This window comes from Antechinus flavipes, chromosome 1 (assembly GCF_016432865.1).
Source record: "Antechinus flavipes isolate AdamAnt ecotype Samford, QLD, Australia chromosome 1, AdamAnt_v2, whole genome shotgun sequence".
NCBI lineage: Eukaryota > Metazoa > Chordata > Mammalia > Dasyuromorphia > Dasyuridae > Antechinus > Antechinus flavipes.
The window spans coordinates 653,200,835-653,261,782 of NC_067398.1; the positions used below are offsets into that span (position 1 = coordinate 653,200,835).

Below are 60,948 nucleotides of genomic sequence, written 5' to 3' on the forward strand. Positions count from 1 at the left end.
TGGTTATAGAATATCAGGACAGTTTTCTCTGATAATTTCTTGGAAAATGATGTCTAGGCTATTTTTTTTAATTAATTTATTTTATTAAAGCTTTTGATTTTCTGTTTGTGATAGCTTTTTGTAGTAGTTAGAAATTGGAAATTGAATGAATGGCCATCAGTTGGAGAATGGTTGGGTAAATTGTGGTATATGAATGTTATGGAATATTATTGTTCTGTAAAAATGACCAGCAGGATGAATACAGAGAGGCCTGGAGAAATTTACATGAACTGATGCTGAGTGAAATGAGCAGGACCAGGAGATCATTATACACTTCAACAACAATACTATATGAGGATGTATTCTGATGGAAGTGGATATCTTCGACAATGAGAAGATCCAATTCAATTCCAATTGATCAATGATGGACAGAATCAACTACACCCAGAGAAAGAACACTGGAAAATGAATGTGAACTACTTGCATTTTTGTTTTTCTTCCCAGATTATTTTTACCTTTTGAATCTGATTTTTCTTGGGCAACAAGAGAACTGTACAGATCTATACACAAATATTGTATTTAAGATATACTTTAACATGTTTAACATGTATGAGACTGCCTGCCATCTAGGGGAAGAGGTAGAGGGAAGGAAGAAAAAAGTTGGAACAGAAGTAAGTGCAAGGGACAATGTTGAAAAATTACCCATGCATATGTTGTCGATAAAAACTCTAATAAAATAAATTATTTTAAAAAGCTTTTTATTTTCAAAACATGCATGGATAATTTTCTACATTCACCCTTGCAAAAGCTTGTGTTCCAAATTTTTTTCCCTCTATTCGCCCCCCGTCTCCTTACTTGTCTAGTTCTAATTTTTAAAGAATTTTCTTCTGTGACCTTTAGTAACTCCTTTTCCATTTGGCCAATTCTGCTTTTCAAGATATTATAGCGTTCATCAAAATTTTGTGACTTTTCCATTTTCTATTTTTTCTTTAATCTTTTTTTTTTTTTGGTGGCTCCTTTATCAAGTTGTTAATTCTTTTTTTCATTTTTTAAAAACAATATTCTCATTTCTCTTTCCAATTTCCCCCCTATCTCTCTTGACTTTTAAAATCCTTTTGAGTCATGGCCTGAGACCAATTCATATTTTTCTTTGAGGTTTTGAATGTAGGAGTTTTTACTTTTGTTTTCTTCTGAGTTTGTGTTCTGATCTCCTGACATTATAGCAACTTTCTATAGGCAGGATCTTTTTCTGCTATTTGAGCATTTTCCAGCCTGTTTCTTGATATTTAACTTTATACTAAAGTGAGGTTCTGTTTTTGGAGTGGAGGGGGCACTGTCCTAAGCTGCAGATATTTTGTACAGCTGCTTTCAAGGGTAATTCTCTTCCAAGATGGCATAATTTAGGGAGAGGTGTGTTTGCTACTATTCTGGCCTTTGCTCTGATGTGTAAGCAACCACAAGCACTCTTCTCTACCCTGGAATGGAGAACAGGGTCCTAGTCTCCCTTGTAGCAGCAAGTTCTGATGTTTTCCTTGGGAGAGCCCTCACCTGGGACTGCCAGCCAGGACCCAGATCCAAGCATGGGCAATACAAGAGTCCTGCTCCTGGTGCCAGCAAAGGGAGCCCTGTAACTTTCTTGTGAGCAATTCTCTGATCCCCTTTATCTCCCCTGATGGCATTGTCCACTATTCTGCTGGATCTTCTGTGCTCCCCATTCTAGCCTACTTCAAGCTTTCCTAAGGAGTGATTCTGCATAATCCAGAGCTAAATCTCCTAAGTTAATTTTCAAACTAGGAAAAAGTGCATATGATATATATTCCAGGTTTTTCAGCAAAGGTCTTGGCCACTCTTCAACCATGAATGAACAATCAGAAAAAAAAGCAAAGATTAATTACAAAGAACTAGCATGACTTCATGAGGGATAGACTGTGTCAACTAAGCTGATTTCCCTCTTGTAGAGCTCCTGAACTCATTGATCTGGGTAATGCTTCAGAAAGCTTGTTTGGACATTAGTAAATTATCCAACATAATCTCTTATGAAGAAAACATTTAAGATGTAAAATAATCATAAAGCCAGACAGATTTAGAGCTGGTTTTATTCAAAGAGTAGTTGGTTAATAGTTCAATGTGTGGTACATCTGATACCCAAACAAGATAAGGTGAAAACAGAAAAAGAAAATTTTAGCCTAATGTCCCTAATGAATATTGATGCAGAAATCTTAAATAAAATTTTAGCAAAGAGATTACAAAAAAATCATCCCCAGGACAATATACACTGTGATCAAGTAGGATTTATACCAGGAATGCAGGACTGGTTCAGTATTAGGAAACCTATTAGCATAATTGACTATATCAATAACCAAATTAACAAAAACCATATGATTATCTCAATAGATGCAGAAAAAACATTTGATAAAATTCAACATCCATTCCTATTAAAAATACTAGAGAGTATAGGAATAAATGGACTTTTCCTTAAAACAATAGTTCAATGTCACCTTGGCAGATCTGTAGTAGGATCCATGTTTGGCTGTGTCAACACTTTTATCAATGACTTGGATAGGTATAGATCAATCAGGGTTTCTTTAACTTTTTCCACTTAGGAATCCTTTTCACCTAAGAAATTTTTATGCATTGCTGGGCAGAAATATAAAATAGATATACAAATAAAATATCACTCATAATAAATCATAATTTCTCAACTCCCATGTTCAGTTAAGTGACTTCATATGGGGTCACAACCCAGAATTTAATAGCATAAATGGCTTACTCAACAAATTTACAGATTCAAAGTTGTGAGGAAGAGCCAAATTGTTCAAATGACAGTCAGGATTAAAAAAAAAAAACTTTGATGGATTTGAATATTTGACTAAACCTAATATAATTAAACTCAATGAAAAAATGTAGTCTTATATTTGATTTCAAAAAAATCAACTTCACAAGTAGAGGATTGGGGAATCAGGGTTAAGGGTTTCAATTAGTCAGCATTGTGAGGTGGCAACCAAAAAAAGTCATCTTCTGGGGTTACATTGAGATATACAGCTTCTAGGAATAAGAGGTGATAACATCTCTGCCATAGGGAATACCATGTACCATCTACCATCATTATTAAGGATTTTGATAAGCTGGGGAGTGTAATCCAGAAAAAGCAACCAGGATGATTTGAGTTCATGTTATATAATAATTGGTTGGGAAAACCTGGGTTTTAGTCTGGAGAAGACTTGGAGGACATACAAAAACTATATTCAAGGGTTGGAAGGGTTGTCATGTAGTAGAGGGATAAGATTTGTTTTGAATGATCCCAGAAAGCAGAACATGACTTTGAATGGACAGAATGAGGAAACTTAAAATTTACGTCAGGAAAAATGTGCTAAGAAATCAAGAGCTATCAATAAGTGGAATTGGGAGGTAATGAATTCCCAATCATTTAACTATTATGTTTCTGATTGTCATCACAGCAATATTGGTATATCTATCTAGTACATACCTAGCACAAGGTAGGCATTTAACAAATGTTTCTTAGTTTCTTTCAGCAGGAATTGCTTTTCAGCAGTACTAAAGTCAATTCCATAGTTAGGTGCCTTGCTGGAGGCATCCAGCTGGATTTAAATATTAACAAATGAAAATGATAATCATCATATTAACATTTTCTTCAAAACACATTATCATAAACATCTGTGCACTTGTATTTTCTGTCTCCCCAGAGAGACAAGTCTCTATCGATCAATCAATATTTATTAGGTACCTACTATGTGCCAGATGGGGCAACCAGGTAATGAAGTGAATAAAGTGCCCAGCCTGAAGTCAGATTCATCTTCTTGAGTTCACATCTGGCCTCAGACACTTCCTAGCTATCTGACTCTGGACAAGTCATATAGCCTGCTTTCCTCAGTTTCCTCATCGGTAAAATGAGAAGGAAATGGCAAATCACTCCAGTATCTTTGCCAAGAAAACCCCAAATGGGGTCACAAAGAGTTAAACATAACTGGAAAAAAAAATAAAACCCAACAAAAATGTGCCAGGCACTGTGTGCTAAGTATGCTATCAGTGAAGAAATTCTATCTGTACAGAGGTACCAATATTCTGCCACCTAGTATTTCGGAGCACTGCCTGTGCTGGAGCAGCTAAGTGACTTGCTTAGAGTAAGTCAGAATGTACAGATCACAAGCAGAATTTGGACCCAGCTTTTTGTCTGAGGCAAGCTTTATCCATCAAAATGCCTCCCTACCTATTTCTAGGATATTGAATATTTGATATTTTAGAGGGATAACTATAAAATACAAGACCTTGGGAAGCTTAGGGAGAGGAGAGACTTGCAATAAATACAAGGTAGATAAGCTTAGGAGATATTGGGACAGAGTATAAAAACTCAAAATCACAGGCAGGTGCAGCACATGGAGTGAGACGGCCTGATCACGAGACAAACCATTGTAATCTGCTTTGAGCTGCCAGATATTCTCCAAATTAGGCATTCAGTCTCTAGCTGCCTCCTGTGCTCTATGCCTAAAATGGATTCCCTCCTTACTTAAACCTCTTAGAATTCTTAGCTGCCATCAAGGTTGGATTCAGGTGCTGTCTGTCTATGGAAGCTTTCCTGATCTCTCTAGGTTCATTCTCCTTCTTCCGAGGATCCAGCACTTTTTGGGAAAGGATGTACTTACAAGGCTGTTCCTTCTGCCACAAACCACCCTCCCCTCTGAAAAAGTGCTTTCAGGGAGGGACTTTTAGTCCTTGGCACCTGGCAATCAGCATAGTGGCTTACAAATAACAGGCCCTGACTCACATTTTATTAATCCTGATATTAGGCACATCCCCAAACTTTTCAGTCATCCTCCTCCATCAGGAAAAATGTTCTATAAATTCTAAAGCATAATCATAACCTCCCACCTCCCACCCCCCCACCATCAGAGGTCTTGAAGCCAAAGCCACTTGTAAATTTGGTCAAAAAAAAGGAGCCCTCAGTTTATCACTCTGCAATTATGAACCCGAGTACTAAAAACTGAGTGTTTCAACCTGAACTATCATTAGATTCTTTTTGGTATGTTATTTTATAAAATGGGAAATCAAAGCCAAGATAGATTCCAAGATAAAATAACTTTTTTAAAAAGCAGACTAAGGAGATGAGCTGTCAGGAAGGGGCAAATTCACTGTCACTGAAGTTATCTGAACTTGTCAAGGACAGTATTGAGGAGAATCACCCATCAGTCAGGGCTAGGACTGGCAAAGCGGTGACTCCAAATGACTTGCCCAAGATACTGATAATAAGGAACAGACAAAACTAGAGGCAGGGTCAGGTGAGGGAAACCAAGGTGTCAAGGGCACAAATGATAGTAGAAAACAAGGCCAGGAAGACACTCCCACACTAAACTTCTTGATTGTCATTTGAGCAGCTAGGGGGAAAAAAATCATTTTCCTCTGAGTAACAAAGGCAGCTCAAATGAACAGACCCAGAAATAACTTACAATAACATAGGAAACAGGAATGATACAGGATAATTTATAGGAGAGATTTATTTGAAGAAATATTACAACATATAAAAACTACATAAAGTATTAATTTCCACTTGTATAAAGTGGTAGATTAATACAATGCATAATAAAAACAGATTTAAAAATCCAGAATGCACAAAGGGCACCGCACAGTTTGATCACTAAATGATTATTAGTTGATAATCCGAACATCACAAAACAGCTCAATGTCAGCCAAGGAGACAAACACTGTTCACAAGGACAGCTGAACAAAAACAGATTTCAGCATGTTCAAAAAAAACAATTCAGTGCATGTTGGAGATCCTGGTGCCAGAAAGGATGGTGGGAGATGCAAAGGCTAATCCGTGGACTCTAAATTTTCTTTTTTGATTTTTTCTGAAGAAAAAGAAGTTGAGATATATTTGAATAGGAAGGGACAGCAGAGTATTATAACTATTAAATGTGACAGTTTAAATTTCTGAGATTAAATAATAATTTTATTAAATATCTGAAAATCTTAATACAGATAGCAACAAGATAATGGCTGTGCGAGTACACACACACACACACACACACACACACACACACACACACACACTCTCACTCTCTCTCTCTAGAAGACAAAATAGTTCTCCTTCACATAGTAGCTGCTTTCTAAGCCACAGCAGGGTGAGGGGCTAGAATCTTCCACCTTGGTGTCTGACACCCAGTAAAGGAAAACATCCAGAAGAGCTGCGATTTCCTATGTCCTTTAGTCTGAGCTAAGACTGAGCAATGAGCAGATAAAAAAGGGTCGGCTAAGCTATCACACAACAGGTACCACCCATCTCACACAGCAGAAAGTTGTAGACACTTACCTGTGGCTTTCTCTTTCAGTTTGGCCAACACAGAGAATTTGATCTCCAGGCCTATGGCTTTAGCAAGAGGTGGAGGCACTGCATTACCCACCTGCATGGGGAAGGGGAAACAGAATGATTTGGTGCAATAGGATGCCATGCCTGGAAAGATCCCTAGGAGCATCTTAGCTTTCAGCACACTATAGGGGACAGCAACAAATCTGACCAGGTGTCAGAGTGAATCAGGATTCCATTCTACCCCAAGGTAGAGTTCTCACATTTCCCAGTCAGCTTTTGAGTGGGTCTAGTTCTTAAAGGCCCCCAGGCTACCTCAAGCCTTCTGGTAGAAGAGCCAAATGCAATTTATATCAGATATTCACCTGGCCAGAAGACATTTCCTTTTGTTCTATTGTCAACTACACCAAGCAATGAAAGAATTCCTAAAGAAATAACTTCTAGCAGCCTCTAAAGAAGGGAGGTTAACACTGACCTGTCTGTGTTTATCTAGGATGTTGCCAAACAACCTGTAGGTATCTGGGAATCCTTGGGACCGAGCACACTCCCGCACGCTCACTACTCGGTGCTGTTCTGGGTGAAGCACTCGACCCTGTGGATACAAGAATCCAAAGCCATCAGCCCCCAACTTTTCCTTTCATTAGAAAGAATGAACTTGCACTAGCCTTAAAGGACAGTAGAGAGAAGTAAGATTGTTGACAACTCTACTTCCAGAAACACAATGGTCAGCACCGGGATCACTGCTTAACTGCAACAAAGCTTTTGGAAAGAATATCCTGAGATAGGGATCTCCATTGAGACATGGATTATCAGAAAAGTATAAAGAGAGAAGCGACAATGAAAACAATGCTCTGGACTGAATGGCCACCCAAGAATGACATTTGGGTCTCAAAAAATGTAAGGTCGTTTATGGAGCAGCTACCAATATTTTTAGGTTCCACAAGGAAGGAAAAATTATTGAATTCCACTTCCTCCCCCTGAAGTGTCCTTACCTGCTTGCCCATGGGTTCAGGATTAGTAACTGTAGTGCTGAAGAAGCCATCCCATTCCAACCTTCCGTAGAGCCCAGCCCAGTGGTTGTGCCTGTTTCCAGTGTGGGGCAGACACCATGGAATCAAGGTGTTGAACTGTCTATCTGCAGGATCACATGGTTTACCTGGATGGAAGAAAAACCAAGCTGAAATTCAGTGGTAAATAGATATTTTGTATTTAATTTGATGGATTATTACAATGAAAGGAAACAGTGGATTTAAATAGCCTCTTTCACCAAAGATCACAATAAGATTCAAGTGAATATGCAATCTAAATGTACAAGGAGACAAAAGGAGAGTTAAAGAACATACTTTTCACACCTATACTTTTTTTAAAATAAATCTTTGAGTGTTTTTTGTTTGTTTTAACAAGAACTGTATTTTCTAAAGTAACCCTCCCCACCTCTCCTAAGGCAGAGAATTCTTAACGAAAAATGGGCAGATGCAGTCACAAAATATAAAATGGGCCATCTGGATTATAAAAACTGCAGTCTTTGAACTCCCACACCCCCCCCCAAAAAAAAAGCTAGAGTAAGAAAAATTATTTGAATAGAAAAAAAAAAAAAAACTGTGCATATATTTCTAATAAAAAGCTATTCAAGATATATATATATAGACGTGTGTGTGTGTGTGTGTAATATACTAAAGAAAAATTACTAAGCTACCCATACCTTTTGATCCAGTGATCCCCCTGTATCACATATATCCAGAGAAGGTCAATGATAGAAAAGGTCAGAGGATTTTAAGATCATAAGCTCAAAGCTTGAAGGGACTTTAGAGTTATCTATCTTATCCAAGATCCTCACTTTACAGATGAGGAAACAGAGACCCTGAGAAGTGAAGCAGCTTGCTCAGGATCACGGAGCTACTGAGTTTCTAAGGCAGGCTTAGTACAAAGCATTCACAGCAACATAGCAATAAAAACAGGAAAAAAAATGAGTGCTCACAAACTGGGTAAGATGTGTCATAAAAAAACGAAACATGAGGAATCTGGAGAAATATTTGAAGACATCTCAAGACAAGATAAGTAGCAAAAGCAGAATCAAGAGAATACACATGATGACTACAAAAAAAGTTGAATTCTAATGACAAGTTTTAACAAATAATCTTGGTCTTGGAGTTTTGATAATGAAGGGCAGTTTCTTTCAGTAGAAAGTTAGGGACTACAGATGTAGTATATAGTACATGGTAATGGATAACAGTTGCTGTCTCTGTTGGTTTGACTTAAATATTTCTGTTACATGGAAGGACTTAATGGAGAAATCATATAGATTAAAGGAAAATAATATCAATAATAGCAAAAGGCAACAATAAAACTTAAAATGTAAAATTAAGGTTAGGAACAAGTTCTAAAAAGCCAGTTAAATTATTATCTGTCAAATGTATGGAAACAAGAAAACCTCCACATGTAATTTCTAGGAAACATTTTATTCCCCTCTCACAGTAACCCAATGATCTTAATATAGCTGGGTAATAGCTGGGTAATATGAAGATGATTTAGAATCAGTGACTGGACATTAATTATCATTTCTTTATGAGAGAACAATTCCAGAAGAAGGAAAAATACTTACCTTCTGCACAGGAACAGACACCTCTGAGAGCTCCAGTGTTGCTACGTCCATTCTTCTTCTCATGATGTGTATATCGCAATTTCCTGGTTGTAGTACCATCTGAGAGACGGACCTCAATGTTGGGTAGGTCACGCCAGTCTGATCCTGGGGCGAGGGGAATGTGTCTCATTCGGCCAGCTACCAAAGCACTCATATCCTGCAACCCAAATCACCGTTACCTTTCCATTGTCATCTCAAACCCTCTTGCCACCCTAGTCTATCAAACACCAACAGCTCAGATACTAAAAAGTATTTTAAAACTAAGGAGATCATGCACTTTAAAGCAATAACTCAGAAAATTTAACACATAAAAATGAAATTTGTGAAGTACTTTTCCTTATGGAAACAAAACTATTCATAGTGAATAAGACCAGTTCAAAACTAGATCAATAGAAAACCTAAGAAACTTCAACTACAGCTAAATCTTACCTTGCAGATATGATCCCTGAGGATGGGCTGATACTGTGAGCCCCTAATCTGCCTTTGGAACCAGGACTGAGGTTCTCCATTGTAAGAAATCTCTAAAGCAGAAGCCCCATTCCTAATCTCGGGGAGGTCTGACATTGTGTCACGTACAGTGATGGTGCGGAATGGAGCAGAGTTCATTCTGAAATACAGTGCAACCACAGGTAGAAATTTATATTCTGAAAACTATTTTGGTTATGTATCATCAATAACAATGCAGAAGAAGGGAAATGCTGTTTTTGTAGCCATTCTATTACAGAATCTATTTTTCCCCTCCAAAATTCTCCTGCTTCTCCTACCTGACCATTTCTTTTCAATCTCCTTTGTTGGACAATCATTATCCATGCCCCCACTCTCGACAAGGGTGTACTCAAAGGCCTTATGTTAAATCCCTCTCTTTCTACATTGTCTCTAGGTGATTTCATTACTTTCTATTGATTCAAATATCATCTCTACATCCAGCCCTGTGCTTCTCTCCTAAGCTCCAAGCCCAAACTACTTATTGCTTGATGTACATTTGCACCTACTCGAATGTCCCATTAATACCTAAAACTCAACATGTTAAATAACATTATTTATTATTTTCCTTCAAAAATCACCCTGTTTTTAAACTTTCCTATTTCCATTAAAGGGTCTCCAAAAGTTCTAATCACCAAGGTTGGAAACCTCAAAGCCCTCTTCAATTCTTCATTCTCCTTCACCCCCATATTGGTTGCCATGGCCCCTTCTCTCTCCTCAAACAGCCATATCCTGGTTCAGGCCTTTTCCACTTTTCAACTAAACTATTGCACTAACCTCCAAGTTGGTCTTCCAATTTTCTCTCATTCCCCATTCCTCACACAGCTGTCAGTACCAGTTTGTCAATCAATGTCACTCCCCTGCTTAAGAAGTCTCCAATTCTATACACTGTCTCTGGAAAATTTTCTGCAAATTCTGCTTGGCATTTAGAACCAACTTCCTAATTGGGTTCCAGCTTATCTTGGCAGACTGATTTCACATTACTTCCCCCACACACACTCCGTGTTCCAGGCAAACTGGCTTACTTATTTGTTCCCCATAAACCACATTCCATGTCATGTTTCCATTCAGGCTGTCTGTCTACTTAAAATGCTTTCTGGACCGATCTACATCATGGAATCCCTGGTTCCCTTCAAGTTTCACCTGAAGAGGTCTTTGTATATACTTTTATCTATTTATCTGGGAATATGCTGTCTCTTCCCACTGAACATAAGCTCCTGGAAGACAAGGGATTTTTCCTTTGTCTCTGTCACATGGAGCCTAGCACAAGGACCAGCACACAGCAGGTATTTAATAAGTCACAGTTTTAATTCTTCACTACAGAATGCATAAAACAAACACTGCCAAGTGAGACAATACTAATCAAGCTAGCACAAGGATAGACTACCATGAAACGCAAACATTCTATTACTCTGTACTGTACAAACCTTCTATTTCCTCCTTCCTTTTATTCCAACCAGAGGCCTAGTAGGGATGCCTATAGACAATTAGCTCTGAGGATTTCATATACGATAAGAGCTTGATGACACCTGCAATAGGGATTGGTTCCTAGGATAAATGGAATACTTCTGCATTCCTTTACCTTGTTATATTGCTAACAAATTTTTTGTCATCCACCACTACACTGAGCTGGCAGGCTCGGGGTGCGAATACATGCAGGGGCTCCGGAAACATGGGGAGTTTCTCGCCTGGGGCTGCAGCCAGGATGATGGCCCTTCTTCGAGTTTGAGCAACACCATACTGGCCAGCCTGGACACAGAAGACAAAGCATAAATTCTACAAAGTTAGCCCAACACACTAGACATTATTTAAAAGTAAAGGTTATCTGTATTTCTGGACTCTAGGTCTACCTGTTAAATGGAAAAGTTGCAAATATGCATAGCAAAGGAGATGTTGGCTTAGGAAAAAAAGTTAATATTTGTTGAATTTTTGTTACTTAAATCAACCACACAAGTTTTAAAATTAATGCTAAAATCATGCTAATTTATCTAATCATATTAAAGCCCCTCACCATGGTAGGTCACTCAAGATCATCTTCTTATGATACTAACCAGAAGCTCTTTTTTAAGAATAAGTTTTGCCAATGTCTTTTGTTTTTACATTATCATATCTGCATATGCCCTAACATCCATGGAAATGAACTCTCCTTTGTAGCAAAGAAAATAAGTCAACCAAAAATCAATATAATGACTTCAATTGTCAATGTATATGTTATTCTACCTTAGCAGTATCCCACCCCCCTGCCAAATTAAGTTAGAACTATTATTGGTTTTTCATTCCTTTTAATAATCATTATCATCAGCCCTTAAGTCTCCAACATTCAAAACTGAATAACTCATCATTACTTTTAGGTTAAATGACTTGCCTTTAATTTGATAATTAAATATCTAGCCCTCTAAGATAACAAAAAAAAAAAAAAATCTGACTTCTATATTATCAGCAATATTCATGCCCCATAAAAGTTAAAAAATCTTTTAACACAAACCACAATAAACTCAAGAAAGATTTATGACCTCAATAGTAAAAGCCATGCCAAAAATAAATAAATAAATGAATGAATGAATGATGGGAGCCACATGAGTACCTTTCACAGCTATAGCTATAGGTGAATACTTTATGGAACAAGGAGGTTTACAACAACTAAATAATTTCAATTACATGAAACAGAAGAGCTTTGATACAAACAAAATTAATGCCATTGTGATACAAGTGAAAGCAATCAATTAGGAGAGATACTTTGAAATAGGAATTGAATAATAATTAATTAGATAATGAACAGAAATATATAGGACCAAAGCTATTCCTCAATAGACAAACAATTAAAGGACATGAATAAATAGTTCTCAGAGAAGAATTGCAAATTATTAATAATCATAAAAAATTATTCCAAATTAGTAATAAGAAAAATGCAAACAAAACAATGATATTGTTAAGTTGGCAAATTGGCATGGATGACAAAAGAAGGAAACAGACAATATTAGAAGGGTTATGCCAAGTAAGGTGTGCTAATGCATCACTGGTCAAACAGTGAATTTGATCAACCATTCTGGAAAGCAACTTGAAATTATGCTAAGGTGGCTAATAATCCTTACCCTTAGACCCAGAAATTTTATTGCTGATTATATACTCACAGAGGTAAATGATTTAAAAAACAAGCAATAAAGTCCCATAAACTCCAAAATATTTATAACAGCATTTTTTGTAATATCAAAGAATCCAAACAAAATAGATACCCACAAATTGGGAAATGGTTAAAACAAGTTACAGTATGTGAATATAACAGAATATTACTCTATTAACAGAAAAAAAGATATGATGAATAAAGAAATATGGGAAGATAGCTGAACTGATAGAACATGAAATAATCAGACTTAAGAAACAAAGCATGCCTATACCAATGTATGTAGAAAGAATAACAAAAATAATTTATTATTCAAATACTGATCAAATTATAATAATCATGCTTGGACCCAAAAAAGAGATGAGAAGGCACCTTCTTTGTAAAGATAGTGGAGAGGAACTATGACTATGAGATATTCCCTACATCTTCATACTTTTTTGATGTGTATTTTAGTTTTGTTAACTTTTCTGGTGATATAAGAAATAGCTCTCTGAAAGAGCATACTTGGAAATAAAAGTGAAAGAAAAAGAAAAAAAAAATTTTTTTTTTTTAGGTAAAGAAGGATGATGCACAATAACCTGCTGAGTAAAAATGAATCATGTCACCTAAAAGATATTAGGTATTAGAAACTTCTTGAAGTATCACTATAAATAAACCTCACATCTTCTTTAAAGAACCCAATTAGCTGAAGAAAACAGAACATGAGAAAAGGTAGTAGTTGAGAGGAGGGAAATCTACAATTTTATTTCTACTTAGACAAGAAACAGTTTGAAATGATGTCAGTAACTGCAGTCCATTCTGATACACAAGGATAGAAACCACGAGAAGGAGCAAAGATGAGGGGTGCTAACTACATCAGCATCAAATTCCTTGGTTACCTTTGTCTCCCCTCTATAGTCTCAGCATACCTGTAATACGCCAAATGTGCACTGATATCCCATTCGAACCAGACATCGGAGGGTCAGCTTCAGGACCATGGAACGTTTGAATGACACAAAGTTTCTTACATTTTCTAGTAGGAAAAACCTGGGTCTGTAGTAATCACAGTAGCTGCAGGAGAATGGAGATGCGTTGATTAAGATTCTTTGCAAAAGGGAAGAACAAAACAACTGAATCCCATAGACACCTTCATTGTTGAATAAACTGACTTGAGCTCTTTAAAAGAGACAACATTGATGGAATGACTAACATCCTTTGAGTTCTCACTTCTACATGTTTCATTTGAATCGGCCCTTGAATAGCACTTTCAGATTTTGAAATATAGTGCGTTATCTTCTTAATCAAACAAGGAAGAGAGGCAATTAAAAAGATAAAACAGATAACTTTGATTATAAGAAACTGAAAAGCTTGTGCACAGACAAAATTAATGTACTTTGGATAAAGGGAAGGAGGAAAAAATAAACATTTACATAGAGCCTACCATGTACCAGACATTGGCACTAAATTAGCACTGAAACATTTTGCAAATATTATCTCATTTAATCTTCATGATAACCCTGATAAGTGCTGTTATGATCCCCATTTTTTAGATGAGGAAACTGAAACAAACAAGTTTTAAGTGACTTGCCCAGGCACACACAGCCAGTAAGTGTCTGAAGCCGGATAAGAACTCAAATTTTCCTGACTTCAGGCCCTATTTTCCACTACATTAAAAGATATCAGGTATTAGAAACTTCTTGAAGTATCACTATAAATAAATCTCTCTCTATCTGCCTCTAATGGAGAAGGAAAATGGTTGGACAGGGAAAAAAAACTTTGTATTAAATTTCTTTGATAAGGGTTTGGTATGCAAGATAAAAAACTAACAAATAAATTGTTAAGACCAAGAATCATTCCCCAATAAATAAATGGCCAAAGGATATGAGCAAATAGTTCTCAAAAAAATCATAAACTATAAATGACACAAAAGAATACTCCAAATCATGAATAAAAGAAATACAAATCCAAACAACTCCAAGGTTATACCTCCTGTCCTTCAAATTGGCCAAGATGAGAAAAAATGGTAATAGTCAAATGCTGGATGGATTGTAGAAAAAAAGATGTGAACTATTCGTAAGACTGTGAATTAGTACAAACATTTTGGAAAGCAATTTGGAATTATGCAAATAAAGTAACTAAAATACCCATATCCTCTAACCCAGAGATTATATTACTGGGCTTATACTCAAGAAACTTTTGATAAAAAGAAAGTTCCCATATACATCAAAATATTTATAGCAACACTTTTTTTGACAGCAAAGAACTGAAAACAAAGTACATGCCTGTGGATTAGGGAATGGCTAAACAATTTGTGTCACACAAATACAATGCAACATTACCATGATATAAGAAATGAATATGATGAATACAGAGGAGTAAAGAAAGAGTTACATGAACTGATGCAGAGTGAAGTGAGCCAAGAAAACAATATTCACAATGAATATAACATTAATTGAAAAGAACCACCATAGAAGAAAATCAAAAGTGAACACTGCATGACTTTTTTGTCTATTAAAAAAATACTATTTATTAAATGGAGTGGCTCCCTGGAAAGAGGAGGGAAAAGGATACTGGGGAAAACTATGATGATATATAAGAGATACCAACATAAATAAGAGAAACCAATAAAAAATAAGTGAGGAAAATGGAAAGGCTGAGCCCCTGTGTTTCAACAAGAGAAAAGTAGGAACTCTCTGCTCTGAAATAGGGAACATACAGGCTGCTCCCCGTGCTTGCCACCCCTGGTAAGCAGCAAGCAAAGACTATAAACTAAGGTGAGGGAATATTCCCCAATGCCATTCACCTGAGAAAGGAGACAACTAGGGAGTTCTTGAACTTGGAGTAAGTACGCGAGTTGAAGCGATTCATCCCACTAAACCCTTGGCAGGGTGGGCCACCACACAGCATTTCCACATCTCCTTTCTGAGGCAGCTTCTGGCCCAGGGAGTTGGTTTTCTCCCCAGACATAACTAGCTTCAAGAGAACATTACAATCTTCTGTGAACACAGTGGTTCCAGGATTATTCAGACGAAATGCCTGGGCTGCAGGTTCCCACATTTCTATGGCCCACAATGTTTCAGATATTCCTGAAGGGGGGAAAATATTTTAGCCATTATTTAAGGAAGATGTACTATACATGACATGCATTTTTAAAGGATAAGTCCCTCAAGCTTCTTTAGAGAAAAACCCTCTAAGAAAAGGAAAGGCTCAAACTGAAGCTTCCATGGGGAAAAAAAAAAAAAACCTGCTGTCCTTTACCTGCTTGGTGAAAGCCTTCAGACAATCCTCCACAGCCAGAGAAAACATCCAAGGTTCGAAGCTTGGGTAGCTTTACTTCTATTGTTTCCTGCTCACTTGGCTCCACTGCTACAGATTTTCCCCTGCTTTTGCCTAGAGGTAAGGAGATGCTCATTATTTATTAATTCAAAATTGCTAACCCCAATCATACCAAACACAGGGATTCAACTTTCCCTAGAAACTCCCAATGCCTTACTATTTCAAAGGGAATGCCAAAAAACAGAAGAGAAAAGGAAGAGTTTGCTGAAATAAAGTAATTACTTTCAAAAACTCCTTAGGAAATAACAATAAATTATGTAAATAGTTAAAGTTTCCTTTGGATTACAAAACAGAATTGGAAAAATATTTGAAAATAAGCCTGGAATACAACTAACCTTTTCCCTTCCCTTTTCCTTTCCCTTTATTCCTAGGACTACGGGCATGATTTGGAGGATCTTCAAAACTTTTAGTTTTTGCATTATATGCCTAAAAGGACAAAAATCTGACATTAGTTACTTCAAATAAAAAGTAAGTCAATATAACAAACATTTTTCAGCCATGTCTCAGGGAAGGGACTTTAGAAAGCACACTGCCCAACTTCTAAAATAATTTATTTCATAATATAACTGATAAGCAGATATCTAGTTTCTTCTTCAAGACCTATAATGAAAAGGAACTTTCATTGTTCTACAGTAAGCTGGACATTCCACCTTTAAATATTTAGTCTCCTTAAAATGTGGTATCCAGAACTGAAGACAACATAAATGTGATGTGACCAGGATAAATTACTGTAGGACTATCATTTCCCTTAAGCTACTATCAATTCTATCTATATAGATTCTATCACTATAGTTGAAGATCAAATTGGTAGGGTTTTTTCTTGTAGGTATTATAGCAGTTAACTGCATTGCTAACTCTTCATCAAAATTTAAATGTTCTGACTTATATGGAATTGTGTTTTGTATGACTACACACTTAAATCAAATTGCTTACCAGAGAGGGGGAGTGAAGAGAGGGAGAAATTTTGGAACTCAAAATTTGAAAAAGAATGTAAAAATGTTTTTGCATATCATTAGGAAAAACGCAATATTAAATTACTAAAAAAGAAAAAAAAATTAAATGCTCTAAAATGCATAGGTCTTTCTTATGAACTGTTAGTTGTCTCTGCTAAACTTGGGTTTAAAACAAAACAAAACAAAAAAACCCTAAAGTCCTTCATTAATACATTTATTCTTTTACAATTTATTCTTAATTTTTTCATTTTGCTAACAACTTTTTAAGCACTAATTCTTTCATCCAATGTGTTAGCTTCCTCTGCCAACCAATTGTGATAAATCTGTGTAGCTGATATCCTGATTCCCAACACCCAAATCAATTCATAATAAAATTGACAGAACAAAAGCCAATATCCTGATTCCCAACACCCAAATCAATCCATAATAAAATTGACAGAACAAAAGCCAAAGATAAATTCTGAGGGCACACTACTAGACTTTCTTCTAAGGAAACACCAACTTATCTTAATCATCACCTCAAGGAAATAGAAGCGATCTGAGCCACCAGCAGAATAATCCTGAATACATTCTGTTAAGTCTTCTCCATACTCTATGATACAGCGGCCTTGCACAGCCTTGAAGTCTACAATTGCTTCCTCATCACTCCAGTATAACAAATTAATATCTGCATGATGACTTGCTTTCATCGATTTGTGAGTATTTTCTGGTCTGTAACAAAAGGAATCCATTGCAAAATACACTTCTAGAAAGAATATATTGAGAGAGATGTCACAAAACTCAATCTATCCCCCAAAACTTTTCTACTGGCCAAATACGTGGCTTTCACCACTTATTCACCCAACATTTGTCATTGGAAAGGAATTCATTGCAAGGTGCCCCATTTAAACACAAATAACATGAAAGGAGTAATATGCTTAGCCATTAGTAAGGAAAATATTTTATGAGTTGGCTGATGCCTGACAGTGAGTGACTAAGACCCTTAAGGATGGGATGTAAAATAGGCAGATTTTGGTAAAGTAAGGGTCAGATTATGGGAATGGTCATATTTAGTCACATTTAGTAAGTGGACAAAGAAGATATAAAGCGTTAAAGGCTATAAAAGGTCCAGAAGCATAGGACTGAATGAGGCTGATTGAGCAATTGTAAAGAAAGTATCAATATACCAGAAACTGATAGGATTTTGAAGAGAGAAAAGGGTTCCGAAAGGAGAATGGAAACCCTCTTCTTCAGATTTTGCCTAGGCTGGCCCTGAAGAAACAAAAGGACTTTGCAAACTACAGTATTATCATCAAAGTACTCGCACTCCCAATAATAACTGAGTACTCACCAAGTCTACATACCATATTCTACTGTCCAAAGAACTAAGGAAAATTTCAAATATTTGAATTTTTCATATAAATATTCATAAATAAACACTAAGCAATTTCTTAGAATTTTGTCACTTGCACGAATAGTTAAATTTATAATTGTTGCCAACCTGTAGAATTTGTTAACTCTCAGTTTGATGTCTGCTTCATTTGGCTTGCCATTATTGCGTTTGTTACAGAAGATCTCTTTGATGCGACCAATTCGATATGGATCAGGTGCATCCTGGTTGCTGCCTTTAATATATTCTGAATATTTCCGATAATGTTCTGGGTATAGTTCCTCATCCACCGACTCCTTCTTTGCTCTCTTGGTTGGGCTACACAACTTCATGCTGCAGAAGGTGAAGGAAACTTTATCCAGGAAGATCAAAATAAATACAACATTTTAAAAACAGATACTACCTCCCTTGGTACACGTTCAGTTTGGTCAAGAGTTACTGAGTGATAAAATTTTTGAAAGTCAGTATGTACAGACAATAAAAAAGCATTGAAAAGATTTAGTTTTGTAGGCTTTTATCACCCAGGGGACAAAAATTAAATCCATGTTATTTTGTTAGATACATTCACTTTAGAATGTGCACTTTCATGGTAGAATTTATATTCCAGTCTCCATTTATGTAGAAAGCTGTGATCAAAAACAACTCCTGTCACTTTCACTGGGGGATATCACCATGGGGTTGCCTCCTATTCAGAGAAACTTGGCTTTACTATACCTTAGATGACAAATATCACAACTACTATTTGCTCTACTAAACAGCACCATTTCAGTCTGGACTGGATTCAGTGACATCAACAGCAACATCTGCTCTCAATTTTAAAAATTCCATAGTAGTTTCCTTTCTTAAGTAATTCACTTGTGTTCCCACACCCATTTAAGTAGCTTCACCTAGCAGAATGAACCTTTCATCTGCCTCAAAGGAAGCTCCTTATTTCCTTCAGTGCAAATAATAAAATATCAGCAAGTGTTTATTGGGCACCTATTAGAGGGATTGTCATCATAGTCCTTCATCCCTGCCTCACTGTGACATGATGATCCCATTAAACTCTGACATTTAATTTAACAAGGCCAGATGATCTGAGCTGGGGGAGAAAAGAGCCACTTGGGTGAAACTATAGAGGACTAGAGAGAACTAAGTGATAGAGCTGGGAAAGATATTAGCTTAAGACTCAAGAAATGTTGCTTCAATTTTCAGTTCCTTCTGCCTCAATTTATTTAGCTGAAAAATGAAAATAATCCTTGCCCAAACTATCACTTAAAATAGTAAAAAATACGTGAAACTGTGTTATATGACATCAATATAAGAGAATATATGATTAGACAATCTGCTGTTTCACCAACATTCTTCGGTATAAATTCCAATTGGAACCAAGCAAGCTTGTAAAGTTATTAGAACTCAACTAATGAGAAATCAATTTATATAAGCTTATGTTCAACCAAGTTTGTTATATATAGATATTATTTGTTTGGTGATGAGACTGAGAAGTCAAATTTGTAGAATCTGAATTCAGTTTGGGAGTCAGCGTTTAGGGCGTTGTAAAGATTAAGCATGGAAGTAAAATAAGAATAGGTAGGGTGGAGATGCCTATGACAGTTAGGGTAGATGAAAGAGGCAAATAGATTTTCCTTCATTTTTCTCTCAAGCAGGTAAGGTTCCCTACCAGATGCTACCAAAGAGATAAAAAAAAGAATCCCCTAAAACAAGACATATAATTCTTGATGTAGAAGGGAAACTCTAAGTCAAGTGATTTTTCAGCTAAGTCTCTCTCAGATATATTATATCATGATATAATGCAGAAATAATGAAGTCCAAAACAAGATTTAGAAGAGCTAACAAGCTAATTCAGGCAAACATGAATTTGTCTAGAAAATATAAATTCTGTAACTGAAAAATATATATCTCTGACCACTAAATTTTTATGAGGAAGTTTTTTATATTTAAATCATGCTTGTAAAAATAACTTCTAATAACTTCATAAAGATATAGAAATAGATATGGATATAATGAATGAGTACTAACTTAAATCCAAAAGCTTCTGGCAAGAAGAAAACTCCATCTCCTGTCCTATATTGTACTCCATTTTTCATCGCCAGGCCATAGAGCACCTTGTGGTCTAGCTCCTCCAAAGGCTCTGTTACTCTGGGGATTTCCTTCTGCCTCATTTCAGCAAGACGTGCACAGCTTATACAGAACCTGAAAGAGAGGAATCAGAAAGCCAGATGACTGCTAATGATTTCAGCAGAAGAAAATCAAGACCAAATATCCAACTCTCTGCTGGATTTGTCTTGGCAGAAGTGGCGATTTTAAGAAAGGGAGGTGACCTTTGCTGTTCTGGATTCGTAGACCTTTATAGCTCTTTTTCATATGTGCTTCAATATTCTATTATTCCAAGAGACATGGCCCCTAATATTTTCTGTAGCAAAGGTCAGGATTAAACAATGGAATCCTGAACTGAATTGCAAACACAAATTTCAAACTAGGAATAAAAGCTTATTTTAGTACTCACTTGTATTTGTTATCCTCTGTGGGCTGGATTTTTGGAGGAGACTCAAATCTTGCATAGTCTTGATCATACCACATCTGGTAGAAATAAGTTCTCCCATCATCTTCAACCATTTTAATTTCCATGTCCAATCCCCCCTTTAGAGATAAGAGAAAGTAGATTTTGCAAACATTGGATGTGAACATACAATAGAGTATAATAGCTGGCCAAAGCTAAGTCACAAAATTTGTATCTACCTCCATGGACCAGTTTTCTGAGGGAGCTTTATAAATAACATTCACTTTGCCATGGATATAGGAGAGCTGCATATCTTCACATTCATCTACCAAGAAAAGCTCCAGAGGGTCTGATGTTGCCCCAAGGACAGTATCTATCCCAGCACAGAACCAATGAGCATGAAACATCTGTCCACTGCTGTCTTCCCACAATGCAGTAATTCTAGAAATAAAAAGGAAAAAAATTCTAATTGCTTAAAGAACACCATATCACATCTTTTTTTTTTTTTTGGGGGGGGGGGAGGCCTAGGAGTGGAGAAAGAGCTATTTAATGCTTTCTCTTCTAGAAAAGAATATTATGCACACTGTCAGTCATGGTCCCTGGATCAGATATTTTTGCTGCATCATTTTTAATTTTTCACAAGAAAGGATTTAATCTGGAAGGGTAAGTAGAAAACTAAGAAGAGATAGGCAACACAAACCTTGCTAAATATAAGGGTTTGGTGGGATCATCAGGACTAACAGAAACACAGTCTCCTACTTCTAGAGTTTCAGAGTCAATGCACACTTTCTGGTAGTAATCTTTCTTCCCATCACTCTGTAAAACAAAAGCATTGTTTATATACATATAATTTTATATATAATGATAGTTCAGGTTTTGATCCTATAAATTAAAGGGCTTCCATTCCTTCATTCCTTTCTACTATAATTAGAAATTAACAATTGTTTTAACCCCACTCAAAATATTCATGTCCACAATGGCTGACAAATGAGTAATAATAGCCAGTTCTTTCTTTCTTTTGTTTTTTTTGGTGAGGTAACTGGGGTTAAGTGACTTGCCCAGGGTCACATAGCTAGGAAGTATTAAGTGTCTGAGGCCAGATTTGAACTCTGGTCCTCCTGACTTCTGGGCTGGTATTCTATCTACTGCCCCACCTAGCTACCCCCAAATAAGCCCATTTCTTAAGCATAAAAGAATACATATCACTTTGGCAAGAAAATAAGAAAAAAAAAGGGGAGGGGGGGGAAGGATGCACTTAACATTTCCTAGCTGTGTGACCCTGGGCAAGTCACTTAATTCCAATTGCCTCAGCAAAAAGAAAAAAGAAAAGAAAAGGGAAGGGGGAAGGAGAAAATATCTCGTTCTCTAATTTAATATATGAAGCCAGAGAAAAGGGCATTTTTCTCCAAATCCAAAAGAAAAATGTTCAAAATAACCTTTACCAAAGCAGGCGCTTAAGTCCAAAGTATGCAAGGCATTGACCTGAATATTCAATTCTCATGCAAATGCCTCAAAAACCAAAGAGGGATAATTTAAAATAAAACAAAATTTTAATTTGCAAAATTTAAAAATACGTAGATTTAAAAAAAAAATGGGAAAACTAACATATTTCTAAAACATTCATTGATTTGGTGGCACCTAAGTTGACAATTCCACACCTTTGCTGGGTCAGGAAGATCCATGTTCATTCAAATCTGACCTCCCCCACAAAACTAGTTGTGTGACCCCAGACAATAGCTTAATCCTGTCTCCCTTAGTTTCTTCATGTATAAAATGAATGTAACAATAGCATGTAGCTCTCAAGGTTGTTATGAAGACAAAATGAATTATTTATATGGTGTCTAACATATGATAGGTGCTTAATAAATCCATGTTTCTTTCCCCCCATTCATAAAGCTACCATCTTAGTTCAGGTCCTCTAGCTTTGCAAAGAGCCTCCTAATTGATTACCCAACCTCAAACAGCCTTCTCCTGCCTCAGCACTACAATCCATCCCACACAGCAGTAATCAAAGTAATTTCCTTAAAGTATAAATCTGCTCATAGACAAATTGAGTCAACATAATAAAAAGTTTACTAACTAATATTCCTAAATCTTGATTGGTACCATGTCAATCAAACGCCAAAGGATCACTTTACAGAAATAGAAAAAACAATTTTCATCTAGAGTAACAAAAGGTCAAGAATTTTAAGGAAAGTTTAAAAAAATGGAGGGGAAAAAGAAACCTTGCATAAACAAATCCCAGAAGATATACCACAAAGCAGTATTCATCAAAATGATCTGCTGCTGGTTTAAAAATTGAGTGATAGATTAGGAAAAGATTAAGCCTACAACATGAAGAAAGCATGCTGGCTTAATGTTCAGGAAATCCAAAAGATCCAGTGACAGAGTAAAGACTTATGACAAAAACCATTGGGAAAACTTAGATTGCCAGAAATTAGACATTTCCAACATCTCACAAGATATGTAAAGAGAAACATAAATAATTACTTAGGCACAAAAGATTCTATCAAAAGCAACTTAGAGGCACACAGAAGAAATAATCTTTTTGATCTATGGATAAGGGAAGAATTCTTGACCAGACAAAAGATAAATGGAATCACAGAAGATAATCAGATCATGTAAAATTAAAAGTGCATAAACTAATGCATTAAATTTAAAAGGGAATCAACTGGGGGAAGGGGGGGATTCTTTGCAGCAAGTTTCTCTGATAAAAATTTCACATCAAAGATGTAGAAAGAAAAAATTCAAATTTAAAAAGAGTAAAAACCATTCTCTAATTGATAAATGGTTGTAAGCAGCTTTAAAGGAAGGAATCCAAACTATCAGCAATCACAAAGAAATTACAAAAATACAAATTAAAAGCAATTCAACTGTCAAATTCCCTACTCTTACCCATCAGTCTTCTCATACCCATTAGACTAGAAGAGATGAAAAATGTCCCCAAAGTCACTAATTGGTACATACACATTTGAATTTTGTGATAATACTATCAGGCCTACTAAGCCCCAGAGATCATTTTTTTAAAGATGCATATAAACATTTATTGCAGCTCTTTTTGTATTTGCAAAAAAACTAGAAACTAATCTAAAAGGTGCCTACTTATTAGGAAACAGCTAAACAAATTTTGGCACACGAGGGGAATGGAATATTATTGTACCACTAAGAAATGACAAAATGGACAATTTAAAAGAAAACTGGGAAGAATTTTATGAATGCAGACTAAAATAAGCAAGAATTAGAACAATTTATGCAATGACAAAAATATTACAAAGAAAAAACAACTCTTAAAATACTTTAGAACTCTGATCAATGTAATGACAAACTACAATTCTAAAAGACCGTTAAATTATGCTACACACCTCCTGACACCTTAAGGTGACATCTTAAGACAAAATGAAAAATAGATTTTTGGTTATGGCCAATGAAGGAATTTGTTATGAGGTTTTATCTATTCTTGTTGTGATTGTTCAATGGGGGTAGAGGAATAAAAAGAAATAATAATAAAAAAAGTGAAAATTAAGTTTCTAAAACTACAGATATAATCATGTAACTCCATTACTCAATTAACACTACTGACTTTCTATTGTCTTCAGGATAAAATATAAACTTTTAAATATTTAACATTTAGAAGACCTTTTACAACTGGTTCCAACTTATCTTTCTAGACTCATTGGGCATTATTCCACTTCTTCTCTATTATACTTTCCAGCTTTCTTTCTATTCTTCACACACAACTTTCAATTTTCCATCTATAATGTCTGAACTACATGGTTTGGAATGCATTCCCTCCTTACCTGTTTCAGTGCCTCTCCCCTGCTTTAGATCACAATCTAAATAATGCAAAGAATTATCTACACTTTTGTCTGTGGTAAAGCTGATAAGCTGGTAAAACAGAAGATGAATAAGATATTGACCAATGCTGTTTTAACAGCAGTTATTAATTAGTTAGCAGGGAGTAGCCTATGAAGGTATTACTAAGAAATCTTCCAGCTGTTCCTATTTCCAAAAAAACACTTAAAACAACCTTGAGGTTAAAAGAAAGTGGCTTTTTGTTCACCAACAACCTCCACATGCTTGTTAAAATGGAAACATTCCTTAGAATAAAACAAAACAAACTTCTAAATATTACCTTGATTGGAGCTCCAACCCAGGAGATCCTAGTCTTATTCTGTTTTTTTTTCCTCCCCTGCAGCATTTTTTTGGGTGAGGGCATTTCAGGAATATTATCATCAACTTCTTCATCTTCATCAGCTTCTTTCACAGCCAGATTTGGGCACCTAGAAAGTCAATGATCCTCATTATAAGAACTTTTGGGACTACAAATAATTCCTAGTTAATATATATAATATTTGAAGTCAGCCTTCAAACGCCTCATTAGGAAATCTGGGATCTCAAAGTCTTTGCCTGCAGAGTGAGCACAAATACATGGTAGGAAATCCTACCAAACTGGGCCTTCAAGAAAAGACCCAGAGATTTACACATACTTGTTTTCTGGGGACCTAGTGAGAGAATCACCACATTCAGACACTGACAATGTCTGAATACATTAAATTGAATACAATTAAAGCATATTTTAAAAACATTGGTCATAAATGTACAGTAAGGAGGAGCTTTTTATGGGTGCACCCTAATGTGGGGCCTTTCTCTGTAAATCTGTGTTCTCTAGAATGACCTATTCCTATAAGAAAAGAAAGTAACTTTTAGATGACATGGTTACTAAGGAAAACTGTTTTTACCTCCTCTGTAGACAAGCCTGTTTGCTGCGCCCACTGCCACCAAATTTAACCATATCTTGACAGGCTTTACATTTTCCACATTCGGGTTGTTGGCAAACCTAGAATAACCAAGAATACAGGTATTCAGTCTCCCATGATTAGTGCTAACATCTATATTAGAAACTAAATTCCCAGACAAATATAAAAATCAGAAAGAAGGCCAAAAGGAGTCTTATTAAAAGTCGGACAACACAACATCCTCCTAGGAATTAAATGACTGCACTGGCTTTAGGGGAATATTAGGATGGAATTTGGAGATAAAACTTAATGGTCTAAGCCACTCTTTCCTGGCACATGAACATGAAGACTACCAGGTAGAGACTGAACCACTCCGTACTCCCTGAGAAAGAGAAGAGGCAGTCAGAGACGACCCTAAGCTTAGCTTGACAAAAACTGCAGTAGAATTTTGAACATCTAGGAGGCTCACAAAGCACCATCATTATAAAAAATTTGTTGCCTAATGAAAACCATTTCATATCAAAGGGATAACACTGAGGACAAATACCCTCTTCATGGACCACACTTATAAAAAATCCATGTAATGGTCCAAAGAATCCCAAAGATTCTCCTTTAACTAACTCAAATTTGCAACTCCAGCCCAAATGTGTTACCTCACAGACACCACAACGCCTCCGCTTCATGACATTCTCCTTGTCATCTTCTCTTTCATTCTTTTCAATTTGCTCTGAGAAGAAAGTATCAAAAATCAGATAGACAAGTTTGGTGGTCGTGGCTTTGGTTGGTCCTTTATCCTTGTCGATTTTGGTAGGGTGTCTGATAGCTTGCCGCCTTGCAGCTCGTCTGAAAGTTAGAAATCGTGAATAAATAAGAATGCTCTGTTCTAACAGTAATGGGACAATGGAAATAAATTCTTTTTCTAGATGCACACATTCAATGCCATTTCAGCCAGTTTTTCAGAAAAGTAGTAATCTGTCAGGACAGTCAGAAAGATCACCTCCTACCTTCTCTTTGCCCAGGAAGTCATACTAAAGAAGAACTCTTTAAGATTTTCCCCAAAAAGCCAAGAGCAGGGAAATGAACATACAAGGAATTATATTTTCCCTAGAAAGAGCTATGTCATCATATGGATTATCACCCTGCTAAGTAATTTCAGTATTTTATAGATTGTTTTAAAATTTTTAAAAATTTTGTCTCTATTACTACTAGACTAGTACTAGACTACTAAAATAGAATAGCAGAAAAAGTTATAAATCTTAACAGTCTTTACCTTTTCCCCAAGGTGACACCGGCTAATTTAATCAAGTCTCTCATGCAAGGGGTGATAATGACAGGCTGCTCATCACTGTCTCCAGCTTCATCATAGCTTTCTACCTGCTCTACTACAAACTGGGCATGTCGAAGAAGAGAATCTTCTGTGAACCGATTGAAGTTCAGTCCAGCAGGAGGAACAGTAGTCTTTTAAAAGGAAAAAAGACAAATTAAAAAAAATAAATAAAAATCAAAAGTTAATCTTCCCTGTAAAGCAAAGCTGCCATTCTGAGTTTAAGGCTTTATATTAGAAATACTTTTCATAATTAGAAAAAGATATGGCAGGAGTCAAATCAAACCTCTCCATTTTAACAATTTGGAATCACAGAAACAGATTCATAAAGAGCCCCAAACCCTATTTTCTATAGGCAATTAACTTGGGGTTTACACTGGGCATGTTAAGGATTGAGCACACTTACTTCAATCTTATTGATCAAATCTTCATAACTGACATCAGGATTATTCTGTAAGAATTCAACAACTATTTTACTCATGTAGATCTTCTCCTGCATTAGTGCAAATATAGGTGCATATTCCTCACTAGGAGCCATCAAAATATAATCAGCAAACGCTAGAAGATAAGATGGATTATACAGTAATGTAATGACAAAATAAAACAAATGAAAAACATTAAAGACAACAAATTCAACTGAATTTCAGTAAGCATGTTTGGTACACGAGCACAAAAGATGAATATGCCAATTTTGAGACAGCACCTGTTTTCCAAAAGAATCTAAGATCTTCCAGGCTGGAAGATCCTTGGTAAGGTGGCACAACAGATGGAGCACCAGGCCACAAGTTAGCAAGACTTATTTTTCTGAGCTCAAATCCAGTCTCAGATATTTTATCAGCTTTGTGATTCTGGGCAAGTCACTTAATGTTATCTGCCTCTGTTTCCTCATCTATAAAAGATCTGAAAGAAATGTATTTCTGCCAAGAAAACCCCAAAAGATGTCATGAAGAGTTAGTCATGACAAAAAAGCATCTAAGCATCCCAGCATACTGTTAACTAAGAATATATGATTTGGAGCCAAAAGACCTGAGTTAAAATCTCACTATACCTCTCAGCCTCAACTGCTTCATCTATAAAATGAAAGGGCTAAACTTAATAACAGTTATGGTCTCTTCTATCATTAAACCTATGATCCTGTTAAGAAGTGGTACTCTTGAATACAGAATTTCAGAGACAGTCTCTGTCGCTTTATTTTGCTTAACTGCTGTTTGTTATAAAATTCAACTGAGAGAGAAGGAATGCTATTTGAAGACAACAGTGACATAAAAATGGAAAGAAAAAAATCTTTTTTTTTTTTTTTTTTACAAATTTAAAATTAACCCCAAAAATTGAAAAAAAAATTTTTTTAATAAGCAAACTTGGATAACTCTCACCCTTATTGTAAAGTCCTTAAGCAAATACTAGAGAACTAGAGTATTTAAGTCAACAAATAATTTAGTTTTCCATTAAAGAGTAAACCCAGTTTGAATAGAATGTTCCCATAATTTACAGACAGGGTGAGAGCTCAAGAGTGGGACAGAAAGAACAAGCATTTATTAAACACCTACTGTGCTAAAGTACTTTACAAATATTAACTCATTTAATCCTCATCTCCTATGAGATAGGTGCTATTATTATTTAATTCTCATTTTACAATTGAGAAAAAATGAGGTAAAGAAAAGTTAAGTGACTTGGCCAGAGACATGCTGTTGATAAATATCTAAATCATTCAAATCTTCTTGAAGTCTTCAAGGCCCAGAATTCTATACACTGTGCTACCTATCTACACTTTATAAGAATAGATTATCCTACTTAGGTAAATTTATTTCATAACTTCACAAAAACTTTGGTCACTTGAAGGCCCTTATCAAGGTATTTCTAAGACACCAACAAGAGTATTTGGAATATATTTTATAAATACCCAATTCTAAGAATTTTGATGCTATAGTAAAATGTTCCCAAATATTTCAAATTAATTTCTATTTTGAAGGTACCTGTGGTGAAGCCAATCAAAGCTTTCTCGCCACCATCAAAACCAGTGATCCACCATGCATTTATGGGGCCAAGTTTTTTGGCTCTGACACCACCTAAGAAAAAAATAAAGAATATAAATTTAAGTCATTTTTTCCCTTTTAACAAAGAGCAAAAAATGTTTAAAGTTTGACTAATGAAAGTCAAAAGTAAAATGTCATGTTCTGAATGTTAACAACCACAACTAAAGTCTAATTGTGATTCCTCATTGTTGCAACCTGGATGACACTGAGTCTTTCAATTTTAAGTAAGATAAACACAGGTTCTACCTAGCTGGAATGTTTTAACAGTGGAGTGCCAACAAAGGCACTCACAAAGTTTGGTGGATTCCTCACCAAAAGGTTGGATAAAAGATGACAATTTAAAAACCACAGCAATTCACAACAGTCTAATATGTCTAATAGTTATGATATGTCAATGAAGAGTATTCTTATCAGTGAATTAAATGTTTCCTTTTACTAACAGGTGATTAATTCAGATTTAATGGCAAATATCATTTCTAAGTAATCAAACTATTACCGAAAATTAGTCCCTCAGACTGTGTTATAAATACTTTGGCAAATTAGCAAAACTCTGCAATTCTAAGAATTTTAAACCACGACTAAACTATCTCAACGTAAGGCCTATTGCCCAAATGAATGTACAGCACTAAAAAGAAAAGGGAACAAGACAAAATTATGCAGAATTAATGTGCTTTCCATTGGTCCAGAAGCTGACTATAAACACTAGCACAAAGAGTAACCAAATCCGAATATACACAGATCAATCAGAAGAGGACTCAGAAACAAAGTACTTGTTATTTTAACAATCAAAAGTTAATATGCCCTTCAAACATTTCTCCATGACTGAAGTTTATGGCATTATGTATGATCTTAATTTAAATGTTGATTGATGGTTATCCAATTTATAAAAAAAAAGCAAGGATGTACAATAGTCTCTCTGTCCCAAATACGGTACCCTGAAATATGTATTCTTACCATCCAGACATGGGTTGTCATCGTAGATTGGTTTTACTGTCCCACTGAAGTAGAGTTCTATATTCTTCTCAATTAGGCCTGTATCAAATGGGCACAGATGGCCCTTCTTATCATAAACACTAGTGAGGGAGGGAAAAAAGGACTTTTTTGTAACTATCCTACTACAAATTTAAACCAGATACTGAAGCATTATGAACGCCAACTTCTTTAAGTTAAAGGGATTATATTTGAGTCCCAAGCTCAGTAACCCATTTTATTCATAATCAAATCTCCATAGCTATCATACATGCACCTGTGTCCCCCAACCAAGATTAAGAAGGAATAGCATCAAATGTATACAGAAAGTCCTCTTTAGGTTTAAGAAGTAAAGAAAAGATTAAGAGAAAAGAGACAAGGCCCTGTTTATTTAGTTGATATTTTTGCTCATGCTAATTCCTTTTCCCTTGCCTGGGGAGGTATACTCTCCTGGTCATCTTGGCTTCCCTGCCCATGTTTGATGCCTCCCTTGAATTCCCTCCTTCAAATAAGAGAAATCACCTGTTTTCCTTTCAATTCTCACTGAATTTTGTGTTTCTGATAACATTCATATCATGAGGAAGTAACGCCATGATAGAAAACCCAAGATTCAGTCTCAGCTCTACTATTTACTATCTGTGTGATAACCATAGGTAAGCTCCAACCTCCCAAATTGCCATTTCTATACCTGCAATTGAGGGACATCTATCTCATAATAGGTACATACTGATATTTTCTATCTCATAAGACTGTTGTGAGAACCCAATGAAAAGGTATAAACAGCACCTTGTACCAGGAAATACTTACTATGGAAAAGGCAAACAATCACTAATCTATGTAGAAATTATCTTCCCTATTGGATTCCAGTCCCTGAGAGCAGACACCATCTGGTTTCTTATTTCCTATAATCCAACACTCAAAACATTGGTCCAATGAAGAATTCCCAGTATTGCCAAAGGGAAGGCAACCAACCTCCAACAGGAGTGGAGAAGGATTCAGCTCTCAATTACATCCTTAGTGAGGTTTTCTACGTAAGGGCCTTTTATAACTATAGTTACCTGAGACATTATCCTATAAACTCCACAGTATAGAAGTATCATTCCATGTAAATCTATTGGGTTTGGAATGGGGATAAAAAACTAGCTCTCCTCCCCTAATTTTTCCTTGTCTTTCTTCCCCTTTTGATCCCAAATCTTTAATAAAGCATAATTTAGAATTATATTAATAATTTTCACTATTTACTAAACAATTTTAACAGAATATAAAAGTATAAAGCAAATAAAATGGCTTTATATATTTCTCTAAGTAGAAAACTAAATTTTGAGGCCCTACATGAATTTTTCTTTTGTGATTACTTTAGAGGGAAAAAAAAAAATTTCATCCTAGAGTCAAATGTTTTCTCTTAAATAATTTGTCAAAGTGATTAACACAAGAATCAAAGCCCCAACTCCATCTCTCTTACACCCATGTTACCTGAAGGATGTTACTCTATGCTGTGGGAGATCATCATAACTTTCAAAGCCATCTTCATTGGCATCAAAAATGGATAATCGTTCATCCGTTAACATCTCTGGCTCATCCAACTAAGAGGTATTTAAAAATTATACAAAGGAGAATACTATGAGAATATTAAAAGTACTCAAACTTTTTGCATCAAAATAAGTTAATTTCAATTTATTTCTGTTATTGTAACTTATAGGAAATATTTCCTAATTACTTAAAATTCTTTCTTGTTTTTCTAATCTTAAATATGGTCATGAATAACATAAAAAAAACTAATCAAAAATAACTTAAATTATCCACATCCTAGTTCCCATCTACCTTTCAGCTAGTTTTCTCCACGAAATCTGTCAGCTATACTATCTGATACCTGAATTTAACCCTACACTTCTGTGTATTCACAGAAATTTTCTTCCTATCTAAAATGTATTTTTTCATATCTGTTTGTCTTATTTCCATGTCTTATATCAAGGCTCATCTTAAGTGCAATATCCTCAGTGTAGAAGTCTTTGATTCCCACCCCATCTCAGGTTTAAATTTTCCTTACATTTTTCTTATTTGTGTTTTTGCTATATATTTTCTCGCCCAGTCCTCATCACTAAATAGAACATAAGCTCATTCAGGGCAGGGACTGTTTCTGCCAGGATAAAGACTTTTGTTTTTATATCCCTAGTGTCCAATATATTTTATACATAAGTACTTAATCAATAATTGTTGGATTAAAAAAGGAAAAAAAAAAAACTTACTGCACCATCAGGATCTCCTTGAAAAAATTTTAGATCAGGATCATCCAGGTACTGCCTGCAATCCATACACTTAGGAGGAGTAGACTACAGGGAATAACACATTAAAAAGTATTTAGAAACAGTTGTAGGAGTTACAAGAAAACCTGACACATTTATTGTTTTAAGATAGCACAGATAAATCCTGATTTAGGCAAGAAAATTGTTTCCCAAGAGTCTAGTCATATTTTAAGTGTAACAATTTTTAAAAAAGCATTTTAAACAATTCTGAAGAAAATTATTTTAGAAGAAAAATAAATCACAACTTAATTTAGGTTAAGTTCAGATTTTTTTATACAGGGTAATACAAAAGGACAAAACAATAAGAGTTCTTCTTTTTTAATTAAACTTATCCCAAAAAACTATCCCTAAAACCAACCACTTAACAGTAGTTTCAAAAAGTTAACATCAAAATCAATGGGAGAGAAACCAGATAATTTTACCATGTGCCTCCTTGTGTTGTCTTATTATTATTCTGAGACCTTCCCTACCATAGAATTTAAAGAGTGATAAAATTTAAAGCTGAAAAGATCCTAAATTATCTGATCCAATTCCTCAGTTTACATATGGGGGGAAAAAAACCACACAAAAGATTAAAAGACATGTCCAAAATCTCACCTAGTAAACAGCATTTTTAGATTTTTAGTGTACAGGAATAATACATTTAAGAAAAACACTAATCTGCCTTAATTCACAAACATCTTACCTTTACAGGTAGTACAGGCTTCCCCTGAACTACTTCTTTTATTTCAGATCTGTATAAAAAGAACAATTAAGCAATGAAAATTCAACACTAAAACTTGGCTTCTGTTAAACAGCTTCTCAGTGATAATTTAACGCCTAATCCCATCTCAGTGAATTTTGTGCAATCCTAGGCAGGATTCATAGAAAATGCTCTAGTTGCAGTTTTTGTAAAATCTAAAATTCAGAAACTAAAAAGTATATAACACCATTAGTAGAAACCCAAATAACTTGTCAAAATTTTAAGTCCTTATCTAATGCCTTTTGACACACAGGCTAGTGGTCTAAGATCTATCATAGAACCGTGAATTGGTCTAATCATGCTGGAAAACAATTGGAACTGTGCCCAAAAAATTATTAAACTACATACCCTTTGACCGAATACACTACTAGATCTATACCCCAAAGATATAAAAAAAGAAGAAACAGATCTCTACATACAAAAATATATAGTGCTGCTTTTTGTGACGATAAAAAAAACTGGAAACTAAAGGGATACTCATCAATTAGGGAGTGGCTGAAAAAGTTGTGGAATATGAATATGATGCACTACTATGCTATACTCTAAGAAATGATGAATGTGATAAATTTTTTAAAGTATCAGAAGATTTGTATGAACTGTTGCAAAGAAAAATGAGCAGAATCAGGAAAAATACTTCTACAATTGTAAAGATAAATAACTGAAAATTTAGGAATCACAATTGCAAAGAACCCATAATGAAACAAGCTATCCACCTTCAGATAGAGCTAATTGACTCAGAATGCAGATTGAAACTTAATTTTTCTTTTGTCTTTTTTTTTAGACATGGCTAATATAGGAATTTGCTTTACTTGACTCTTAAGTAAGTGTACCACTGTTTTTTGGTGTTTTTTTTTTAAATTCTTGTCTTTTTCATGGTTAGAGGAGAGGCAGAAAAGGAAGGAAAAAATTAAAAGTTGAAAATTAAATTAAATTTCAAAAAAAATTATGATCTATGTTACTCAAGAATAAAACAGAATATGTTACCAATGTAAAGAATCTTCCAACTATGTCCAGTTATACAGTCTCTGAAGATTGACCGTTTAAGCAGAATACTGGTAACATAATGAATTCTATGGGGATAGCAATTTATGAAAAAGGGAAAGACTTCATCTGTACTAATGGGGATACCTATGTTTATAAAATTAAAGCTCTTTCCCAATGTATCACAATGCAAGTCCCTTCTTGTACTAATAAAGAAAATAAGTCCAGAGAAGACAAGAGGCTTGTCTTCCCACAGGGAAATACAGCACAAGTGAGACTATAGGGTCCCAGTTGTGCCCTCTCTTTATTGCATCACACTGCTAAACACAGTAATAAACACTAGTTCCAAAAGGACACAATTTATAAAATAGGAATTATTTCTAAGAATCCAATTAAGTAAGAAGTTCACTTTCTAATTTCTTTAGTAATGTCTCAGTTGATCTGGGTTCTGATTAGGCCCAATCTCTTACTAAAAATCCTCTAATTATCCCTTCCTTGTTCCCAGAGAAAAATCCTTTTAGAACACATGAGGATCAGCAAAACCAAAAAAAAAAAAAAAAAAAAAAATTCACTCCTTACCCTTCTTTGACTTCAAATTTCATTTTCTTTTCCCCTTGTTCCTAAAAGGGAATAATTAAAAATATAGAGGTAAAAAAATTTCATCAAAAGATTATGCTTAGAAAGGCATCACAGCCAAGAAGGATTTGGTCGGTGCCTCCTACTTCACTAAAGGATATGGTAAATGTAAAAACAACAAAATACACCTTGATATACTTTATAATCTAGTTGGTATGAATAGCATATGTAGTCATTAAAATATATATGTCTTTAAAGATATATTAACACATATGTACACATATTTTTATATACATTTACTAATTTTCTGTATGAGAGCAATATACTTTAGGATACTAATTAGAAATGCCACAGGAATTATAGAGAGAAAGTCAGAGTATTGTCAGAAGGGAATCATTGTCAGAAGGAATCTCCAAGATTCCCCACCTAGTATCCTCTTCCACATAATAATATTCCTAATGAACAGTCTTTCTGTCAAGGCACATATCACAGAAGAAAGTCTCTAACCTTTCTACTTTTGATTGGAAACCACTCTAAGTTGTCATCCAAAGTGGAAATCATTCTTAAAATACACAAGATGTATATCTTTTCCAAATATAATTAATAATTATTGGTAGTGGGTCAGTTTAAGACCCATTTACATATTAAAATAGTACAAAAGAATTATACATTACAAAAAATAAAAAAATCTTTCTTCAAAAATCAGGCTTAGCATGAAGTGGCTACCTTTATAAGTTGCTATATTCTTTACAAAATATTTTCTTGCATGTTATTTTTTTACATATTAAGAAATAAATTCAAAGTGTAACTTAGTCACCCAACTAGTTAGCAATGCAATCTTTTAGACTGTTTAGAACTCACATCTGGCAAGTCCAGTACTCTTTATATAATATTGCCTTTAAAGACTGCTCACTATCTCAAACTCCCAACTAACATCTTCAGATCACTTCTACGGCTAAAATGTTTACTTGATCCTACCATTAGTCTGTATCTTTTTTCTCAGTCATACTGCTAGGAAAAGCTATTACCTCCTGACTTTGCTTTACCTCCTGACTGTACATCCACATTTCAACCTTTCAGAAGCTGGCTTCAACCACATAATTAAAGAACTACTCTCTCCCAAAGTAATTTACAATCAAAATACTAAGTCCAATAATTTTCCCTGCCTTCAGCTTTCTCGACTTCCCATAGCTTCTCAAGGTGCTGATCATTCTCCTTCCCCCAGATGTTCTCTCCTCACTGTGTTTTAATAACAAGAATCCTTTTATATTCCCCTGTTCCCTAACTAGTCAAAGCTTATAAGTTTCCTCTGCAGGATTCTCATACATATTTTATCCTTTTAAAAGATTATGCCTCAAGGCTCTCTTCTGGTCCTCTTCTCTTCCCTCTCAAAACTCTCTTCCCTTGGTAATCGCATCATCTCTCATGGGTTTAACTATTAGCTCTGTACAGATATCTAGCCCTCATCCTTTTCCTGATAAACCTTCACTACCAATACTGCCACACTTAGATATCCCACAGGCATCTCAAACTAAACATTCTCCCAAAAGTCACCACTCTTTCTAATTTCTTGTGTCAAGAGCACTAATGAACTTTTCATTTGCATAGGTCTGCAAACATGGAGTCATCCTCAACCCTTCAGTTCTCTCCCTCAATACCCATTTCCATTTAGTTTTCAAGTCTTGTGTATATTCAAGCATATATATCCACAACATCTTTGAACTCACGGTCTCTCCTCATAAGACCACCACCCAAATCATAGTCCCTTTTACTTCACCTAGACTGTTGTAATAATCTTCCTGTCTCCAATTTCAATCCCTTTCAATTTAGCATCTACACAGCTGTTGAACTGATATTCTAAAAATACAGAAGTGAGTTTGTCATTTTCCTGCTCAAGATGCTTCAATGATAGTTCCCTATTGGCTCTAGGATTACATATGAACTTTGTTTGTTTGACATTTAAAGCCACTCTCAAGCTGGTCTCACTATAACTTCTCTAGGGGATTATTGTTCATCCTTCCATCTCAGAAAGGACAAGATCACACCTTACTCCATGTACTTTACACTCCAAAGACAATTGGTTGAACTGCTGCTCCCCATACATGATATTCCATTTCTCGAGTCTGTACCTTACCACAGTCTACTTCCATACCTAGAATGCACTCCTTCCTTACCATTTTGGAAATCCTAACTCCCTTTATAACTCGTCTCAAGTGCCACCTCTTACAGGAAGCTTTTCCTGATCCCTTCCCCCATGGTAGTAATGCTTTCCACCTCCCATTCCTCCAAATTGAATCTGTGTATTCATATATATGGATGTGGGTCTGTGACATGTATATATAACACATATAGTTATATGGATAAAACACATCTACAAACTATATTACAGAGAGATCATGCATATATATTATGTAGTTTTATATGCTATATCCATATATCTGTACACTGTAAAATCAAGGGAAAGACTGTTTCATTCATGGATTTATGTCCACAGAACCTAGTAGATGTCAAATAAATACTTGTTGAATTTAATTACCAGAACTAACAAGCAGCAAAAATTACAATTTGATAACATGATTAATGAACATTGTACTACAACAAGAAGAATTTATCTTGGTTTCAAAATCCTATCCCTACACAAGGAAGAGAGGAACTTAAGAAGCTGCCAATTTGGGAGATAGGTAATTCCAAGGAATACCACCTACTGTACTATACTCCTACCTTATATACTAGCAACCATCCAGCTCAACATTTTTACAAAGAAATCAAATGTGAGGTTAGAAGAGATGGTCTGAAATATCAAGAGGCAATTACTTCCAATAGGCTATAAATAGAAGAATAACTTTCAATCAAAAACAACAACATAATTTTTTCCAGTATTACTGAAATTCAATATGATGTCCTCATCATCAATAATTTCATATATTATTTTCCCTAGAAAAATGGCTATGTGTACAAAGCAAAAAAACTGTAACTGGTAAACTTCAAGATTCTTCAAGTTACCTTTTCTTCAAGATCTTCTTCCTTCTCTATATTCATTTCTTGCTTTATTTCTCCAGTTGCCCCTTCTGATTTCCGTTTACTGGATCTGTCATTCGAAATGCAACAAATCCCAATTTGAAAAGAATGCAAACTCTTCATATCTAAACTAATACGATATTGCTCCAATGACTCAAAGAGTAACAGGTTTTATACTTACCTTGTTTACAAAAAAGTCTACATAATTTCATGCTGATTAAAATCCTAATCTGTCTACAAGTAATCATAAAATGTCTCTATCTTCATTCCCAAACAATGATTTTGTAAAGACTGAAACAGCATTAAAAATCCTCTCACAAAATTAGCTCTCCAAAAGATATTAACAAACTCATAGCATTTAACATTTAAATGTGGTCTTCAGAAGTAGATTTTTAATATGTTATAGAGATTATTGACCAGGCCCTCTACAAATGGAGAAGTGGGTCTTTCATAAATTACCAAATGAAAATTCTTCAAATCCCTTCCACCAATAATTCTAACCAAAATAATATTTAAATCACTATTAGTAAAGAAAAGTTGCCTAATTAAGGCACAGGCCATACTGACCCTTTTGAAAACAGAGATACAATAGTAGGTTGCTTTCCAGAGCTTCTCGTAACCCTTGAGCTAGCTGAAGATTCTGTTTAAAAAGAAAAAGAAACTCAAGGTAAACCCTCATTATATAAATGAAAACAGCACCTGGTCATAAGTACAATTTAAAAAAACCTTAAGGACAGAAGTTTAGTACTTCACCAACATGATCAAAACCCTTAAGAGGAAAAAAAGGGTAGAATGAACATAAAATACAGGAGATACGCTACTTTTCATCCATTCAATTAATCATACTATCCTATGATTCTTATAGAAGAGTACCACAATGTCACTTCTGCTGCATCAAATCAAGGCAACTCATTGGTTCATTTTAACTCAAAAACTGGGAACAAAACGAATTACATAATCTAGCCCTTAGTAATAAAATCTACAAAAACTTAAGTGATGAGTTGTAGGCTGACAGTGCCAAAGATGGCATTTGAGGAGTTTAAGAATACAAGAAATGGATTCAGACACAGTTATTTGAATCTATTTCTTATATATCCTATGTGGTCTAATAAAGTCAAAATCATTCACAAGTACTTGTTAACTATTTCTGTTCAAGAAAACTTGAGTATTCTGTCCTAAAAATCTGTTTTATATGTAACAGGAGTGAAAAGGAGCAGAAGCTAGAGAGTCCCTCCCCTTCAAGATCAATATAACATTAAAATTATTATAAGAAACATAAATATGGCAAAGTTGAAATGCGATTACTTTTAGCCTCGCCATCTGATTTACTTCTTCTAGGTTTTCTGGTTTTTGACAGGGATGTTGATGATCCAGTTGCTTCCTCCATCTCTACTGTACTATCTTCTTCAATACTTTTCTCAAAATCTTCGTCACTTGTATAAATACCGTTTTCTAAACAACCATTCACTTTTGAAGTGAGAGGATGGTCTCCGTTCTCCAAAAACAGTTCTTTATTTAACAGGAATTTTACTTTGGACAAGTATCCTTCCTAGAGCAGGAAAGAAACAATTTAAGCAATAATTAGCATGTGAAAGCCCGTAATAAAGGCCAGGTACTTTCCATCAACTCAATCACTCTATTTAATATAAAAATACATCAAGGAAAGATTTGTGAAAAAGGCTCATTTCATCTTCCTGCTTCCTTCACAAGTATGCAAATACATAAGGAAATAGCAATGTTAAAAATGGGCTGCTAAGAAAACTTACTTCAGAAAGCTCTTCTTTGTGCAATTTGATCTCCAAGTCAAATAACTGATGCTGTACTTCTGCTTGCAGAAATTCATGCAATAGACTTAATTTCTTCTTAACAAATTCCTGGAGAAAAGAGTGAGGATTTAGAGCCTTAAGAACTTTCCAGCCATTTGAATTGCAAAGACGCAGGTGAATGACAATAGCAGCACACAATACAGATCCATGAAACAGAAGTAGGACCAAGAAAAGATCCTGGAGTAATTTCCAATTTCCTACACCAGCTTATTTTACAAATGAGGAAACAGAGGCAAATAGGGTTAAAGGAGTTGTTCAAGGTCACGCAGCCAGCAAGTATCTGAGACCAAATTTGCCTGATTCTGTGTGCCTCTCTTCTTTTTGTTAAAAACAAACCAAATTGATACTTCCCACTAAAAGCTAGTATCTTGGATATCTACAAGTAAACAGCCTAATATAAGAAACAAAAATCATCTAAGAAAGAATTACCTTTTCTGTAAGAATATCCTCATCTTTTTCTAAATCTTTAAGCCTGAAAAAAAGAAAATGTAATTGTTATATCTCTTGAGTTCCAGTTCTACATCACCAATCACTTATTAGACATTTCAAACTGCATGTATATTCCTGGATATTTTAAACTCAACATGTTTACGACAGAACATATGAATTAACGTAAAGGAAAATTATCAAAACCAGAACAATTAATAGGAATTTGTTGTCATTCAGTCATATCTGACTGTGTGATCACATTTGGGGTTTTCTTGACAAAGATACTGTACTATTTTGTTTTCTTCTCCAACTCATTTTACAAATGAGGAAACAGAGGCAAATAGGGTTAAATGACCTGTTCAAGGTCAGTGTCTGAGACCAAATTTGAACTTGTTTTCCTGACTCTGGGGTTAGTTTTCTGTCTATAGTACCTCCTCACTGCCAGACACAATGAATTCAACACTGTAAAAGAAAATTACTGAAAAACTTAAGAACCACATGACTAAAGCAATGACCAATCAGGACTCTAAAAGATTAATGTTAAATCATGCTTCCCAGCTCTTATAAGTAATGAAATAGAAATACAAAAATCCTACAAACTTTTCAATCACTATGAATTATTTTCTTTTTCACGAATAAATTGTACAAGGGAGGGATTTGGGGGGTGGGAGTGGGAGAGGTTGTCTGGAAGGCAGTGACAATGAAACAAAAAAAAAGGGAAGAAAACAAAGAAAGGAAGATCAATTAATCATTTAAAAAACAATAGAACAAAGTTCAGAACAAAGAGAGCAGTATTGGAACTACGGTTAAATTTGAAATACAAAAAAAACCCACCCTGGCTTTAGAAAACAGATTTATAGTTTCACATGCAATTCTTATTTTTTTTTTTAAATACTGGAAAATGTTTGTGTTTGTTGGTGGTCATTAAGTTTATAATAATAAAAAGGAAAATTAAAGGCAGGAATCCTAAGTTTTTAAACCCAGAAACCCCTCTTGTATTTGTATTCAATTTCCATTTGTTTATTTTGGATGTACTTACATGTATCTATATATCTTGTCTTCTCCAATAAAAAATAAAGTTCCTTCAAAGTAGAGATTATTCCTTTTGTTTTTAATCTTTGGATCACTAGCATCTAGAATGTGAATGGTTGTCTATCCTCCAAAGTGATAAGGGCTTACAGTTTAATTGACTACTTATCCAAGAGCTGCTGCTAAAGAGATAAGATACTAACCTTCAAAATTCAATGAATTTCTAGAAAGGGATCGGTTGGTCCTTTATGAACTACTAAAGAGTATACAATGCTTCCAAAAACATAAAGGGCATTTAGGTTCCATGAGAAGAAAAAAAAGGAGGGAAAAGGGAAGGAAAAAAGATTCCTTCCCTTACTTCAATAACTTACACTGTAACCTCAAATCACTTTAAAGGGAGCCACATTTTATTACTATCTCTTTTTTTTAGGGGAAAAAAAAAAGTCAAACATAATTCACAGATTGAGTAGAGCTGAGATTAATTAAATGAATTCAGAAACCAAAAACAAAAGAAAAAAACAATTTTAACCCATTTCACCAGCTGTATATCAATACAAGAACCTATCAAATCCCTTTCCCAGCTCTACGTCACCTTTTTGGCTAATTAAAATAGGACGTTTTTACTCAAAGGGCTAGTGAAAAAAGGGTGATGGGAAGAGAGACAGTTTTCCATTTTAACTATGAAACATTCAAAAATGCATTTAATCAGGGGGAGCTAGGTGGCGCAGTGGACAGAGCACCAGCCCTGAAGTCAGGAGGACCTGAGTTCAAATGTGATCTCAGACAATTAACATCTCTTACCTGTGTGACCCTGCGCAAGTCACTTAACCCCAATTGCCTCAAAAAAAAAAAATATTGCATTTAATCTGTTGCTCAGATAACACCAAAGATTAACATGGTGAATATGAATATCTTAAAACTGACTTAAAAAAAAAAAAAAAGCACAGACAAGGTGCTGAAGAAGAGAAACTCACTCCCCCAGCCAAATGGCATCCTTAACCTAAATCTGGGCTTACTCTCATCTGCACATGAAATTATCAAGGAGCATGAAGGAGAGGAGGAAAGGGGAGAGTGGATTTTCTATGTATAAAGGAAAGCAACTGGACCTCAATGGAAATTCAATAACAACAGTCTCACCCTGCACAAGGGTCTAGCTCAGAACACTCTTTATACTGAAGAATTCACAGAAGTTCCAGGCCAAAGAATAATCTTACAGATTAAGATTAGGTCACTATTTAGTAGTGAGATTTTGAGAAATGTGTTGAATATTCCAGTGATACAAAGTGCTGATTATTGGCATTGATGAGTTTAAGAGACAACTAGCTTTTAACAAAGTAATCTCCAACCATCTGCAGCATATTCCAAGTTAAGGAAAAAAATCATTAAACTGGGAAATGAATGCCATGCAAATTTCTTCTCTCAGCCATTAATCTATGGAATTTAAGAAAAAAGAAGGCATTACGACTGCTTCAGGTGGAAAGATTCAATGTTTAAGAAGCTACTGGAGACATCTGGTTTTAAATTATTCAAGAGAGGTTCTTGGAAGCCTGTATCTGGATATATGTAAATTAGTAGAAATAATAATACATTTAGAATCCAAGGATCTGGGTTTCAAATGAGTTGTTAAGTTGCTTCTCTGTATGATTTTTAGAAACATCATTATATACACACCTTTTTGGTTCTTTTATATGAAAAAAGAGGGAATGGACAGGATAACCTCTAAAAGTTCCTTCCAACTCTAATTTTATTATGTTACTGATATAAAATGCAAGGTGAGATGATCCAAGGTTCCAAGATCTATCACAGATTTATATAGACGTGCTCAAAAATCCAGATTACTACCAGCTACAAATCTTACGTTCATGACTGTATGGTAGCAAGAGTACCGACATTGAAATAATGGATGAGCAAAGAATAAATAACATGATACCCATGTCACTGTTGTACAATGAGTTGAAATAGAATAATCACAAAGGTAAAAAAAAAAAAAAAAAAGCTTCAGGGATACATAAAATACATTTAGGCAATAATCAAGAACTGCTGAAAACAAATTTAGACAATAATTGTGGACTGCTGAAAACCAAAAATCATTTGATTTTTTTTAAAAATATACTTTGAAAAGGTAAGACAAGCTTCAGTTACCTTCATTTTCTTAATTAAGTCTATGACATTTCCTAAAGTTAAAAGCTAGTCAGTGGCAAAGTGTGTGTGTGTGTGTGTGTGTGTGTGTGTGTGTGTGTGTGTGTGTGTGTGTATATATATATATATATATATATTATATATATATATTTTTTTTTTTTTTTTGGGGTGGGGGTGTGGGCAATCAAGGTTAAGCAATTTGCCCAAAGTCACACTGCTAGTAAATGTAAAGTGTCTGAGGCTGGCTTTGAACTTCAAAACCAGTGTTTTATCCACTGAGCCACCTAGCTGCTCCCCAGAGCATACAATTTAAAAACAAACAGAAAAAATCTGTTGAACAGTACTACTATTAGATGCTCTTTTAAAGCTAGGTTTCAGGCAACCACACATGAGGCAAAATTGAAAATAGCCCATATTTGTAAAATGAGAGCAGCAGTTCCAAAGAAAAAAGTTCCTAAGCAGCAAAGGAAAAAAAATCAATTATATAGTGAGCTTGTCATTTTTATCCAGAGATATAACAACAAATGCCACTACTATCAACTTTAATAAAGTTACTAATATATGCTGCATATTATTTTGTTAGAAGATAAGAGTTTTATATCAAATTGAACCAAAACTTTAATTACTTTAGGAGAATATCTTCTAGACACAAAATCCCATGCCTGTGGCCACTCTTAAAAGAAGCAGCCTCTCCCATAAGAAAGCATTCTTCTGCATCAAGGTGAGATGGGCAAAACTGATTTTATTGATCTCTGCTTCTTTTTGTAGGGCTGGAAGGATATAGAAAGATGTCTTGAACTTTCAGATACTAAGCTGATCTAATGTGCTGATCCTTATGCTTCCAGCAGTCTGGAATTTGTAGGTCACTCTCCCAAAATGGAGAAGGGAAAATAAAGTGGTCTCAAAGGCACAAGTCTTTTGAGCATGTTGACAATAATCAAAATAGTTTTGAGTAGTGATTATTGGTTTTGTTTTCAATGGCTGAAACAAATTATTTTTAGAAACTAAATATGACAAAATGTGCATTCTTTGAGCACTCAAAGTTTAGAGGCAATAAAAGATCTGAAAAGAAGAAAAATGTATTTTCTTAATACTTTTGAAATAGCTTCCTAAACCTATATAGATAAAACTTTAGAAAAAAATATAATTTGCTACTCAGTCATGTCTGACTCTGTGACCTCATTTTGGGGGTTTTCTTGGCAAAGATACTGGAGTGGTTTGCTCCTTCCTTCTCCAGCTCATTTTAAAGATGAGAAAACAGGAAAATAGGATCGAGTGTCTTGCTCAGCTAGTAAGTGTCTGGGGCCACATCTGAACTCACTTCTTCCTGACTTCAGGCCCAGTGTTCTATCTGCTGAGCCACCTAGTTTCCCCAAAATATAATTGGAGCCATGGTAAAATTTCAACCATCTCGAAATTTCATCCGAAGGAGTCATTTACCTACTGCAAATATCAAAATGTTTTATTTTGTCATTTGTGATAGAAATCCGTCTTCAATCAACACTTATTAAGTCTGTACAGTGGACAAGGCATTGCACTGATATAGCTTTCCAACTTTTGAACCTGGTAAGAATCATCAAGGTGACTATGGAGCAATACAGTAATCTCAGTCAGAAGAGGGGCTATTTGCCTCTTTTCTAAATGGTTCCAAACAGCCACGTTTTTAAAATTCTCAGGTTAGTTTAAACAACTTCTATGATCATCTTTAAGTACCTATATACCCTTCTAATTTCTAGGTTTGGAAGTCAGATAATCAAATTTCTTAAAATTGTATACAAGTCAAAAAGTAAACAGAACCAGAGCACCTGAAAAGGTATTATCTTACAAGTGTATAAACTTTATACCTGCATGAATTTTACATTTAAAGTCTGTTTTCCTAGAAGCATTTTATCCTTCCTAGTGATATTTATCTTTATTCTGGACAAGGGAAGCTCTCGGGTAACACAGTTCTGGACATTTAAGTGTTAGTGGACATAATTTGTATAGCTATGTAAATAAAATTTTTATTTCTAAAAATAAAATTTATTTTCATTTCAAATCTATATTCTTCTTTGTACTTGGCATGAGCATACTATAACATGGGTATAAGACACCTTGTACAAAAAAGCTACTTAGTAAATATTTGTTGTAATTAATGGAATATGTGAAATCAACAACTTATCTTCATCACAGTAGTAAATCTCCTTTAAAGAGTGCAAATACAATTACAAAAATAAATATAATTATGAGTAAAATAACTCTTACCATAGACAATAAAGTTTAGTGCTATCTAGAAATCCCTTCCCATTGGTTTTATGTATTAAGGCCTGCAAATTAAGATGATACTGATACTCTTACCACCTTGTTCTGTAACTTGTCATTTCTGAGTCCTTACTCTCCTTTGCTTTACTTATTGGACAAGGGTTAGGTTTTGTATAAAGATCCCAGGCTCGTGAAGAGGGGAGACTGGGAATAATTATAAATCAAATAATTAAGATGATATAAGAAGGAAAATGAAAAACAATTTGAAAACCAATTAGAGGTAGGAAGGACAGTATAATGAAGTCAGAGAAGGCCTGTAAATCCACTTCTGATTCTGATAGCTATCAAAATCCCTTTTCTTGGAGGTAAATTTATAAGGATTCCTGGGTCCTTTCTAAATCTTATGATTCAAAGTGACTTGCCCAAATTTACCTAGATAAGTAGCAAATACAGAACCTGAATCAGGTCTCCCAATTCCTAATCCAACTATTAAAACTCAGCAAAATCTTACATATTCGCATTACTATACTTTTCACTGTGATACACAGTAAATTCTCAAGTTCTACAGCAAATTGTAAAAAACTCTCACTTAGAATTATTTAAGTTGAAAATCTATTGGGGATATCAAAAAACCACAAAGAATTTGCATTAAGCACAATATTTAAAATGTTTTTATATTATTTCTAAAAAATACCAACTTTAAGCTCATTAATTAGGATTTAAATGCCTTGATAAAAATAACACCAGTATAATTAAATGTTATTTTTTTTCTGGTGCTAAGAGCTGTTTCCCTCTTAAAGCAGTATTTAAAATAACAAATATCAAGTAATCAGATACCTAATACTACACTTGGAAGATGTATGTTACCAAGATCTTACTAATCATAGCAACTCCTTCGTGAGGTAAGTATTTTTCCTCACTGAAATGAGTGCAAGTGAGAGAGATATTTAGTTAGTTGCTGAAGGTCACAGGGTGAGTCACTGGAGTGCCAGGATAAACTTGAAGTTCTTGGCTCTAACCACTAAAAAAATACATGGGGACAAACGAATCTCAAAGCCACTTAATAAGGATATACTACTTTTTAAAAATGAGTGTGTGCTCTGGGTTCATAGAACAATTTCTCTGCCAAAGCAAAGTAGGCAGCTGACCTCTGCTCTAGCCACTAAAAAAAATGCCCCCACCCTTTTAAAAAAAGAATTGTCTCTTTACCTGAACATCTTCATAACTTATCTTGCTCCAGGAGGGAGACAAGAAAAAAATATATAAATTACGTAGCAAAGTAATCAAAGGTTATCCTTCCATAATAAAAACAATTGTAGCTAATTAATGGTGCTTGTAATGGCACTGGAAAGAGCAAACTAATAGCTAGATATCTGATATAGGTTCCTTCCCAGGGAACTTGCATTTGCTATCACAATTACACGCAACAAACACAAACCCTTGCTACCAATCAATCTGCAGGGAAATACGATAAAATAATACTTCCAAATGAGTGACTCTGTTATTAATTTCATGAAAGAGACCAAAGATGGCCCAAGGGGGCCGTTCCTAGATCTTTACAGGCACTAAGGAGAAATGGATGAGAGATACAACTAGGGTACAAATCCTTCGGTAGAGAAAAATCCATGCCTCGGGCAGTCCTGCCCTCTCCACCTCGTGCCCCAAGAATGAATGTCTCGGGAGGAGACGCCGGAGCAAGCCCACCCCACTGGGAGGATGGAGGGGGAAGGAGCGCCCAGGGGCCTTCCCAAAGAGACGTGGGGAGGCCTGCACCCCTCTTCTTGTATGGGTCAGATGCGGCCTGCCCCCCAGTAGCCACACGCCCCAGCCTACCATTCCCGACCCCCGCTAGGGAACCAGCAAGTGATGAGGGCCCCCAGGCGGGGGCGGGGGCTAGGGCGGCAGCACCCCCCACTTCCTGTCACTGGCACCGCTAGACCCCCCGCGCCCCCGCCTCCCGGGGGCGTCCCCACACCACCACCCCCGGGCCTCCGGGCTCCAGCTGACAGTCCCGTCTGGGGGCAAGGCCATGGGCAGCACAAGGAGGTCCCAGGCCAGGGCCGCCCGCCTCCCTCCACACGCACCTCCGAGACTCGACTCGGCGTTTTGGCGCCAAATGTCCCGGGGAGCGGGGAGGGCGGCGGCGGCAGCTACGCCAGACGGGGCCCTCGCGGACCGACGCCCCCGGAGGGACCCGCGGCCGCGAGCCCAGCCAACGGCCAACCGCCGGCGCGCGCGAGTCATCCGCCCTGACTCGGGTCCCGGCCCGGCACCGGCCGGGCCTGTCAAGCCGCCGGCGCGCGGCTGCCCCGGCCCAGTCCGGCCCGGCCCAGTGCGGCCCGAGCTCCGGTAGTCCGGGGCGAGCGATACTTACCGTCTGCGGACCTCCTCCGGCAGCAGGAGCGCGGGCGAGCCCGGCGCGGCCACCGGGGCCGGGCCAGTGCGGGCGGGCATCTCGCGTGTCCAAGCGTGGAGCAGAGAGGGAGACCTGGGGGGGCGGGGGAGACGGAAGGGAACCGGCTCCAGCCGCGCAGTGGATAGCGCGCGGACCGCCGGCTTTTCGCGCGGAAACCAGAACCGCCGATGCTGGGGGTGGGAAGGGGGATAGGAGAGGGATATACCAATTGGGAGGGGGGTGGCTGGCCGGCGACGGGGCGGGGGCGCCTGAGCAACCATTCCGGGAAGGACTGAACCAAACTCAAAGGCCCGAAGGGGGGTTTTGGGGAATGGAGGCCCCGGCCCGGGTTCCGACTCTCCTCCCCTCCAGGGCAGTCCCCTCCGAACCCCGCCCCACGCGGCGCTGCTAGAAAAGGATGAAGGAGATCGATATATGTCATCTAGTGGTGCCGGAGAAGAGAGCAGAGCGGCCTGTACCATGGGCAGCAAAGAGAGAGGGGAAGAAGAAATGGACTGACCCAAAACCTCTCGGGAATTCCAGGGCAAGGTTGAAGGAGAAGGGGAAAGGTAGCCATTAGACCCTGATGTTGTCGGAGAAGGTTGGATCCTGAGGACCCATCTCTACCTCTAGATGGAAGCTGAAATTTCTCCAACACAGCCTGTCTGCACTCTAAGCTTAGCCCCTGCGTGTAGTCAGCCTGTATGTTCAAACCTTGCATGTAGTCGGTTTGTTTGGTCAGTCGCTGCCTACAGTCAGCTTGTCTTGTCCAGTCATTCCCTCTGACTAGGTGACCCTCCGACTGCAGACTGTCTGCTCAGCCCCTTCCTCTTTGGTCAGCCACTGCCTGTTAGAATCCTTACAAAGTGTTAACTCACTGGAATTGATAGAAACAATGTTTAAGTTTACACCTTTGAGAGGTCACACATTAGCTCATACATTAGAGTTCACAAGTCTGGGAGATTCACAAAGTTACATCTCCCACAATCCCCCTCTCTCAGAGGACCAGTCAACCTTTGGGTTCACACCTTTTAAGAGATCATATATAAGAAGCTCTTAGAGTCAGTCAGTGAGGAGTCAGTAGGGTAAGTCAGTTGAGAAGAGAACTGGAGATTCAAGAGAGCTGGAGGCGACAAAAGAAGCTGCAAGAGTTCTTGGAACCAAGGAGGGAGAGAGGCCTCTAAGAAAACTAATCGGGCTATTTTGGAAGAGATAATAAAGGATTTGAACTTTTAACAGTTGGCTGCATTTGAGGTGATTATTGATCTGAACTGAAACTAAGGCTGCTCCCAGAAGCCCCCCCCCCCCAAAAAAAAAAACCTCCTCCCAGAAAACCATCATATTTTAGAAAAGAAGAGATCACCACAACTGCTTACAGTCAGCTTGTCTGGTCCAGCCATTTTTTTTCTGTCTACTAAACCCCTAACAGACTGTCTTTTCCATCACTACTTTTATTCAGCCTTTCTCTGTCCAGCCAGTCGCTCTATATTGATAGTTATTCTATCAACCAAACATAAACATTACATCTTGTCAACTATTGCCTAACAGTCAATGTGGGTCAGTCTGTCTTATCAACTACCTGTCAGTCAACCTCATCTGTCAGTGTCAGTCTTTTTAGCATCAATTAATTTACTTAGTCAATGTCAGCATCATAAAAACTTAGGGTTCAGTTCAAAGGTAAGAGATCATGTCATCCAACTCTCATTTTATAAAGGAGACAACTGAGGCAACAAGATCAATCAACTTGTTCAGTGAGGATGCGTTGGCCTGTCAGTATCAGTCAGTTGATGCAATTCATTAGCTCCTATCGCCCATTTGATGATGCTGGATGTCTAAGAGTCAGCAGACCTCAAAATCTTATTGCAATTAATTAACTTTCGCATTTTTAGAGATTCTTTCAAAAGCTCTGGGCTTGAACCTGAAGACTTCCATCCTATAACTGACCCCCCCCCTTTTTTTTTTCTTATTCACTAAGGGAAAGGAAAGAAAACTATGCAAACTGGCATTCTAGGCTGTTAGTAAGTAAATTTTAGTGGAAAAGTGCAGAACTAGAAAAGGCTTCAAGCTAATGCAAGAGTTTTCACTTGGAACATTTTTCCTGTTCCCAATTACAGCCGCTTGCTGGGATCCCAGGGGTAGAGGCAGAGTTCAGAAGTGGAACAGTCAAGAATCTGAGTCTCAGCCAAACCAAGGTCAGACACAGTAGGAAATGTACATTGCCAGTGACATAATGGCCAGTCAGCCAGAAGACCAATGAGCTGAGTCATCAACAAAGCAGTAGGGTTAGTTACCCACATGGACTGGCAGCTTGACTGAGTTCCCTCTCTCAAAGGTAGAGGACAGTAAATGTAAACAAGTCCAGGGGCCTTGAACTGTTAGCACCTCCCCTTCTCAGCCCAACAGAACCAAAGAGCAACCCAGACAAGCCAGCCTTCAGTGTCCAAAGCTCCTTTGGGCTTTGAATGACCCTATTCCCACACCTCTGACTCAATCAAGCTATTGAGTTTTGTATAAACTAATGCCCCAGGACTCTCTCACTGAAATGCAGTAGAAAAAGCCTGGTGGAATACCCCCTCTTACCTGCTGAACTGGGTATTCTAGTCTTGTCTGGGGCCCAGAGTAGGTTTGAGAGTCGTGTGTATGGAGGAATGGGGTACAGGATCAGATTCCCTGACCTATCCCCAAACTATGACATGGGGTGTGGCCCCAGACTTTCTCCAGAACATTTTGTATCCATGCTCAGCTCCCCACTTTTTTCTGGGCCTGGCTTATGGGAACCACTCTGTCCTCCACAAAATTGGAGGAAATAGGTCATTCCATCTCTATGGGACAGTTCTGGATTAAAGAAAGCTGACTCAAAAGTCTTTTTTCCATCATTGGGACTTGGGGTCAATGTTGCTAACATTCCACAGAGAGGGAAAATGAGGCACAAAATAAGGGATAAACTACAGAACTCAATGGCTCATTTTAAAATGAGTTTCCAAGTGCCACATGCAAGCATCTCTTCAAAATTCCCCCACCATAGCCCCACCCAAATGCCATATGGGGTTGTATCCACTGGAGGAGCTGCTCTCCAATGCCTCTGGCCAAAAGCTCAACTTTCTAAACAAAGTTGTCTCCAAAATCTCATTCTTCCTGATCTTAAGTGGAGTTGGAGGCCCTGGGAGGGGTTAGTCTAAAAAGAGTATGTGCCTAAGCCAAGAGGGCACCTTGAGTGTCTTTGTGAAACTCAGATCTTTTTCTATCTCTCTGTACAGGTTTTTTTTTAGTATCTGTATGTGTAGAATAGCTGTGTGTATGCAATACACTCTCTTCTTTTTTCTGTACCTAAAAATAGGAAATAGGTGTTTTCTTTGGGGTTGTCTCCTTACATACATATTTAAGAGCACTCCTTATGTGGTTTAGTTGTATATTGCTGAGTATTAGCAAAAAAATAGAGATTCATGATTTGGAGAACTATTCTCACCTTCATCCCAACTGCCCAAACTCTGGGGAGGAAATCTGAAGTTCACCGTTAGGAGCTTCCTCACTTTATGCCCAGTGTAAATAGAAAGAGAAAATCAAGTTATCCTGGAACCCAAGAAGGCGGGCTGACTAGGGAGGGGTTCTAGAAGTCATACATCTGGAGCTTTTCCATGCCTTAGTTGGAGTTGTCAGCCTTTACCTTCCTCTGGGGATGAGGGGATGGGAGAATGGCCATCTGTAGTGGTGGTGACGGATAGAAAATCACCGCTCTTCTTTTCCTCCTAAAAAAGAGGGGGGTGTGGATGGTTTAAAAGGACACTAAAAGTCTGGATGCCTGGATTCTCTTCAGCTGTCCTTGGAAAGGAGGTGGTGCTTCCTCTGTGCTTCAGTTTCCCCATAATCCTGAAGGGGGGATTGTTCCAGAAGAATGCCCTATCAGTGGGGGGTAGGGGGCCCGCAAAGGGAAGGAATGTCTTTTCAGGGAGTGGCCCAATGTGTATCAAACCAGCCTCCAGAGAACATGGTGTTCCCAACTTTGTTGAATGTACGTTCAACTCCCCTATCCTGCTGACAAATGCCTACGGAAAAGTCCCCAGACGGCAGTAAATGTTAGGGAATCAATAAATCATTAGGGTTTTTTTTTTGAGGGGTGGCTACCTTGAGTGAAAGGACAAATCCGTTTAGAAGCCACCAAGATCCAATCTTTAGGATATGGGGAGGGGCCTAATAGGAGCAAAAAAGAGGGAGGTTTCTAGGGCCCTCTCCCCCCCCTCCCCAGTCACCCGGTAGCAACCAAGATAGGGAGGCAGACAACCCACCCCCACCCATAACCCCTGAATAGATATGTGTCCAGAGGCTGACTCCTCAAAGCCTGGATATAAAGGTCTCCTTCACCCCGAGCAGCAGGACCCCCGCAGAAGACAGTGCTCAAAATGGAGACCCTGAGAGAAGTCAAACTGAACTATTTTAATCAATCCAAGGTCGGGCTCTTTGGGAAGGGAGAGCTATTTGGGATTTCCCAAGGCAGACATGGTCCGTAGTCTGTCCCTCTCCCCCCTTTTTTTCTTCATTGCAATTGTCTTTGGTAAAAAGTCTCAGAGTCCCTTGAGAACCTTTTTGCCCATTAGTGACAACAGGGTCCGGGTGAGATCCTGATCCCACCCCCAATGGGAATGACTTTCTAGTCATTCAGGAGCCTTAGGACCGGAAGGAGAGAACTGTTTCTCCCTCCCCTTGGGTTACTTCAACAAAGACCAGAGAAACAAAAATGTGGAACATTAAAATTACAAGTCACTGAGAAAAAACAAAGGGGTGGGGGGATGGAGACATATACACACACACACACACACACACACACACACACACACACACGCAAAAGCATATGCTCTCACAGATATAAATATACATTTTCATTTGTACCGTTTGGTTCCCTTTCATCCACAGGATACCAGATTTTTTTCTGTGGATTTAGGGGGTGTGGAAGGACAGCAAGCCTCAGGGCATTCATTCTTCCAACTCCCATTCAATAGAACTTGAACTGGGTAATAGCCAGTCAGCTAGGGTTGGAAGTGTTCTACAGGAAATGATAGCTTGTAGGGGTGGGCAAAGAATGAATAAATGGGGAGGCAAGCCACGAGGACAGAAGGAAGACTGAACTTGGGGTCCCTGGTGAACATAGCATGTGACCCCCACAAGAACTAAGCCCAGTCTGGAATGTCAGGAGTACTCCCCTCCTCCCCAGACTGCTCTAACCAGGGAGGGGGGGAAGATGACAGAAGACCTGCAGGGGGAACCTGGCTCTGGGGGTCCCTGGTGAGAGTAGCCTGTGACCCCCACAAGAGCTAATCCCAGTTTTTTTCACCTCTAATCTGGGATGTCAGGAGTACTCCCCTACTCCCCAAACCGGTCTAACCAGTGATGGGGGGGGGGAGGAGATGACAGGGAAGACCTGAGGGGGAACCTGGCTCCTGGGGGGAGGCCTTCCACAGATGGGCCTCCTCCCTGTTCCCCCAATCCTCCACATCAAGTCTGGAACTTCAGCTTCTTCTCCCTTCATTCCCCACCTCCCTCCAGCAGTGTACTTAGCCACAGAAGCCCAGAATGGGGCTTGCACCCTCCCCCTTCCCATCTTGTGATTTCCCAGCATGTGGTGGGGTGAGGAAAGGAAGGAGCTATAACTGTCAGCTGTCAGATTTGGGGAAGCTGTGGACTTGTGCAGTTGGAAGGACAGAGAGGGAGGAGTCCCTGAGCCCTGCAGAAACTGGAAAAATGGAAATTAAAGGCATTAGCTATTTACACAAGGGAAGGAACAAGGAAGGGGGGTAGCAAACAGGAGGCGCTACCTGGGCAGTGGGAACCACCTCAGCTCCTTACAGCTCTCCACTCTGACATCAGGCTTTTGGGAAAGAGCGTTTTGTCTCACCTCCCATCCCCGGCCCCTCTTGCCCCGAGACCCCGTTGTGGTTCCCAAGATGCACCTGCTGACAGCCACCCCCTCACACCACCGTGTTCCCCTCCATGAAGGTGGGCGACGTGGGCATGTGCGTTCCCCGCTCCAGGGAGCTGGAGCTCCGGAGGGGCAGGAGGCAGCGGCTGGGGGCCCCCCCTCGGTCCTGGCGCGTCCGCGGCCCCCAGCAGCACAGGGGCCGGAGCACCTCCCGCCGCAGGTCTCTGCTGCGCCACGTGTAGATGACCGGGTTGAGCAGAGAGTTGCACGTGGCGAAGGCAAAGAAGTAGTGGGCTTTGTAGAGCACGGGGCAGGCCCGGACGGGGCAGGAGGTGTCCAGCAGGAGCACGATGAAGGCCGGCAGCCAGCAGACGATGAAGACGCCCAGGACGATGGTCACCGTCTTCAGGAGGGCCAAGGTGTGGGGCCCGGCCAGCTCGGCGTGGCTGGAGCGCACCGCGCAGTAGATGCGCACGTAGAGGGCGACGATGGCCAGCAGGATGGCCGTGAAGACGGTCACCACGAAGAGCACGTAGGACTTGGCGTAGAGCGGCAGCACGGTGGAGCAGGCGTCCAGCCGGCCCAGGCAGTTCCAGCCCAGGATGGGCAGCCCCCCGAGCGCCAGCGAGATCACCCAGCAGGCCCCGATCAGCAGCAGCATCCGGCAGCTCTTGTCGCTGCCGTACACCTTCACTTTGGCGATGGCCACGTGCCTCTCGATGGCGATGGCCAGCAGGCTGAAGACGGAGGCCGAGAGCGTGATGAAGGCCGTGCCCTCTCGGACGAACCAGAGCAGCGGCGTCAGCTGCAGCGTCCGCGGGCCCGACAGCAGCGTGTTGGCGATGAAGGCCGCGCCCGCCAGCAGGTCCGAGGCCGCCAGGTTGCCCAGGAACAAGTACATGGCCGAGTGGAACTTGCTGTTCCGAGCCACGGCGGCCAGCACCAGCAGGTTCTCCAGGATGATGGCGCAGCACAGCAGGACGATGAAAGCCGAGGCCGCCTGGCGGGACGGCGTGTCTGGGGGGGCCGGGGTCTCCTTGGTGAAGTTGTAGTGTTCAAACACCTTGTGGGGATTCAGGTAGTCTTCGTAGGGGCTGCCCATGGCCAGCCCCCGCTGGGGTGGGGTGCTCTTCCACACCCCACCCCGCTCCCCCACGAAAAGCCAGGTGGGCTCAGCGGGCGGAGGCCATGGGTGGCGAGAGCTGCGGGGGGAAACACAAGTCAGTCAGCAACCTGAGGAGACTGGGGGCGGGAACAGCGGCCCATCCCCAGGCAGACCCTGATGCTCCAAGCGAGGCGCCAGAGGGTCAGGAGGGACAAATTCTCACCATCCCCCCAGCGTGCATTTTGCTTAATGCCACTTGCCAACCTTCACTCATCACCATTTACCACCTGTTCTCCTTCCAAACCTCGTTCAAACTCCAGCCCTGCCAGGAGGCCCACCCTGACTCCCCTTCTCGGCCCCTCAGTAGCTACAGACCCCATCTGTACTATGTCCTCTGGTACCCAGGAGTCTGGCACTTTGTCAGACAGAATAAACTTCCTCACCCAAACTGTGAGCCAGGGTCTTCCTCCTCCCCCTCCTCCTAGAGTGCCCGGGTCCGGCTTTTGCACCCTGGGCCCATGATGCCCCAGGCCCGCCTGAGGGAGGCTCACCTGCTCTGCATCATCTCCCAGCCGGGGCTACAGCCCCATCACCTGAGTGATCCCAGGTGCGCGGGAGGGGCCACCTGGCTGAGCCCCACGCGGGTTCTTTTCTGAGGCTGTTTTACTGGGCCCTCCGAGCCAAAAGCTCCTCCATGCCCTTCTCTCTGTGGAACCACTCTGAAGCTCAGCATGAAGCCCCACCCCCAAACTTGAAGAAGTCTGGGGCTGCAGACTTCCCCTGGCCTTAGAAGGGCACTCTGAACTAAGAAAGGGACACACACACTTTGTCCAGTCTTGTGCATTAGGGGGATGGGGATGAGGGGCTGAGTCAGGGAGGAGACAGCGCTTTTTCAAAAACAACTCTTTGTCATCAGCAGGATGGGGGTGGGGGTGGAGGGTGAGCTCAGACGGGTGTCCCAGGAGGAGAGACAGGAGGGGGGGAGGACCCCTGTGCTGAGATATATTCCAGATGTGCAAGGCCTCTGGATTGGGGTGGAGCCCACGCTCCAGTCATATCCGGTCCAGGGAACTGATGAGGGAGAGAAGACTGGGGGATGGGCAGCATGAGGAGCTCATGGGAACAGGGGGGGACTAGGAGAATGAGAAGAAGTTGGGGGGAGTGTCCAGCTTCCAAATGAGAAATTTCCAAACACGGCAAATGGAGACATTGCTCAGACCGGGAAGGAGAGATGTGTGTCAGGATCGTACAGCCAGATTCTTGCAGAGACATATTCTGAGTCTCCCGGCCCAACTCAGAACAAGAAGGGGCCTCTTCTAGGTTGTACAGGGCAAGGGGAGAGGGGTGGGGAAAGAGAATCTCTGCAGAGAGAAAGCTTCCCCAGTTCATCCAGTTTCATGCTCCCTGTCAGACCAGCCTCTCCCATATAGGAGTGCAATTGTATCCCGCCCTTCTCCCCACCCCCACCCACTCACCTCCTCTCATCTCAGTAGGTGCTACTCCATATCCCTGGGCCTCCCCTCATGGGGTGGGATAAAGCCTGGGAGGGGTGCCCACAACACAGGTGGTAGGGAACCAGCTCCCCCAAACTCCATCATAACAAGAAACAGGAGCCCCTTCCTTCCCTGTCTCCATTCCCACAGCCAGCTTGGTCCTGACAGATAATACCTCCCCCTGGGACTGGGAATTCACCTTGTGTGGGTCCCTGTGCCCTGGGCCTCCCTAAGCAGCCCTCGCCCAAGACTCCCGCAGGCCGCCCAGCCTCGGGGGTAAGCATGCCCAGGACTGAGGGTCTGGTCCTGCAGGGCTGCTTTGGCCTGGTTCTCTGCTGCCGGGGATAGGGAGGGGGGAAATCTGAGGCAGGAGAGAGGGCATCAGTCTTGGTTTGGAAACAGAGGAGGATTTGTCTGTCTCCCTCCCGGACTGTGGCCCTGCCCAGCTCAGCTGACAGAGGCCCCTTGTTCCCAGGACTCAACCTTGGGCTCCATGACATCCTCTGCCAGATGGAGTTCAACCAGAGGCAACTGCCCCGGACAGGACTTACCCGCCTGGTCTAAAGCGGTGACAAAAGTCCCATAAAGGAACCAGGGACTCTTTGGGCTCTTTCCCAGCCAGAGAAAGGCCTGTGCTTGACTGTTTCACAGAAGCCTCACCAAATTCAGCAGAGGACAGTGTCCCTTTGAATTCTCAGGCTGATCCTTGGGCTGCTTTAAGAAGGCAAACAGAAAACTCTTGACTTCCTTTGAGGAGGAAAGTTAATGCTAATTGTAGACCTTGAGTTGGGTGGAATTGAAATATTGACTAAAAGAACCAGATCCCTAAGCTGTGGCTTTCTCAGACCCACATAGGGACTCACTACCCAAGTTCTGCCTCGGAACACCCACTCCCACGGGCGGTTTTTGGTATCTGCCCAATGATTTCTCCCTTCCAGAGCCGGGGGAGATTCACCGATTGATTGACAGTCGATTTCGGAAGGAAAAAACTCATCTGGACACCCACCAGCAGGTTCCTCCTCCTGCTCTCAGACAGAGTGCGGTCATGCATGTAGGAAACCCAGGCCTGCCCCACACATAACCCCGGCCGCCGTCGCCAGCTCTCACACCCCAGGCTGAGGCCGGACCCCTCCGGAAGTGGGCTCGCCAGCCTTAGGGTCCCCCCCAGGAGCTCACAGATGGTAAACCGAGGCCCTGACCCGCCGCCTCTGCACTTCCCAGGGCGAGGGCTCAGGGGGTTCTCTGTGCGGGCCAGGGGAAGGAGATGTCAGGCACTAACCCCGGCTTCACCTCGAGCTGCAGCGGAGCCCGACTCAGACTGCGGCCGTTTTCTCCTTCCTTGCCCGGAGCCACGCTCGGCTGCGCAAGAGTTAAAGCCTTTCCAGTGCGGGCTGCGGAAATGGCCAGACCCAAAATGGAATGAGGGGCCAGCAGGACAGGGCCGAAGCGGCCTAGGGAGGAGGGAGCGGAGGGAGAAGCACGCGCGGCTGGCTCTGAGCTCGGGCAGCCAAGGAAAGCCTATGCAAAAGAGCCCGGGCCGAGGGCCCCGGGGCGGGGGGAGGGGAGGAGAAAGGGATAGCTAATCTTATCTCCCTTCTCCTCCCCCTCAATCCAATCAAAACCCCGGGCTAAAGGATAGCTCCGACGGTCCCACACATCCTAGTTCCGGCCTTTTCTGCTCGGAACTAGGGTGCCCTAAGGGACTGGCCCGAGCACCTGCCGGCCGGCACTTCCAAACGCGGGCTCTAAGCATTAGGAGCCGCCACTGGGAAATGTCCATTAAGTCTAGGAGAGATTCTTATCTCCCTCTCCGGATATAGCGGCCAATCTAGGCAGGAGCCTGCACTGGAGGCCGACTACGAGAAGCCCTTTAAGGGCAGGAGAGCTTCTAGGCTCCGTATTCCGAGGCGAAGGCCTGGGACCTCAGGGTCTCCCGGGGTGGGAAACAAGGTCGCTGTTCAATCCCCTAGCTAAATCTGAGTGCATCTCCATGGTGACGAGGGCCCCGCCCCCACGGGAGTCCACTTGTGCCTTATCGCGCCCCTGGAATGCTCGGTATCCACACCGGGCCGCCCCTCTTATCTCCGAGGTTGTGGCCTTTTAGCCTTGGATTCTCCTCCGGCTTAGGCCCCTGCTCTTGTGCCAGGCGTCGGACTCCTTCGTTTTCCCCGCAGGGGCGATTGTCGCCTGGAGCCCAAATATCCCTCCCAAGCATGACACATCCAGCAGCCGGGTTCACTTTCCCCTGAGCCCTAAAACTCTGGATAGAGGGGGCTGGGGTGCGGGAGGGAAAATTAGGGAAGGGAAGAAGGAAAGAGGGGGCGGAACCAGGAGGAGCGAGGGGAAGTGGCAAGGTGTCTGAGTCCCAGGGAAAGTTCTTCCTTAAAGATGGGCAGGGGAACTTCTACGAGTCACCCAGACACAGATCCTGGGGAGCGACCCAGGGCCGAGACCCTGACAAAGCCTAAGGGTTCCATGAAGAGACGAAGGCCTGTTCCACTCAAGATCCCTTGCCTAGGGCTGCGTCGTGGGCCCTGTGCCCGAAGAACATCTGACGATCATGAGCCCCTAGGGAAAGTCCCCGCCGCCGCTGCTGTGAGTCAGTCTGGAGTCCATGGGGGCCTCGCGGGGAGCCGGGATCAAGCACACGCCGAGACACCCTCAGTGACACGCGCGAGTTCCCGGAGGTCCCTGACAACGCTTCCTTGACTCCATGTGGTTCTCGTTTTGCCTTCCGAAGTACGCCCCGCCATTCCGGGAAAGGGGAAGGAAACTGAGGCAGCAGGCAGCAAAGGAAGCAGAGAACCAGCCGGATAGACGCCCCTGTTTCTGGGAAAGTTGACTAGTCCCTTGTTCCTCTGTTGGGTGGACTTCAGAGTTCCTGTCTCTACCGCAGAACCTCTTTGGCAAACCACGAGAGTGGGAACTCCGGCCCGAAACAGTGTGCCGGGTTCCTCGGCCCGAGTCCCGTCTGACATCGCCCGAGTCCCCAGGAGCCCCATCACCGCCCCTATTCCGTTCACTATGAAAGTACAGATTCCGCCTCCGCCTCCGTGCAGACTTCCTGCCATCCGAGAGGAGGGAAAAAGAGGGGAGGGGAGATGCGAAGAGGGGGTCAGAAAGAAGAGCAGAGGGTCTTCAGAAGGCGGAGAGGTCCCCGCCCTCGGATAAGAGAAGCGGACATAAAATTTCCCTCTGGACTCTCAAAGAACTTGTTAAGTTGGGGAGAGGGAAGGGAGGAAAGCCCTGAAAGAAAAAAGGAGGAAAGCCCCCTATCCGTGCGACCCGGCTATAGGCCAAGGTGGAGGAAGGGGAAAATCTGTGTGTGCACGCGCCCCCTCACTCGGCCACAGGTCCCCTCGCCTCCAGATCCCACTGGCCCCAGTGGGACTGGGACCCGCGCAATCCGGGCGGAGGGGCTGGGGAGGGAGCCGGGGCAGCGTCCGCTGGGAGCGTGCTGCTGCTTCCCTCTTCTTTCACAATGACACTCTCCCGCGCGCCTCCCGCTCACCTGGCTCCTGCCGGGCCCGGCTCTGCCTCCGACTCTGAAGCCGCCTCTCTCCCGCGGCTAGTGCGGATCCCTAGGCCGGGCCGGGTCGGCCCCAGCGCGCAGTCTGAGCGCTCCGCGTCCCCCTTGCGCTCCCACAGCGGCCGCGACTCGGGCTGGGGCTCCCCAGCCGGCCCGGCTGTGCCTGGGTCGTGGGGCGGGGAGAGCCACCGCCTCTGCAGCCAGCTCGCTCCTCCCCGAGCCCTTCCCCCTTTCTCCTTTCCGGACGCGGCTCCGCCACAGCCAATGTCTTCCAGATGTGGCTGAGCCCCGCGCCTCTGGAGAGGTGGGAGGGAGGCCGGGGAAGGGGCAGGAGGAGAGAAAGACCGCTAGGATCTTGGGGTAGGGTAGGGATTGATTAGGGAGAGAGGAATTGTTGGGGCGGGGGGAGGGAGGAGCACAAGGGAGCATACCTGAGAGATTAGAGCAGCTATCTCAAAAGACACATTTCTTCAATGTCCAACCGTAGCAAGCTGGGGGAGGAGGGCAGAGGGGGAGGACTATGACTTCATTCTGGCCCTAGACTAGGGCAGTTGGAGGGACAGTGTCCCTTGTCACTCTGAGCCACTGGAAGCCCAAGCCTCTCACCTGACTCAAGCACTCTGAGACAAAAGAGAGTATCGTTCCCCTCCCCCGCCCCACCAGGTGCCCACTTAAATGACCATTCTTTCAATTCTGAAAACAAGACTGGTTCTGTGACTTCACTGGTCCACAGATCTACACAGCCCCCCAGATTCTTCCTCCTTGCCTTCCCACCTCCCAGGGGCCTTACTGAATATAGCCCTTTTCTCTCAGCAGCCCATATCAAACCCAGCCTTCTCCCTGACTTCTTTCAAATAAGCTGGACTTTCGTTATCCATAGTAATTTAGTCTGGGGTTTTTTTCCCAGGGAGCCCTGCAGTAACCTGGGAAGTGGAGGGGCCAAGAGGTACAGAGACATGTGATTTCAAAGGGCATACAGATGATTGTAAACATTGAGAGTCCTGGGGAATACACAGAGGGGCAAATTGGGAAGAGGGCCCAAGGTTTCTTCCTTATTAGGTCCTTATTCTAGAATGGGTCTGCCCTCAGACTAATACACTGTTTATCTCCCCTGAGCTCACTCAGGTTTGTTCAATTAGACCACCATTTATCTCCTTTTCCCAGTCTAGAACCTTATTTGACCCACAATTCAGATACTATCATTTATTAGAGTCCTGATTCTTAATCTCCTCCCTCCCTAAACTGGAACCTTATCCTCAAAGTAGCCTGTTCTTTAGTTTAAACACACCTCTAAAGCCCTCTAGACTTATTCCTTTCTATCCTCAATTCAGAGGTAATCTTTCTTTAATTTCTCTCCCAGAATACACATCTCTGTCCCATCGAAAATGCTGCTTTGTTAGCTTTAGCATCCCTGTATTTTTTTAAAGCCCCTATAGATTCCCACTATAACAGAAGTATATGGGGCCAGGGCTGAAAAATTCAGAGTCTG

General features: G+C 39.8%; 2 protein-coding genes across 5 annotated transcripts; both read right to left on the reverse strand.

Annotated features, from left to right (window-relative positions):
- Window positions 1-5,471: 5,471 nt before the first annotated feature.
- On the reverse strand, window positions 5,472-48,800 carry DNMT1 (DNA methyltransferase 1). 2 transcript variants are annotated; one of them, XM_051971483.1, is made up of 34 exons: window positions 47,401-48,672; window positions 39,618-39,660; window positions 39,129-39,236; window positions 38,668-38,911; window positions 37,930-38,002; window positions 37,348-37,432; window positions 34,348-34,388; window positions 32,731-32,779; window positions 31,989-32,072; window positions 31,216-31,325; window positions 29,728-29,846; window positions 28,714-28,806; window positions 27,147-27,298; window positions 26,687-26,874; window positions 26,070-26,259; window positions 25,420-25,517; window positions 24,813-24,960; window positions 21,381-21,496; window positions 20,920-21,121; window positions 20,687-20,820; window positions 20,200-20,373; window positions 18,292-18,513; window positions 17,330-17,522; window positions 16,194-16,284; window positions 15,781-15,912; window positions 15,326-15,608; window positions 13,452-13,593; window positions 11,005-11,171; window positions 9,369-9,546; window positions 8,901-9,096; window positions 7,291-7,454; window positions 6,774-6,890; window positions 6,305-6,395; window positions 5,472-5,843 (listed from the first exon to the last, which is right to left on the reverse strand). In XM_051971483.1, the coding sequence occupies exons 1-34, from the start codon at window positions 47,901-47,903 to the stop codon at window positions 5,806-5,808; spliced, it is 4,968 nt and encodes a 1,655-aa protein (XP_051827443.1). In that variant the 5' UTR covers window positions 47,904-48,672; the 3' UTR covers window positions 5,472-5,805. The 2 variants fall into 2 exon arrangements, with proteins under 2 accessions (XP_051827443.1, XP_051827444.1); XM_051971484.1 differs by lacking the exons at window positions 5,472-5,843; window positions 6,305-6,395; window positions 6,774-6,890; ... (1 more) ...; window positions 8,901-9,096; window positions 11,005-11,171 and having other exon boundaries at window positions 9,422-9,546; window positions 47,401-48,800.
- Window positions 48,801-51,831: 3,031 nt separating this feature from the next.
- On the reverse strand, window positions 51,832-59,704 carry S1PR2 (sphingosine-1-phosphate receptor 2). 3 transcript variants are annotated; one of them, XM_051971485.1, is made up of 2 exons: window positions 59,442-59,704; window positions 51,832-54,534 (listed from the first exon to the last, which is right to left on the reverse strand). In XM_051971485.1, exon 2 carries the CDS (start codon window positions 54,432-54,434, stop codon window positions 53,382-53,384), a length of 1,053 nt encoding a protein of 350 aa, XP_051827445.1. In that variant the 5' UTR covers window positions 54,435-54,534; window positions 59,442-59,704; the 3' UTR covers window positions 51,832-53,381. The 3 variants fall into 3 exon arrangements, with proteins under 3 accessions (XP_051827445.1, XP_051827446.1, XP_051827447.1); XM_051971486.1 differs by lacking the exon at window positions 59,442-59,704 and adding an exon at window positions 57,210-57,427; XM_051971487.1 differs by lacking the exon at window positions 59,442-59,704 and adding an exon at window positions 56,482-56,622.
- Between the last annotated feature and the right edge of the window lie 1,244 nt (window positions 59,705-60,948).

Coding starts and splice junctions, on each gene's coding strand:
- S1PR2 (XM_051971485.1), bottom strand. CDS start 54,434: ATGGGCAGCCCCTACGAAGACTACCTGAATCCCCACAAGGTGTTTGAA.
- DNMT1 (XM_051971483.1), bottom strand. CDS start 47,903: ATGGTACAGGCCGCTCTGCTCTCTTCTCCGGCACCACTAGATGACATA. Junction 20,821..20,919: donor CAGAAAACTGGTCCATGGAG/GTAGATACAAAT, acceptor TTATCTCTAAAG/GGGGGATTGGACATGGAAAT. Junction 17,523..18,291: donor AGAGTTAACAAATTCTACAG/GTTGGCAACAAT, acceptor CTTTTGTTACAG/ACCAGAAAATACTCACAAAT.